The 70,027-nt window shown below is 48.1% G+C and overlaps 5 protein-coding genes across 8 annotated transcripts; 4 read left to right on the forward strand and 1 right to left on the reverse strand.

Moving 5' to 3' along the window:
• The first annotated feature begins 583 nt into the window (after window positions 1–583).
• On the forward strand, window positions 584–2,238 carry LOC100834555 (zinc finger protein ZAT5). Its single transcript, XM_003559688.3, has one exon. It carries the CDS (start codon window positions 927–929, stop codon window positions 2,004–2,006), a length of 1,080 nt encoding a protein of 359 aa, XP_003559736.2. The 5' UTR covers window positions 584–926; the 3' UTR covers window positions 2,007–2,238.
• A 16,260-nt stretch (window positions 2,239–18,498) lies between these two features.
• Window positions 18,499–20,705, forward strand: LOC106865465. The gene is made up of 2 exons (XM_014895463.2): window positions 18,499–20,036; window positions 20,113–20,705. Exons 1-2 carry the CDS (start codon window positions 19,865–19,867, stop codon window positions 20,580–20,582), a joined length of 642 nt encoding a protein of 213 aa, XP_014750949.1. The 5' UTR covers window positions 18,499–19,864; the 3' UTR covers window positions 20,583–20,705.
• Window positions 20,706–28,130: 7,425 nt separating this feature from the next.
• Window positions 28,131–36,910, forward strand: LOC100836222 (erlin-2-B). Of its 2 annotated transcripts, XM_003562338.4 has the most exons (9): window positions 28,134–28,397; window positions 30,937–31,039; window positions 31,119–31,186; window positions 31,336–31,395; window positions 31,485–31,643; window positions 34,634–34,780; window positions 36,045–36,259; window positions 36,344–36,452; window positions 36,529–36,910. In XM_003562338.4, the coding sequence occupies exons 1-9, from the start codon at window positions 28,236–28,238 to the stop codon at window positions 36,607–36,609; spliced, it is 1,104 nt and encodes a 367-aa protein (XP_003562386.1). In that variant the 5' UTR covers window positions 28,134–28,235; the 3' UTR covers window positions 36,610–36,910. The 2 variants fall into 2 exon arrangements, with proteins under 2 accessions (XP_010233452.1, XP_003562386.1); XM_010235150.3 differs by lacking the exon at window positions 31,485–31,643 and having other exon boundaries at window positions 28,131–28,397.
• Window positions 36,911–46,117: 9,207 nt separating this feature from the next.
• Window positions 46,118–48,879, reverse strand: LOC100836526 (PLASMODESMATA CALLOSE-BINDING PROTEIN 2). Its single transcript, XM_003562339.4, has 4 exons — window positions 48,584–48,879; window positions 48,062–48,304; window positions 47,930–47,963; window positions 46,118–46,635 (listed from the first exon to the last, which is right to left on the reverse strand). The coding sequence occupies exons 1-4, from the start codon at window positions 48,645–48,647 to the stop codon at window positions 46,416–46,418; spliced, it is 561 nt and encodes a 186-aa protein (XP_003562387.1). The 5' UTR covers window positions 48,648–48,879; the 3' UTR covers window positions 46,118–46,415.
• Window positions 48,880–50,020: 1,141 nt separating this feature from the next.
• On the forward strand, window positions 50,021–56,472 carry LOC100836838 (F-box protein At5g39250). Of its 3 annotated transcripts, none has more exons than XM_024457308.1 (2): window positions 50,021–50,041; window positions 55,522–56,472. In XM_024457308.1, the coding sequence occupies exon 2, from the start codon at window positions 55,571–55,573 to the stop codon at window positions 56,321–56,323; it is 753 nt and encodes a 250-aa protein (XP_024313076.1). In that variant the 5' UTR covers window positions 50,021–50,041; window positions 55,522–55,570; the 3' UTR covers window positions 56,324–56,472. The 3 variants fall into 3 exon arrangements, with proteins under 3 accessions (XP_024313076.1, XP_010233461.1, XP_003562388.1); XM_010235159.3 differs by lacking the exon at window positions 50,021–50,041 and adding an exon at window positions 50,589–50,826; XM_003562340.4 differs by lacking the exon at window positions 50,021–50,041 and adding an exon at window positions 50,589–50,826 and having other exon boundaries at window positions 55,528–56,472.
• The last annotated feature ends 13,555 nt before the right edge of the window (window positions 56,473–70,027 follow it).

Below are 70,027 nucleotides of genomic sequence, written 5' to 3' on the forward strand. Positions count from 1 at the left end.
GTCGGATAACTTTATGTCTGCATGCCATATATGTTGCGTGCATATATTGCATGAGCACAGATCAATGAAAATGTGGTCTCAAATTCTGAGTTGTTTCTCTGATTCCTACAAGCTCATGTCTGCCATTTATCGAGAGAGAGAGACGTGAAAATTCCGAATCTACCGGCACCCGTAAATGTACGTACTCCCTCCGTCCCATATTAGATGTCTCAAATTTGATCAAATATGGATGTATCTATGTTTAAAAGACGTTTAGATACATGTAATATTTCGACAACTAGTATGGGACAGAGAGGGAGTACTATATCTCGTTATTAGAAGATGCCGTTAAGAAAAATTGCCTCCCAGCTCATCATTTCTTGCGTTTGTGGAAAGAAGCGGAAGAAAATTACTCCAGGAATGAATTATCTGGTGGCCAAATTAAGGGGGGCAAGGGAAGGAGGGCCCGTTCTTTGTGTGTCCCTGCTTCCCCGTCCCGCGAGTGTCAGTGACCGAGTTGTGTGCTTCCCTTGGGCAATTCCTTCCGATGGATTTGGTTTCTCTCTCCTGTCAGTTTGCTAACTTTGCTTGCTTGCATTGCATGCATTCCGATTTCTCCTCCCCAACCCATGGATCGTTCCCATAACCTCCTCCTCTCCTCTCCTCCCATCATCTTATTACTGCTGTACTACTTTAGCTCCCCGGCCGGCCTAGCTCCAAGCTCATTGGGCCATGGATCTCATCTCCCAGCTCTAAGCTTGACCGCTTCTTGATCCGCCCGGCCACTTGAGAGTAGTCGTCCTAGTTGTTCGTCGTCCGTCCTTGGATCGATCGGGATCGAGGACGATCGCTGCAGCTTTCGCGATTAAATTGAGCTTCAGGTTAATTGGATCGATCGGTTCTTGCATTGCATTGCATATATTGGTGGATCGATCGACCGATCCGCCATGGACGATATGGTGGTGCTGAGTAGCAGCTCTACACGGCACAGCTGCAAGGTGTGCGGGAAGGGCTTCCCCTGCGGCCGGTCGCTGGGCGGCCACATGCGCTCCCACGCGCTGGCGGAGGTGGCAGCGGCAGCGGCGGTGGGAGAGGACGACGAAACCGATTCCGATGAGGAGGACGAGGAGCAGCGGCGTTGGACGATGCCCATCAGCGGGGCGCGGGCCTCCAACACCAACGCCAGTGGAGCGGGGTATGGCCTCAGGGAGAACCCCAAGAAGACGCGCCGGCTGTCGAGGTCCGCCGGTGCCGACGGCGCAATGGAGGAGGAGGATCAGGACGACATGCTGATCCCGCTCCCGACCGAGGCGGCGGTCATGGCGGCACCCAGGCGGAGGCGGCGCTCGATGCGCGTACCGGCGCCAGCTCCGGCCTTCGACAAGGAGCCCGAGGACGTCGCACTGTGCCTCATCATGTTGTCGCGCGACACCGCCGGCCTGTGCAACCTGCCATCGTCAGAATCATCAGAGAAAGGGGACGGCAGGAAGAAGCTCCTCGCGTACGACGGCTCGGACGACGACGTTCTCTACACCGAGATGACGAACAACAACAACAACAACAAGGCGGCTATTAGCAGCAGCGAGAATAATCCCAAGCGTGGACGGTATGAGTGCCCCGGCTGCGGCAGGGCGTTCCAGTCCTACCAAGCGCTCGGCGGCCACCGCGCCAGCCACAAGCGCATCAACAGCAACTGCTGCACGACCAAGGTCTTCCTCGATCAGCCGGAGCCCAGCGTGGACACCAACGTCTCCTCCTTCAGCACGCCCTCCTCCCCACCGCCATCGCCCCAAGCAATGGCGCCTGTCGTCGTCAAGCCAAAGAATAACGTCAAGTTCGAATGCCCCATCTGCTCCAAGGTCTTCGGCTCCGGGCAGGCGCTCGGCGGCCACAAGCGCTCTCACTCCATCGCCGGTGAGCTCTACGACCGCACCCACGCCGACGCCATCATTCTTGACGCCGACCAATCCTTGCTCGCTGCCGGCTTTCTTGATCTCAACCTGCCAGCTCCAGGAGTTCAGGATTGATTCAAGCACCCACGGCACGAGGTATGTACAGACAGACTCAGATTCAGATTTCATTCATTTCTTTGGAGATTCAGGTCTAATTAATGATTGCTCTTGGGGCAAATAAACAACACGTACTTGGTGCTCGATCTTCTCCTGTTCACCGAATTCTTCAACCAATTTCTTTGGTTCCTTTCTCATTAGATTGTTTTGCAGAGTGTAAATAAGCATAGAATTTTCTGAATTCCAGAAACCTGAGCTGATTCAATAAAATGCTTTCGGATTAGCTTACCACTTGAGTTCCGTATCCAAGTTAAATTCTTGCATGCCTTTCTTTCTAAGGTTTTTTATTTCTGTGCCCCTCGTTCCTCAGCTGTACTCAGTTATACTCGAGGCTAGAAAAAGTGCTCGCTGCTACACTTGTTCGTTTCGCGATTCCTCGCAAATGCCCTCACGGAGCACCTGCTAACGATCAAGCCCCTCTGACCGTTTGGTTCTGACGGGGGAGCCGCGGGGAGTGCTGACAGGTGGGCCCGGAGCCGCGTTTCTGGCGTGTGGGGCTACAAGGAGACAGTGCAAGCGGGCAGGTCTTAACGGGTCTCGTTACCTTACATGCGGGCCACGTCCTGACAGGTGGGTCGGTACACTTAACTTACATGTGGGGTTCCGAAAAAAAGTGACAGGTTGGTCCGTCGCCTATCTCTCTCATCCCTTTCCCAAATACGCTGCCGCCCCCGCCAAAATACGCCTCCGTGGGCTCGCCGGCGAGACTTGCGAAGGGAAGCCTATCTCTCTCATCCCTTTCCCAAATACGTCGCCGCTCCCGCCAAATACGCCTCCGTGGGCTCGTCGGCGAGACTTGCAAAGGGAAGCGGCGTCTACATAGCCTAATCGAAGAAAGCAAATTCTACCCGAAGCTACACTTGTTCGTTTTGCATAGAAATAAACTTTACAATCATAATTATGGAAGCGATGACATCAAAAGCAGTTCAATAAAGTGGTTCATCATCATAGAACAATTCATTATCATAGAACATGCAGTGCAAATTCTAACAATTAACGACATTCATATAAAACTTTACAATTAACGGAATTCATATAAAACGACGCGGCCGATCACTCCTGGCCGCCGGCTTCCTCCACCGCTGCCCCGCCAGGCTCGGCAGGCCCCTCCACAGGCGCCACCTCAGGCACGACATACGGGATGCCGTGCATCTGGCCGGCATGGGGGAACATGTTCGTCGTGTTGGTGTACACGTTGTACAACGTGAATGCGATAAACTCGCATCCGGCCACACCAGTACACGCGACCAAGGAGGTACTCGGCGTCGTTGTTGTTGGTGAGGTGCACTACGATGGCCGTGTCGACACCATCCTCTCGGAGCTGCTCCACGCGGTACATTGGAGGGCCTACAGCCTCCCGGTGTAAGAAACCGGTGTGGAGGAAGTCCCTGACCAGCACCATCGGGCTCCTGCTACTCGACATCGCCCGCACCTTGAGCGTACGCTCCACAAGCACGCCCGGTGGGAACAACCGCTCCTTCGTGAGGGGCGCCGGGTTGAAGGTGCGGCCTTGGAACGCCATTGCCCGTCGGTTAATACCACAGAAGAAGTGGAGAGAGGTCAAGATGTGTAGAAGAAGGAGAAGAATAGAAAGAACTACTTCCATGGCGCCAGGTTAAATAGCGATGGTAAGGGGAAGGGGAGTGGTTTCCGGTGATCAGTGTTAGTTGGTGGGCTTTGAAAGCGGTTTGCATGAATGCTTGGGGACTCTACGCCGGAGCGGTTTGACTTGCGGAGGCGTGCGCGGCGGCCTTGCATGGGAAACCGGCGGGCGTGGGCAGTTGCAGGGACTTGCATGGGAAACTGATGTGTTCCCGCGCGCCCTTTTGCCTTCAATATTCCTTAATTAATAGGGAGCTTGACTTGCAGAGGCGTGCTGAAGTCTCTCGAAAGAGCTCTGTGCCTATATATTCCGTGCCATCATTACGGCCTTTCATCTAGACTTCTTCCCTGATACCAAAGATCCATCGACATGGCGTGGTGGTCTGGGGACTCCTTCCAGTGCTCCTCCATTGAAGCACTGAATAGGGAGCTCGACGGAGAAAGTCCGTAGCGATGGACGGCATTCTTGACTTCATCGAACGAAGATGAAGTCCGTAGTAGGCGGCGTTGCACTGGCCGCCATGGTTGTGGACGCCGCCGGTCTCCACCACGGCGTCAAACTCCGACGCCGCCTCCGCCCTCGCCGCCGCAGACGGTACAAGTCTCCGTGGAAGTGCTCCGATCGTTGATCGGTCCACCAGAGACATGTACCAAGGCCTTGGAGAAGATCACCGGGAGCGTGGAATAAAATTCCATATGTAGTTTTCCTTTTTTATATATTTCTATATGTAATGCTGGAGAGATGAACTATATATATATGTGTATGTATGTATGTATTTTCAAGATTCATTCGGATTTCTATATGACCCACAAGAATCGTTGATAATGCAAAAACACTGAAAATAATAATGCAAAAACACTGAAAATAATAATGCAAAAACACTGAAAATAATGATGCAACAAACACTGAAAAAACGTGAGTTTGATTACAAGAACCGGAAGGAGATTCTCTGACGTAGCCTCCCCTGACATAGAGTCACTGACATGTGGGGTTGTCAGGCAGGAGGCCCACCTGCCAGTGACCAAACTGCAGGCTAACGTACGTCAGGGCATCCATGTCCGAACCGGCCATAACTATCAGTGTCAGGTGGCGGGCTTTTCTTGACCCGCCACTGATAGGGTCTCATCCAATTTTCAAGTGTTATGTCCAAAACGTTTGTAAATAAAGGTTTAGCACATATACGGAAAAAAATTTGGTAACCTTACATGTTACTTGTTCTTCTCAAAGAATTTCAAAATTTCTGGAGCAATTTTACTATATTTCGTACATATTTTGGATTTTCACCACATTTCGTCACTAAATGAAAACTCACTTTTTTCAATACATTTACGATAAGAAATTAATTTAAGAAAGGTCCATTGGACCCATTGTAACCCATTAGAATGCGAACACATAGGTTTCAATGAAAATTAAATGTTTTATACCTTGATTACTGTGATTTACACTTAACTCAATACTATAATAATGTTAATAATATGAAATATTTGTCCGAAAATTATGATTTTCTGCAAGTGTCAATATTTAGTGACACATTCATCACGTAAAAAAAATCAGAGCATTATCTAAATGTCGCAATGTACTTCATGTACATTGCCCCACATCTCTTTGAGGTGTTAGAGAAATGAACTCATTTTGACATTTGGATTTAAAACTTTGTCCAAAATCTTGTAAAATTTGGCACACTAAGCACATTTGGTATGTATTGCATGTATGCAAAAAGCATTTTCAATTTGGACGTGTTTTCATATTTTTTCTGAATTTCAAATTCAGTTAAATTTGTTGTGTTTGGGCCAAAATGATACAACATACATGATTTGAAGTTGTGGAACAGCTATTGGAAATATGCAAACATTGTTAGTACTTGACTCCTCGAAGAAAAGTTCAAAAAAACTCTTTACTTTTGCAGATTTGAATGGATTTGAGTGGAATTAAATCCTGGTCAACGCGGAGTCAACTTTCTCAAATGGGTTTGAAATTTCACCAGTGTTCTTAACTTTTGATGTACTTTCTATTGGTGCAATCAGAAAATAATTTGAAGAATGTCGAATCTTGGGGGTTCTTCCAACTGCGGCCATTTTGGTGTGCTGGGACAGCCGAATGTGCCTATTTTTTCCCTGGTCAACTAAAGTCAACCTTCACAAAACAAGTTGAAATTTGGTCATCTTGCATAAATTTTCATTCCGATTCCATTTGTGCAGTCTGAAATCAATTTGGAGCAAGTTCACTTTCTAAGCTTCCTCCAAAATTGTCCATTTGGGTGGGTTGGTACAGTCAAATGTCTATAAATTCCCTGGTCAAGAAAAGTCAACCTTCTCAAAACATATTAAAATTTGGTAATTTTGCATAACTTTCCATTCGATATACATTTGTGGAGTCAGAAATCAATTTGGAGGAAGTAAAATTGCGAAAGAAATTCATAGGAAATTATAACTGCCGATAACAGTACATGCCCAGGTTCAGATAAAGAGCAACAACCTGCTCTTGATCAGTACAAATAGATAGTCTTCGAACAACATACATTAAAATCAACATGGATTAAACAGAACACAACATCAACATGGATTAACCCCCCCTTTTGGAAGACCTGAGCCATCTACAGCGTCAGCAAAATAGGGGAACTCATGGAGGCGAGTGAGATCTCCTCGCGGTATTCCAGAACCACCATAGTTCAGATAAGCTTCATCATCTGAACAAGAATCAGAGTAGTCCCTGTTGTTGTGGTCAGAACCATCAGTAAGAAGATGAAACCTATCGACCACTTCATGGACGTGGACGATGACCCCGAACGACACATCACGTCAGGTTTCTGGTTCTGCCCCCGCTGCAATTGAATCATCAATGAGCTCATCAGCATATTCAGGAGCTGGTTGTGTGGCCAAACAAGGCACTCTCATCAGCAACCGCTTCGGGATGGCACAAGGATCACGCATTCATGCCCTGAGCTTCACGCAGCGCGGATCAGTCCTACGCAGAATTGTCACGAACTTGCCTCCTAGATGATTAATCAAATTCTTCACATATTCAATCTCTTGCGCATCCTCCATCAGTCCATCCAAGCTAAGCACACAGCTAAAAGGCAGTTTTGATTCCTCTCCAAGGAAGATGGAGCTCCAGGGGCGAAACGAGATGTCGTCGGCAGGGCACCTGATGCGCATCGATTGCACCACCGCTGCCGTGCAATCATCACTCGAATCAAAGCGAATCAGAAAGTTGGCGGGCGCAAGACATACCGTGATGCGCACTCCCCTTTTGAAGTTGCAGCGCTGCTTCAGAGCTGCCATGACCTCTTCAGCCGAAGTGGCCGGCGGATTGAGCGCTGATCCTGTATGGATGGTAGCAACGATGGCTTTACCTCGCAGCCTTCTCTTCCATTCCGGAGGTACGAGAAATCACTATCTCGGCCACATCAGGCCGGATATCAGGCTCCCCGCGGCAAAATAGCTCCTCCTCGAATCGGCGGCAGCTACCGACGTTGTGGTACGGAGGTGGGTTAGTGCTCGTCATCGTCGCCTCCCGTTCGTTTCTACACACCTACTAGCCGCAGCGCCGTCGCCGTCCTCCGCCGATTTAGGGTTCTGGTCAGGATTTGGGCGAGAGTAAAGGAAAGCAAGAGTAAAGGAGAGTAAGTAGGCTCCACATGTAAGGAAAGATGACACTGGCCCCGCCTGTCATCTGAAGTCTCGTCCCACCTGTCATCCTTTGGCTCGGCCCACCTGTCATCCTCTAGTTCGGTCCCAACGGTCAGCCTTTCCTCGGCCCACCTGTCATTAACGATGACCGCCCCACCTGTCAGGACGCACTGACGTAGCCCACATGTAAGGTAACCAGACCCGTTAAGACCTGCCCGCTTGCACTATCTCCTCGCAGCTCCACACGCCAGAAACGCGGCTCCGGCCCCACCTGTCAGCACTCCCCGCGGCCCCGTGAGGGCATTTGCGAGGAAGCAGAAAGCGAACAAGTCTAGAAGCGAGCACAGTTTTGAGGCCTGAGTATTTCTGAGTACAGCTAAGTGATGAGGGGCACGGAAATAAAAAACCCTTCTTTCTATGCATTGCTGCCTCTCTATCTAGCCATAACAATTTGCTCAAGTAGAACCGATGATGCATGCTCCATCAATGCAAGAGCACCGTCGCTCGTGGTGGTGGTGGTGGTTGGTTGGTTACATTATGCAAGACAGAAGCAACAAGAGGACCACTTGTCCCCTCTTTGTTTCTCTCTCTCTCTTCATTTCTCTATCTGCGAGGAGTATACCTGACACAGGAAATGCATACAGAGCGGTGCACTGAGCAAGCAAAAGCCCCAAATATGTGAGCCAGCAACCAACCAGAACAAACAAAATGTTTACTCAACAGACTGATGCAACAACATAACCCAGTGGTGAAATGATTGATTACACAGTGAAACAACCGGCAGGCAGCAGTAAAGGCCAGAGATTGGTGCCAAATAAAATTCGGTACAGGTGCTCGCCTGCCCACCAGAACACAGGACTAGCCTTTCTCACTAATAACCACCTGCTTTAGCAATCCTTCGTCACAGTAGTTTCTGCCTTCCTGTCTAAAAAGCGACGATGTACTATGAAGAATATGTATTCGAGAGATGTCATTGATTATTTTGTAAAAGAAATTGTCTATAATCCGAAGCACTACACTAGTAATTGTTTTTGAGGTTGAATAAAGTTTCAAGTGATTGTTAGGTAAAAGCCAGATGCTAATCAATCATTGTCTCCCAAAGCGTTGTGTTCTTCACGTCCCTTTCTTTGGTCATCCTTTTTTTAAGCTTTGGGGAGCATGCAGGAGTGTAAAGTGTAAACACACTGATGGGCTGCGAAGGGGAGTGTGTTCCATTCATTGCAAGATGCCAATCACAGAGTCAGCAGATCAAGATGAACTTGCTACATATCAGTACTCCCTCCGATACATAAAAAACGTCATCCATTTTATACTAAGTTAGTACAAATTTTATACTATGTGGACGACATTTTTTATGGATCGGAGGGAGTACCATTTTTAGCTTGACATATTTTCAACTTAGCTTTTACATTGTTCAAGTCAGTAATACATCAATCCAGTTATTCACATACTAACATGCATGCCCAATTGAGATTAGATGAGCTAGTGCACTAGTGGCAAGCCAAATCTTGCGTGCCAAGGAAACAACAGCCGCATTCTTTTGTTTTTGCAAAGTTTGGCGAGAACATGAATCCATGACGACCGGGTGTTAATGCTAATATCTAACCAATTTCTAGCCAGACAGTAGCTGCATCCTTGTAATAGTTTAGCAAAATAAGGCTATTAACCAAACATGCTTTAGTTGCTTTCATTTCGTAACACATCATAAGCATTTAGCCTGGATGTATGACCATACCAAAACCAATAAACAAGAGTTTCAAACCTTGTTGATTCTACCTGATGGTCGCAATTACAAAATTCAGTCCATCACTAAATGAATGAGGTCCCCTAAATGACTATGTCAATGCTTAAAAGTTTCAGAGAAACTAGGACATTACTACATCCTTGGGTCCAACTCCAAGGTAAGTTATCTGTGGGAGAAAAGGAAATGATGAAGCAAACTACACATACATGAGACTTGTGAAGCATCAAGGAGAATCCTATTAGTGGCTCCAAACAGGCAAAAAAAAAATCTGTTGCGACCAGGTCGTTCCCTGGGCCATATCGAGCCAGCGCCATCTATCCTAGCAGGGCATTCAGGTGGAGTTGAGATCCGTTCTTCTGATTAGTATTAGTTGGGCTTTTGTGATTGAGATCGGATGGCACTCAATTGGGTCCATCGCTGGGGTGGTACGACTGGGTCATATAAGATTCCCTTCAACGGATCTGTGCTCTCGAAAAAGAACATATGTTCTTGCTTGAGCTGAAGCAATGCCGTTGCTCCATTGAATGTTGCAGCATGGTCAAACCTATTTTCTGCACAGATCCAGATCTGCAGCAAATGTGTGATCCGGAAACCACATGCTCCCGCATTGCGACACCTGGAGCGTGTATGTGTGCAGCTGGAGCTTAAGAGTTAAGAGTAGCCAATAGAGACAGCCATGAACCCCAAATTGGGAGCCTTTGACCATGCAGGTTGGCGATCACAGCTTGCACAGGCAAAGAACTCTTAACCAACAAACTTGTTGACCTCTGGGTTATTTTAGCCAATGCTCACTGCATTAATATTATCTTGGAGCAAAGCTAAGGCCCTATTTGTTTGGTCTTCTGTTTCAGTTTTTGGTGTTTCTAGCAATCTCGAAAACACTTCTCCCGTTTACACATCAAACTGAGAAGCATCTCCAGACGTGTTTCTCAGCTAGAAGCACCAAAAACACGTCCGGAGGTGCTTCTCAGCTTCATGTGTAAACAGGAGAAGTGTTTTTGAGATTGTTAAAAGCACCAAAAGCTGAAACAGAAATCCAAACAAACAGGGCCTAAGAATACTGCCCCCGCTAGGCCGCTATAAATGTAACTAGACAAGGTTGATCAGTCGCTGAGCAAGATCACATCCACATCAGCTAGGCTTCATTTCTTTTTAAGCAGGCTAAACTTGGATCTTACCTTTCAAATAACTAGATGATATCCCGCGCGTTGCCGCTGGAATGTGTGGGGACAAAAAAATCTAGACATAAATGATCTATACTTTGTATACATTCTAAGGAAACTTTTGCAACACGGAAAGATATTTTTCCAGTGTGGTTGTTAAATGATTAATATAGGATACTAACAAACTTTAGGAAGTTCAAACAATATACCATAAGTAAATTGCATGCAACCCAGGATGTACTGTATGAAAAATAGTTAAGAGAATAAAGCATACTAGTTGTGTACGGGACCTTCGCCGCGCAGCTGGCAAAATTGAATTGGTTTATGGATTATGCTAATTTTGCTGCGTGTGATGGCACAATTGGACTCGTCTAATTTTCACATGATCATAGCTCAAGCTTGCATGCTGATTTAGGGAAAGTGTTCAAAACAAGAAGACAGGTAAAACAAGCCACGCCTTAGCCATCTTCATGCCAGTTGCATTGGAGTTAGCAGTGCAATGTACGGATACTGAATTCCTAAAACTCTCTAATGTTAGAGTAAGAATAATAGTGCACAGTCAGCAGGCTGTAAGCCTTCCACGTCAGAGAAAAGCCGATCTGGAGGAGAGAACGGTGCGGGCGCTCCGTGAATCGCCCGGCTATAGCACAAGAAACGAAAAGCAACCACCCGCTTGCAGCCCGATGCGGGCGCCAGGGTCGGCGATTCGATCCTGTGCATCTCCGTGGCCTCCCTCGCTTCTCATTCCACCGCCGCGCGCCAAATTCTCCGTTTCCTCACCCCAAATCAGTTCTTGCGTGCCAAATCGAACCTCTAGAACCTCCAAATCGCCACTTCCCGAACCCTAGAATTGCCGCCAGCGCCGCATCAAGGAGATGGGTCAGCACAACGCGTTCGCCGGCGCCTCATCTCATTCTTCCAGTGGCGCCTCAGCTCGCCCTCCGCCGCCGATTTCTCAGTTCGTCTCGCCGCAGCCTAAGCCCGTCCGGAGGGCGCCTCTTCCTGTCCTGCCTTCGGTCTTTCCTTCCACACACACGGACCAAGCATTTCGATCCCACCACGACCAGCAGTTCATGACAGCCTCCTCTGCTGTTCTGCTCTGCACCATGCTGCCTCGCCGGGCTGCAGTAATAACTGGGCAAATTCTTCGGCTGAAGGTCCTTGCTGGGAACTGCATGTACTCATTGGTGGCTGTGGCTCTACATCTGCTAGTTAATCTTCATTTATACACAATGCTAGTTTGCTATGTTCCTCTTTCTGCTCAATTCCCTAATTTGTTCAGTATTTTATCTGACTGCCTGAAGTGTTTTAAGTAGTAGTATATAGAGAAGCATGCCATTCTTGATCATTTCCATTTGTATATATCAAATTTGGTTGAGCTGACAAAGTTTTACGACCATGGCTGCAGGCGTAAGTCTTCTGGAGAAGGAGGTGCTAATGTTATAGCCACAAAGATGCAGTTTATCGTGGATCACAAAAGATGATGTGCACATGCAAGCATTAAGTACTTAAATATTTAATAGAGCCAAGTTAATAGCAAACCTATTATACTACAGCCGGCTGTAAGGGCATCTTCAACAATTGTTACTACACGGATACCAAAAAATACTAGACCAATGAGAACAAGACTTGAATAAAATAAATAGGTAGTGGTTACTTGAAGAAGTAACAGGCTCTACGCGGGTACCAAGAAAAAAAAGATGACATATGGGTCCTCAAGAAAGAGAAGAAAATAAAAATTAAAAATATATACTCAAGAAGAGAGAGAAGAGAATTAGTAATAATCACCATTGAAGATGCCCTAAGATGGCTTTAAGGTGACATGGAAGACTAGTACAACCAGCAGCCAGGTGTACTATTAATCTTGCTCTTAATGGTCAGAAGAATGCAGGCAGCAGCAATAAATTATTCATGTTTTCTGCAGATACTTTCAAATGCAGAGGCCTTCCTCCGATAAAGATACTGAAGATGATAGTCATATGGCAAACAATGCTGAGTTCTGGAGATCTTTAAATTCTTTGGTAGAAGGTGCAAGGAAGGAAGGCACACAAAATCATCAGCCCCGTCACAAGAATATTGAGTGACAAAAGGCAGATTTTTTTTTGTGAGATAATTAGCTGATTTAACATATACACCATGACATAAATATTGTTTCTTCTACAACTCAAAATAATTTCCAGATACACTGTTAAAATTAGTACAGAAGTTTTTTAGCCAATGGCATGGCATGCGTCTCCTAGAAGTAGCGAGCCAATCAGTTGAACTATCCCTACCTGCAAAGTCTAGGCATACAAGGAACTAAAATTGTGAGACAATAGTCAGCCAAATGTGTACATTGAGGCCATTCTTCGGGACTCTTCAGGACATGGAGACACACGACAGATAGATATCATAAAGATTCCCTAACCTGCATCTTCGCGAGCAACACTGTTTCTGAAACCCTTGAAAAGCAATCTGCTAACTCACCACAAACCGAAAACGGGGTAGCCCCACTGTACCCAAAGACAGAACACTTTCAGGGATGACAGGAGATACAAATCGCCGCTATATGGTTAGTCCTCGCAAAGCAAAATCCGCCACCAACACTCCAGACGCAAGAAGGAATCGATCCCTGTTATCGCTCAAGCATAGCATGTGCATACATGTTTTTACAGGAAACGGAAACCGATCCGACACGATTGATTTCAAATCAAACCTTCCATCTGTCTATTTCTTTCTACGCTATTGATGAAGTGATTAATCACAACTTGATTTTCTGCATTCCCAATGAAAATCGGAGAAGATAGATCAGCAGCAATCCATCAAACATAACAGAGAAGATGAAGAACATGGAGAAATCAACCTATGGAATCCGTCAATCATAAGCATGCATATACACGTGCTTGTACAGGAAAATCAAAAAGGAATAACCAGAGAATCGACGAACAGAAGATCGATTTCTAAGCGACGAACAAGACCCTCGCGGCTCCCCATGGCTCTGCCGCCTCATGAGTGGCGGCCCTCGGCCTCAAAGCCGCTCCACGCGGGGCAGCACCCTGAAGCACCCGTCTCAGCCTCGACCTACGGGCGGCGGCGGCGCCTCGCATCACGCCCACGGCAGCAGGCAGCAGTGACGGGATCTCCTCGACGACGACCTCACGACTTCCCACGCGACGACTTCTTCCTCCCGGCGGGCTAGACAACATGGCGGCGTCCGCCGTTTCTCTCGAGGACCTCGAGAGTGGCGACCTCCAGCATGGTGGCGGCCCTCCGGCGCAACTCTTGGCCCTGCACCGAGTCGGGCCTATGCATCACAGCATCAATAGAAACAGCAGGCCTATAAATAGCAAGCTGCAGAAAACCCCAGAACCCAACCAACCGAGTACCGACCTGACAGCCACCAGCGCACGCAGTCCACGACGTTCTAAGAACAGTGCACAGAACGGAAAATTCTAGTTTACCGGAGCCGTGACCTGCCGGAGCTTAATCCACCGTTCAACCTCTCGTGGTTTCGTAGATTTTTGTTACCTATAGCTAACTATCCAGACATGGGTCCCAGGCCTAGATGGGATCATGGGACGTGGTTGCTAGTTGGAGAAAGCAACGATACACTAACACATTTTGATTTTTTTACAAATTATTTGAGTGTCTAAACGAATTCAGAATTTGATGAAAATTTGAGGATTTGTTTAAGATGGTTTTTCCCACCTAGAGTAAAAGTTTCAAAAAAAATCGAGCAAGTTCAAAATCTCGGCCGATCTCCACCGATACTAGTTTTACACTAACGCGTTTTGATAGTTGTACAAATTATTTGGTAGTCCAAACGGACTCAGAATTTGATGAAAATTTGATGGCTGGTTTGAGATGGTGTTTCCGACCTGCAGAAAAAGTTTCAAAAATTTTGGAGCAGATTCAAAATGAAACTTTCATTGAAACAATAGTGTTGCAAGTTCAAAACGACAAAGTTGAAAAATGATGTGTTTTACAAAGGTTTGAAATAAATTATAACTATTGAAACGTTAGTGTCCTAAGGATTGCCGATTTTAACATTGGTTTCTCAATGAAACATTTTTATACAATTTCAATCATATAGGAATAAGTTCAAATCTTGCCGATTGAAACAGCAGTGTTTCAATAAACTTTCATATATACAGTCAATATAAATATTTGTGTCTCAATATAACTAGTGTTTCAATGTTAGTTCAATGTTTGACCATTGGAATAATGATCGGTGCTAACGAAATTGCAATGACTTGTCAATGAAGGTTCGATGGTACACACATATTTTTTAAATGATTTATCAATCAAACAATCGCATGTTTGGATTTTCAGTGAGGTATTTTTAAAATTTCAAAGCTAGCAGTAACTAGCCATAAATGCTCGCATGCATGCAGTGGTCAGAGCTAGCGTTAAAGTGCAAAGCAATTAATTACTTTCCTATGCATGCACTGTGGTTGGTCCCGTGCCTGCACCTGCATGTGGTAGGGACAGCCGGACCACATCTTCGGATGGAACCTGTTTAGGAACCTAAACAGCACGAATCTTGACGAAACTTTATGGTGGATAAAACTCCGGTAGTTCTGGCTCCCGTAAAAAAATCGCTTTACGCACAGGACACGCGGCGAGCAACCCACAACACCCCAACGGACAGCACACCCGAGACGAATCGGTCTGCATGAGACCTCGTCGCCCAACCAACTGAAAGTGGCCCCTCCACCGTCCAACCAGCCCGCCACGCAATTAATTCCGCACCCAACTCGCCGACAGAAACGACCAGCACACCAGCGCCATGCATAAAGGGCCACCATCAGAGACTGAAACAGCTCACACATCGGTGCACACAACCGAACGGCAAGGCAGAACCACAACAGAAGCCACAGTAACCGGCGGTGGCAACGCAGGCGTAAATATTCCTGCTGCTACAGTACAGGTGAAAGCGACCCGCAAACTCACGAAAATGCGAAGAAACCTGCCGGCCGTAATGTTTGTATCTTATAAGAAAAAAAATGTAATCAAGGAAATGGATCTATAGTTGCAGACCTGCGAAATAAAGTTCTGTAGTTGAAACCGTTGTCTTCTTATTACGTGGCCCGCTGCTTATTATAAAGAGGTAATAACACATTGCGCAAGCAGTTTAGTACAACAAGTTGCAAAATGAGGTCAGGTGATACACTAACTTGATTTGCGGGTGCACGTTTGGTCATTTGGCCCATTGGTTGACTTGTTCATTTTACGCAAAGCCCCCCACGCAATTTCTCTTACACAAAATCGACCAAACTATCAATGTTTTCACGTTCATCAACATATTCTTAACATAGTGAGCTCATCTGGGAACCGCCGTTGGCCACCTGCAATTGACAAACCCCGAAGCTTAAAATTACCGACTTGCGAGTGAATCCGCGGCAGCGTTTTACAACTACAAGAATCGTCCAAGGGAAGCAAATTAATAACGCATGTGCCAACCTCCGTTGTACACCACACAACGTTCCGAATGCGCGGCCAACGATGCCGCCGCCACGGGCCGCGACAAGGCGCATGGCACTGCGGCTGAAACTCATCGCCATCGTTTGCATATCCTGCCCGCGGCCTTCGAGGCGCTGGGGTCCCCGTGCCTCGTGAGGCACAGGCCGTGGATGCGGTTCCTGTTTGTGGGTGTAGGTCGCCATGCTCGCCGCCATCGACACGCTCATCGTGGACACCGTCATGGGGTAGGACCAACGCCAAGAGGGCTGCGGCCGTGACGGACGAGCCGACACATGGTGGTGATCGCGCCCGGAGACCTAGAGATGTCGTCCTCGTCCGATGGGCACGACGTGCATCACATGTAAATTGATTCAAAGGTTTTTTTGTGTAAGCGAAAAGTTGTGGGGGGTTTTGCATAAAATGGACAAGTAAACTGGCGTGCCACATATCGCCCCCACATTGGTTAATCAAACGTGCACCCGCAAATCAAGTTAGTGTACCACCTGGCCCCATTTTACAACTTGTTGTACTAAACTGCTCACGCAATACAAGTTCTTGTACCTACCGTGTTATTACCTCTATTATAAACTATACTCTGCAAACAAACCGTCCACAAGTGCAAATATGAACACATATGGTACTCAGAGAACAACTCTAATATATGAAAGAAAACTTAGAGAAATTGTACGGGACTGAAAAATGTGTAATCGAGAGGGCGGTCATTAAGTCCTTTATTTTCTCCGGAACACTATCAATCACTCGTTCTTCTGCAAAATCTATGCATTAAGACAACTGGACAAACGAACGGGTTTACATGCTAAAAAGAACCATTTGTATCTCACCTTGATCCACCGCATTCATCGTCGGCAAAGGAACCAACATCAGGAGTCAGGAGATGTATATTGAAATTGGGAAGATGAAGAGTATTGGGGACATCAGCAAACCACCATGAAGAAGAGTGGTCTTGAATTCATGAGAGCTTCAGAGATGGAAGCTAGATGCAAACAACAAAAGTAGTAATAAAATCTAAGATGCATGTGCTCATGGATTGTAAATAAGGAAATTAAAACATAGAGAGGTTGTGTAGCAATGGAGCACCCACTTTTCAGCAACATCTAGCCCTTGCAAACAAAACATCGAGCACCTTTCACGCTGGAGGGTAATCTGAGAAATTAAAAACACTAACCGAAATGCCGAAATGTCCGTGCGTTGCCACGGAATACGCTAAAAAATATGCAACCTTGCAGCTACAAGGTGACCATCAGAATAGTAGATATTAGGCACTGCGCTGCAGTTGAGTGTTATGAAAAAATTCAACAAAGTCAAACATGAATCAGTCCCATCTTATCGTTTGCAGCATGAACCTAACGTATGCAAGTCGTGATCCAGAGAAAAAAAATTCATATCGACTGGAATCTGGTCCAAACAAAAAAAAAGGCATCTTCAGTTCTTGATCAAGAGAAAAATTGCATCCTAGTCAATCAGAGATTTGCACGCCCGACATCCAAGAAAAAATAGATAGGATAGAATATAGGATGTATAGTTCATCCTATAAATGAACTGGATGTATCATTCAATTCCAGATCTTGAACATGGTAAGAACAAAAGGAAAATCAAAAAGCTATTTATTTGTAGAAAGAGAAGAATAGTTTGTAGCTCTTTTTTACTGGAAGTCTGATGCAGGCATTTTTTTTGTAACAAAGCACAGAGCTATCTGGTTTATTTTTTGTGGTAATATGTCAAAGTCAAAAGGCTATTTATAGCCAGCAACACTCTACTCTAGCCCATCTTTCGGTGAGTCTACACACCTCAACAGAAAGCATCGGATCACCAGTCTTGTTAAATGCCATGTTCTTACTTCCATGGGAGTTGTAATAGATAATATTTTGCCGCGCCGTCAAATAAAGCATTTCTCCAATTTTTATGTCCAGTAGGTCTTTTGTTCTTTCACCCTCTGGCACAAAGAACAAACATTTTTTTATGACTGATAACTAAGCAGAAAGACGCATGCTAGTTTTCACGCCAACGGGATCAGGGGTGAGAGAACTTTTTTCAGGGAAGAGACATATATTCAGTACAGATAACAGCACCATTGCAATCCTTATACAATATAAAGGTTAAATTCGATGGAAACCCTTGTACACACGATCTACATTTAGTCTTGCATAGCATGCCATTTCCGCGCTGCTGTATCACTCTCTTCTACTTTTGCTTAAACTAACACCTCAGAATAGACAACCATCGTAGGTACGCCCGGGGCATTTATCAGAAAGGCCAAACCTCCTTGAGTACATGAACAGCTAGTTTAAAGAAAGCAAAAAAAATTTATCAATAGATATGAGGAATATAAATAAAACAGAAGAGGCAAACCAACAAACTGGATTCTACCACTTTTATTTGTTTTGGGGGAAGGGACATGAATAACTGATATGTACTTCAAACAATTCAAGACAGTGAAGTAAAACCTGAACACATACTTGCAAGCTGCTCATCCTCTGAAATCCAGTGATTGAAGATTACTTTTTCTGTCCATCTTCAGATATAAATGATTCTTAAAAGAAATAAGCAGCTAGTTACAAAATAAATAAATAGTTAGCAGCACAAAAAACTTTGGAAAAGCAAATTCTTTTAGGGCCGCAATTTATGATAAATGCATCGAAAACATAATTGGCAACATCTAGAAGCCATGCACAGTTGCAATGGATTTTCTTTTGCCGAAATAGCCGCGAAGGAATTTGGCAGCAGAAATACCTCAAGCGTGCTAATTGTGAACTAATTTGCCCAACAAACTTCAAAAGAGACCTGCAAGTACTCGATTTTCAGCATCAAAGGTCCATACACAGAAGCACACATGGTAAAGCCTACACATGTTCCTCGATCTGACCCGCATCCCTTCACGCGCCTCCGCATCTCTCTTGCCAGCCGTCTCACCTCGCTGCTCTCCAGCCCCCTCACTAGGCCTGGCGCGCACGCCGCGGCCGCCTTGTGCGGCCTCGCCCGCCCGCCGCCGCCCCTCCGCCTCGGCCCTCCCTCCTAGGCCCAGCCGCGCCCGTCACCCCCCCCCCCCCCCCCCCCGCGCGCGCTCTCCGCGTCGGCCCGCCGCATCTCCGCATGTGTGCCCATACGCGGCCGCCTCTCCTTTCCTGTTGATTAAGGCCATTGCGTCCATTGATGCACACGAGCAGATCAACACTGCAGTACAACACAAAGACCAAGCTGGTGGTAGGGATGTTCATACACGGTTTCAGCTGAAGCGTGTAAACCAGAAGAGAGCTAATCCTTTTTTTTTTCTGATATTTAATGCCAATCCTTTCAGAAAATCTCAGTTCATTTCTTTCTTCTGATATTTAATGCCAATCCTTTCTTTAGTTTTTCGCCGAAGGCACTCTTCTAATGCTTTTGATTCGTAAAGTTTTATCGGATCATGAACAAATTGGACTGAAAGGTATAATTTTACAAGTCACAATGGATATGAATTCTCAGGTATTGTATCTGCCAAGAGCTTCAATTAGAAAAGTTTGAAGAGGTGGACATATATTCCATTCATAAGAATTTGATCTTTTCGATCTAATACCACGTTATGCTTTCATCTGAACATGTATCCATCTTTTGTGCTCTGCCACATTCCAAATTTTGTACTGCCTAATTTATGTATCATCTCATTTAAGACCCTCAACTAATTTTTGTTTAACAGAGTTTGGGATAACATGGAGAACATAATATGCTGAGGACGTTTTTTCCTTTTAGTTATCTTAGAACCATGATGTCTCTTCTTTTCCATTATAGGGCCGTATCTGGAAGCAGAGTAGGCGACAACCCTACACGTGATCCGGCAATTGGAAGCAGCAGAGGAGGGACTCGCCACGCGGCGTGGCAGATAGTGATTTGTATTTGCTGTAGAGTAGGTTCTACCGGGTGTGCGACCAGCGCTCCCGGTGGGAGTAGCCCCCGAGTCCGGTTGCGACTGCGTGCAGTGGCGATCGGACTTTAAATTGTAATCTAGTAACCTTGTAAACCTTTGAAGCTTATGTTCTTTGGAAAGGAACAGTTTGAGTTGTTCTTTGACTCCGAGTCGAATTCTGATTTCCTGAAGATGAACTCTGATCGGACTCCGAATACTCCCGGTAGGAGTAGCCCCCGAGGCTGTAGCGGATTATAAGTAGTCGGGTGCGGGCTCGAGCTTAATAATCTGCTTTCAACTGGCTGATTAACAGATAGGTCTCCTACGGGAAAGCATGGATTCTTCCGCTGAACTTGAGATTATGCACATTCGCCTGAGACATGCTGAAGACCAACTTTCGCTAGCACAAGATGAAATTTCCATGCTCCGGTCGGAAAATCAGGCTACGTCATGGCGAGAAGACTTCCTTCTTGGGGAGGTGGTGAAACTGAGTTCTGACTTGCGAGGTAACTGCTTGCTCCTATGGTTGAAAAGTTGCGATGGAGGTACCTCCTGCTGGCTTTGACTTGTTTCTTTTTGCAGAAATGATGCCAGAACCGTATGTTGAAGCTGAGTGTGTGAAGAGTCGTCTTGATGCGATAACGCAGTCGGGTCCGATGACCCCAGCCTTCTGGTCGAACCGCGAGAAGGGTTATATCCTTGCATTGCTACAAGACCGAGTTGCAAGAGCTGTGACCTGTCTGAAGTCCTGCAGCCACTGCATGACTGAAGTGCACCACAACTTGTTTCTAGAATTGCCTGTTCCGGTCGATCTGAAAGGTTTGATCGAGAGATTCTGCGAGGTTGCAATGGTGAGAGGGGCTACGCACGAACAACTGGTGGAAGGGGCGGTGCTGGCCCTTGTGTTTGTTCGGCTCCGCTACCCCCCATTGAACTTGGATTTCCTGCACCTTACGACTTCCTCTGTGCCAGATGATGCTCAGCTGGGTCCGATTTACGATGCAATGGAGCACACGGCGCGCCAGCTGGTCACCCTTATGGCTTTGGAGTAGAGTAGCCTTTTTTATCCGCTGTAGATGTAGGCGTATCGGTGTCAGTGGTGTATCTACCGGGTGCGCGACCAACGCTCCCAGTAGGAGTAGCCCCCGGGTCTGTGGACCCAAATACTTTGAGCTCTTTCGTAATCTGCAGTTTTAGTGTCTTTGAAATAAATAAATAAATTGTACCTCTGTTTTGATTGATTGAACAATGAAATCTTGGACATGTTCTGCTGAAAATTGTGTGAGCTCAGGCTTATATGTATGAAAAAGAGCTGGCCTTGAATGAGATTCTAATGGAATTTGAGATGCAGCCCATGAGTGCCAGGCGCGTCCAAGAGGAATGTTAGGTCGATTGGGCGTAGCCCCGAGTGTCGGGTACGCCCTAATGACGAGTTTTAGGTCGATTGGACGCAGCCCCCGAGTGCCGCACCCAACGACAAGTTTTGAGTCGATTGGACGCAGCCCCCGAGTGCCGGGTGCGTCCAACCACAAGTTTTGAGTCGATTGGACGCAGCCCCCGAGTGCCGGGTGCGTCCAACCACAAGTTTTGAGTCGATTGGACGCAGCCCCCGAGTGCCGGGTGCGTCCAACGACAAGTTTTGGGTCGATTGGACGCAGCCCCCGAGTGTCGGGTGCGTCCAAGGCAGGTTTTAGGTCGACTGGACGCAGCCCCTGAGTGTCGGGTGCGTCCAAGACAAGTTTCGTGTCGACTGGACGCAGCCCCCGAGTGTCGGGTGCGTCCAAGACAAGTTTTAGGTCGATTGGACGCAGCCCCCGACTGTCGGGTGCGTCCAAGACAAGTTTCAGTAGCGTGCAATCCTGAGTTTGTTGACGCGGCCATTGCAAGGTAATTAAACTCTGACTAGAGGATAATAAAGGAGCCTTATTAAGTAATGAGCTACAAAGGTGCTCTATGAGGTAGAAGAAAGGAAGACACTTAAGGGTAACATAAAGGAAAGGAAAAGTGAAAGAAAAGCGGCAAAAGCCGGGCGCGTTGGCGGCGCAGTTGCATGGCGTTCCGCGTCTTGCTTCATGTGTCCCCTTCTCTAAGATGGAGCCTTATGGAGAGTCGTCGTACTCGTATCCCGCAGTCGAGTCGACTGTATAGTCAAGTCGAGGCGTGGATGAACTCTCGGGTGCTTGTTTGAACTGACTCACTCTGCGGTAGGTGGCTTTGTGAGGTGGCTTTGAGATGTACCGCATGGGCTGTCAAGCCGGCTTGGCGCTCTCATTGCCGTAGTGCACCTGCTCGAGGGGCTCCCGATATTGTAAGGGGAGCCCAACGAGCCCGCCTTCCTACCTGGCGGAGCTGCTGGCTAAGTCAGTGTCAGTCTCCCTTGGTGAGGGGACCTGAGCTTCCTCTGCCTTTGCATCTTTGCTGCTTGTAACGTCAATGGCCCTTTTCTTAAGGACGGAATTTCGATCATAGTCTGTAAGAAGTAAGCCTGGATGGACTGGTCGTGCATGGCAAGCAACTCGGAGATTATATGAAATTCCCTGTCGTAGTGGTCGGATCGCATGAAGCTGCTAGAGATAATTATCACGCCATTGGGTCCAGGCATTTTGAGCTTAAGGTAAGCGTAATGCGGGACTGCCATGAAGCGGACTAATGCGACTCGACTCAGGACCACATGGTACTCGGAGGGCCAGTCGACCACTTCGAAGTCGAGTCTCTCGTGTCGAAAATTGTCAGGCGTGCCGAACACCACGTCTAGGCTGACTTTGCCTAGCGGTGCGGCTGCTTTGCCTGGGATGATGCCATGTGTTGTAGTAAAATAAAACCTTTATACGGGACGGGCCGTAAATCCTACGTGGCGACGACCAAGTCAACATTTCGCAAGCACGAGTCAAAGATGTCTACGTGGCGCGGTCAATCCTACGTGGCAAAGGAAGACTAGTCAACGAGTCAAGCCTCTCATGCCATGGTCAAAGGATCAAATGAGCTAGAGTGGGGTGCAAGAAAGGTGTGAGGAGGGGACCCTTAGTTCATGGTGGACCATGGACCAAGCCCCTCTTTTCCCCCATGGTGCACACAAAAGTTATGGACCAAATGAGCTGCTTTTACCACTTTGCCCTCACTTTTCTCTCTCCCTCAAGGGTAGTCATGGTCTTTTGTCATGGACCCTTAGGCTATAAATATCCCCCCATGGGGGCATGTATCATTCACTCTCAACTTGAATAAACTCAAGGGGAGAGGGCTAGAGTCTCTTGCAAAGAGCTCTAGTTTCGAGATCCGGGAAGACGCGTTCGGCCCGGATTCGAAGGAGAAGGGGTTGGGTTAGAGTTCCGAGGGTATCCTAACCTCGATACTTGGAAAGACGTGTTCGATCCAAGTACGAGGCGGCCCCGACGAACCTCTCACCAAAAGGTGTCTTGGGAAGATCCGCTCGGCCCAAGCCCTTGGCTAACAACCTCCTCGAAGCCTTTCCTAACATAGGATTAAGTCGCACCCACAGGATCGACCGAACCTATTCAAAAAATATCGACATGTCAACTTGTCCAAGTGTATGGTGACCTTCGCTATAAGGCCGATGTACATGCCCAACATTTATACCCGCACTTGTGCCATCGAGCATTGGCACCCCTTACTCTAATTGTTGTCGAGAACAACAACACCATGAAAGGTTGTCTTTGTAGTGGCCAGTCTTGTTGTTGAACGATTCATTTTCCGCAGAGTGTCGGCGTAAATGATGTTTAACCCGCTTCCGCGTTGACAAACACTTTATTTAACATGAACCCTCTAATCTGTGCGTCGAGCACACCAAGGCTGTGTTTCCAGGTTGCGGGATGCAGGGTGGGTGATCTTCTCGGGAGAACGTAATCTCTGTCTTAGACCAATCAAGGTACTCAGTCGAAGGAGGTGACCTCACGGCCATATGGACTTGTCGAGTTATCGACTTTTGGACTCGGTTAGTGGGTTTCCCTTTCTGGATCATGCAGATGTGCCCGACCGGAGTCGGATAGGTGTTGGTGGTCGTAGCGGGGGCCTCTGGTGGTGATGTATGCGCCACCGAATGCACCACTCCGGAAAAACTGGCCATGCGCGGAGGAGGAGGAGGGCACCGACAGCTAGCGCTCCTGGTATGGGAGGCGCCAAGGGTGCGTTGACTCCTTCATTGGAGTACGAGTGTGGCCCTGGTAGCAGCAGGAAGCCGGCGATGGTTGCCGACTGCTGTGTCCTGGCGAACTCAGCCTGCAGGTCCTTGAAGCGTCTGCACTCGGTTAGAGGGTGACTTGGCTTGATGTTGCCTTTCTCATCCCTGTAGACGTGGCACGACCAGGGAGACGCCAGTTGCTGAGAAAGTGTGGGTTGGTTCCCTTTCCGCTGCCATTGCTGCTTGCGTTTGTCGCCTCCTCGGAACCCTCCACTGCGATTCCCGTTTTCGCGAGAGCCAAAATCCGAAGGAGAGGCGACTTGCGATGAAGTCAGGTGGGTTTGACTCTTCGAAGACACGGTTTTTGCGTTTTTTCCTTCAATCATGGTTGCGGTCGTCTTCTTCCTTCGGGGATCGATGGCGTTTGTTGCGAACTGAGTCCTCCCCGTCAGCCCAGCGGTTGGTAATTTCCATCAGGTAGCTGATGGTTGCGGGCCTGACGCGACCCAGTTCCTCCTTGAGTTTGACTCGTCGGAGTCCTCGCTTGAACGCGTCGATGGCGCTCTCATCGGAGACTTCTTCAGAGGCGTGCTTAGTGTTGGTCCAACGCTGAATGTACGAGCGGATGGATTCTCCCTCGCGTTGAGTGCAAGCTCGTTGCTGCTCGAGGGAGACTGGCCGTTTGTACGTGGACATGAAGTTGCGAGTGAAAGATTGGACAAGTTTGTCCCATGAATCGATATCATCGCGTGCCAAGCTGGTTAACCAGTTGCGTGCAGGGCCTCTAAGATGCAACTGCAGGCACTGCATGCCAGTGGTTCGAGTTTCGCTTTGGAAGCGAATCCTGGTAAGGTAGTCTTCTAACCAAGTTCTCGGCTCTTGAGTGCCATACTTGGCTAAATCAGTTGGTGGTTTAAAATTCCTCGGCATCCTAGCTTGGGGGATGCGGCGGCTAAAACACGATGCTCCGCAGGTTTTAGCATCATGGTCTGATTCCGGCGAGCGATCACGGTATCCATCCCGCCGATTGAGGCCATGGTCCGTGACTCGACGGGGGAATCCCTGAATTTCCCTAGGGAGCGAGTCGCGTTCTGTACGTCCTCGAGGAGGGGAGCCGAGACTATGCTGAGCCTCGCCTTCGCGACGGGATGGAGTCCTGTCCCATGGCAGCCTTCGGTTGTTAAAATCTTGGCTGATGCAAGAAGCTCCTGCCTGTTCAACCCTTCCAAGATCTGCTTGTGAAGCCGCGAGCGCGGGTCACTGCCAGGTGGTTGGATCGACTGTAAGTAGGTGTTTGCTGTGAGCAGGGCAGCTTCCGGGGTCTCAGGTATCATGTTGCCATGGTCGTCGACTGACATGAAACTTGAAGTTAGGTTTCGGGCCGTATGGTCGCGATGCAGGCTGTTCTGCCTGGAGACAGCTCTTGGAGGGTGCCTCTGTCTGAGTCGTCGGGTGAGCCTGGTCGAGCCTTCTTGCGTGGCCGAGTGTCCTCATCCAATTTCTTTAGCTTTTCAGCTTCATGTTTCTGCTTCTTGGCGAAGTTCTCCTTTTCTTTGGCCAGGTCGCGTCGAGCCCTGGCAATGGAATTGGCATACAGTTGCAATTCCGCAGGGGTGGGGTCCTTCATGAGGACCCCCGTGTCAAGTGCTGCTTGGACCCGTGCCTTCTCCGCTGCTAACATCCACCTTGCGGTGTTGCGGTGGCATCCGCGGTTAGTGGGACTGGCTTCGGAGCGATAGGATTTGTCATGAAAACTTGGGCGTTGGCGCTGTGGGGCGCGAGATCGCTGTTGTTGTGGCAACTCTCCTGTTCTGAGCAGTCACCAGCGTCGCTCGGGACGGGGCTTTCTGCACACAGGGATGGATCGACTTCAGAGTCGGAGTGGGTCCCGAGGGAGACCTGTTCTGCTTCGTCGAGTGATCTCGCCGAGTCCATCGGTAAGACTTTTTCTGGAGATGGAGAAAGAGGTGACTCCTCCGAAGTGGGAGTAGTCGGGCCCGGCAGTCGAAGGATGCCGGCGGTTGGCTCGAAGATGGAAATCCCCAAACACGAGATCCATGCCAGCGTCAAGCGTGTCGAAGACCGCGCAGCTGGCTGGAGGGTGGGCGGTGAAGTGGAAGGAACCGAAGGTCATCGACTCTGCCTTAGTCGATGACTTGTCGTCTGAAGCTGTAACCACCGAGGTCGTGTCTCCAACACACGTCTTTCCCAGAGACGGCTCCAATGAAGAAGTTGGGACTTCGACAATGTCCATATTGGTGGACTTATATCTAGATCTAGGAAAGATTTCGAGTGTATGTGTTGGCGAACTCGTCGGCTAAGAAGGACACAGGAAACACGATTTACCAAGGTTCAGTGCCCTCGAAAGGTAATACCCCTACGTCCTGCTTGTCTGATCTGGTATTGATGAGTTGATTACAAAGGGATGCCGCGGAGGATAGATGCACATATTCGATCTGGCGAGTGCGTCTAGGCGGCTTCTAGCTAGGTTAGGGGGTTATTGGCTCCCACTTCTGGTCCTTTATATATGCAGGAACTCAGGTCTTAGGTAGAGTCCAAGTCGGTTACAATGAAAACATATACTCTAATTAAGCTTTCTTATCTAGAGTCGCAAGTTTTGGCATATGGACGCCTGGAATCGTAGTAGGCTTCCTTGTGGGCCCCCGTCTGGGCCGCGACGGGTATACTCGAGTCGAGTACGTGGCCCGTCATAACCACGTCACCAAGTCTGCAAGTAGATATCCCCCTGAATAGAGGAACTAACTTCATAATATTCCTCCACCAAAAAGATCCCTTAGGATTAGCAGCTTGAGGGATGCCATTTTGATAATAAGTCTCCCAAAGCAAATTTACCCAAGGAATATCCACCTTGTTAAAGAATTTAAATAGGTGTTTCAGCAAAAGACCTTGATTCTGGATTCTAAGATTTATAACACCTAAACCACCCTGTTTTTTGGCCCTACAAACTTTGTCCCATGCCACCAAGGCATTATTAGATTCTCTATTTGCAGTTTTCTTAGTCCACAACCATCTCCTTCTAATTTTGTCAATGTGATTAATAATCTTCGCTGGTAATTGAAGAGAACACATGGTATATGTTGCAAGTGAAGAAAGAACAGAATTGATTATGATGAGTTTACCACAATAAGAAAGCATTGCAGTAACACTAGACATTCTTCTTTCAATCCTGTCAACTAGAGGAAGAAAATCAGTGACTTTAGGCTGAGTAGTCTCCAAAGGTAAACCCAAATAGGTAAAAGGCATAGATCCCACTGCACAACCAAAAATCTCAGCCAACTCTTTAGCTCTGTCTGCCTCAAGATTGATAGGGATCAAATTTGACTTGTGGAAATTAATTTCAGTCAGTGGAGGTAGCATATTTCTGCAATATATCTTTCAGATGAAGAAGTTGGTTTACCAGCAGGAAGCACTAGAATAGTGTCATCAGCGTATTGAATATTGGCAAAGGACCTTCTCTATTAATTGGAAGGCTCAAATTGCCTAATTGATGTTCCTTATTGATGGCAGCTTGAAGAAGGTCAGCAGCAAGGACAAACAAAAGAGGGAAAAGAGGATCACCTACTCTATTAATTGTAAGCCTGGTTTTCCATGTCCTTCATATTACATGATTACACAAAAATAATTGGAACTTACAAACAAAAATTCTCCAGTAATAAACATGAGAGACACTAGGTCTACTTGCCACACACACACAAGAATATCAACAACCCATCATGTGAGAAAATCGTTCTAACAAACAAACGGATCAACGTAAAAAGTCACAAGCAGAAACTAGCATGTAGTTTTCAGATAACACAGCAGGTAGTTTAGCTATGTCCACGGCATACATTATCGTGTGAACCATATATATTTTGTGTTATGATATAAAACGAAGGTCTTTATTACTTATGTAAACATAAGCATCGTTAGAAGCATGATTTTTCTCTTTGTCGTCACAATCAATGCAAAGACCATAGATTTACGATTAATTCGCATATAAAAAATCACTAGCAAAAGAACCCGTGCGATGCTACGGAACAACGGAAAATGTATCAAGCACGAGCCGGTGGAGGCGAAGTCTGGACATTGATTTTTCGATTGGATTGATTTTCATACTGAAATTGATACCGAGATATTTTGTTTGGGTTCGGATTGATTTCCATACTGAGAAGGATACGAAGAATTTTGGATTTCATGCTAAGGAGATTGATTTATTTTATGACTCTTCGTATTATGTTGTGACAAATTTGGACCGTACGATAACTTTTGATAAATCTAAACCGTAGAAAATATATTGATCGTGAAGTGGAATGAAAGAACAAAAGCATTTGTTACAACTAAACACGTTTCCTGTTTTTTCCCATAAAAAAACAAACCAGCTTTCACACACGACAGTTTTTTCTAGAAGCAAAGCACAACCAAACGATCTCTGAGAAAAGAAAAAAAACGCACATCGCAGACTCGAAGTCTCACCGCCTTCGTTGTTTCTTTCCTTCCTCCCCACTTCCTCTTCCTTCTCTGTTCCCGGTTCGCCCGAGCCCAAAACCCTAGTCTGAACTATACCTTACCGATGTCGGACGTCACCGCCGACTCGCCGCCGCGCCAGCGCCCGCCGCCTCCGCCGTCGCCGTCGCTGTCCCAGCAGCAGACGCGTGGCCGCCAGCCGCCCCCTCCCGGCTCTGACCCCCTCGCTCTCGGCGTCATCGTCTTCATCGCCGTCTGCTTCCTCCTGGTGACCTCCTATCCCTATATTCTTTTCTTAAACATGTGTTCGTAGTACAATAACTGATCCGCTGATTGGCCCATCCTTGGATCGGATGGGGTGAGTGGTGACTCATCCTTGGATCGGACATTGGGGTTTTGGAGTTTGGACTTCTCGTATGTACTGGAGCGATCCTTCCGTGTGGTGTTGTGGGTCGGTTGGTTTCTGCTTGTTGCGGGTTTAGGTTTGGTACAGCAAGGCTGTTGTTGCTGACTTCCCTTGTAATCAGTGATACCGAGGAGAACACGATGTCTTGTTTGTGTTCGTTGGATGGGATTACATTCCGTACATCATGTGATGCCTTAGGACGGTGTTTTGTGCTGATTAGCCTTGTACTCCGTTTGCTAAGATGAGTTGATGTTTGCACCTTTAAGTTGGCGTCTTGTTTGGATACTGCTGATTGCTCGATCTGTTTTCTGAATGTTATTTCACTATGTATGCGCTATGTAATTGAAGAGTAAAATCTGGCTAGATTTCCTCTCTTCCCTGCTCTTGTTCCTTCTTTATACAGTAAGTATTCTTCCTTTTTGTGTAATATGACAAGACAACAGAATTATGAGCCAAGAACTACTAACGAGGTCACAAAAAGATGGTTTAGTGTGTTTCCTGGTGGATTTAGCCATCACTCCATCAACTACCTTGTTGACAATTGCATCATCCTTCTTCTATTGTCATATATCTACTAGAGTCAATATTTTTTTAAACAACTTGCAAACAAGTGTTTGCACATCTGTTCATTAAGAGGAGAAGCAAGTTAGTTACAGTTACGGGAGTTTGGCAAAATGGTTGCTCAGATCGAAGACCAAAACAACCCACAACACATGCAACACACACTGTCTACTCCTCAAGTTGGTTCGCGCAACTGGTAGCTGTCTCGCCCACAGGAAACATATGAAGAGGTGCTCTGCTGATTCCGGTTCTTGCGAGCACAAGAGAAAGTGCTGCGGTTGGGAAGTTCATGGCCGTCAAGCCTATTGGCTGTCCAAAAATGGTGCTGCAAGGCAAGCCAAAGGAACAAACGCTACTTAAGTAGTGCATGATCTTTTCAAGGATTTTGTGACATGGAACCCTGTGCCACCAACAAAGAAACAGAGTGAATATTTACAGTCTTAGTACATAAGATTAGTTAGATTGTCACATGCATCCTTCTAAGCAGATAATAGTCTTAGTGCTGTATTCCCAAATCAGCTGCCAATCATAAATAAGGAAGAAACCCTGCTTAACTATTCTATTTTTAAATTCTAAAACAACTCCTTGATTGACATGTTCTGAACACTTCCTTCCATTCAATGCAAATTTATTTCAGGGATACTGGTAGCTAGTTAATGCATAACCTACTAAGTCAATTACGGAGTAGATTGCAGATTGCACAAATATAAGGTTTGTATCTGGTAAAAATGCAAATTGGTAAAAGTTCCGCTAAAATCATTTGTAGAAAAGTCTCTAAAATTTTCCAAATAACACTGAGAAATAGGTATGTGTTACATCTCTGCCAAATTTTGAGATTTGACCCAACGGCAGTTCGGAGACACCGAGACACATGAAACACAACTATTTACCAAAATTGTGTTTCCACTAATTATCTGCCTTTTCTATCTCTGGCAGATACAATTGATTTTTATCTTGATCTGTAGAGAAAAAGAAATTTATACCACCCCGCTAACCATTTTTAGAATTAATAGAATGCCCCTGCTTTGCTATGGACAAGTATTGTAGCATACAGAATAAATGTGTGCGGAAATACATTGCCTCCCTGCTCCTGCCCTCAAAGGCGCATCTTCCCTGCTGCTGGGCAGCCAAGGCGCTTGTTGCTGCTCCTCGCAAGCTTAAAGACATGCACGGCGATACCACCTCCCATACTTTACCTCACACCCCTGCCAGACTTGCACCTCGTCCTCAAGTTGCTAGTTAGTGAAGGTGTTCTGCAAGGCCAACACGCTGCTACGGTGCTACCGCAGGTTGTGCAACAGCCAAAACTGGCTTTAGTTGCATCAACCATAGGGGCAGTAATGGTGAAACCAGGGATGGCGGTGAAGGAGACAATGAGATCAGCAGTGCTGCAGCTGGTTGGGACGTCGTTGCTGCTTTTCGTTGCTCCACCCTCACAAGGATATTAGTACAGATTGCATGCAACCTGTCAAGCGTAACTTCAACCTTTTGCGAACCATATTTTATAGGGCAGTTTGTCTAGCGCAGCTTGAATCCTGTCACATGTAGCTCCAATCTTGGCAGAAGGAGATTATTGCAGGGGGGGCTTTTATAGTGAAGACTCAACTTGACATCCAAGAAACTAATCTGTACTTTCCTAACAAACCATATTTTAATATTCCTATCTTATCTCTTGCCTAACTAAAGTAGAAGATACTAATAGGATATCGTCCCTGATTTCGAAACCTAGGGTTGCGCCCCCTATAGGGATGTACACCCATGACAAAAACTATATTTCTCTACTTGAAGGACATGGTATTTGGAGCTTCCTGTTAAATATCTTATATATTAATATATGCAGGTTTCGATCTCAGCACCATCCAGCATTTTACATCAAGTTCCTGAAGGACACGTCGGGGTATACTGGAGAGGGGGTGCTCTTTTGAAGGCCATCACTTCTCCAGGTACCCTTTTTGTTGAATGTTGTTTCTTTTCACTTATTTATTTTGACCATCTCTTCACTAATTTGGTCCTGGCTCCTAGGTTATCATCTGAAGCTGCCTTTGATCACCCAGTTTGAGCCAATACAGGTGACACTCCAAACAGACCAGGCAAGTGAACTGCTCTTCATTTATGAAGCTATGTTTTCACTCCTATTATAATAATTACCGCTCATGTCTCCTGATTTGGACCACTGCTTATTTCAAACTTTTGAATTACCAACTGAAATATATTTATGCCTCTCATTGTGCTAAGCCAGGTCAAAGGTATTCCTTGTGGAACAAAAGGTGGTGTCATGATCAGCTTTGATAAGATAGAGGTATAGTACTATGGGTTCTATTATAGCTCTGTTTTACAAAGTGCATTGGCTTGTGCCTGAGCTTGTTTAATCCACTGCTGGGTTTGTAGGTTGTCAATCGTCTCAGTAAAGACTTTGTTTATGACACCTTACTCAATTATGGTGTGCATTATGATAAGACATGGATATATGACAAAATTCATCATGAGATAAACCAGTTCTGCAGTGCTCACAGTTTGCAGCAAGTTTACATTGACATGTTTGATCAGGTTGGTAAATCCTTTACATCTAAACCACTTAGGCCTTGTTTGGCAGCACTGTTTTTACCACAATTTTCAGTGATTGGCACAAGTGTTTCCTTAGAACGGATATCAAAAGAGATTACTGCAGTAAATTAGTACATGTATCTGTAATAAAAATCTAATTTTTACAACTTCAGCTCGGTACAGTTTTTCAAAAGCGATTGTTGGATGTTGGAGTACATCAGTATGTAGAAGTTGAGATATCATCAGTTCATAGACTGAGAAAATAAGAGCAAAATGGAGGTTCGCATCAAAATAAAGCCTCCAGTTTTTGACAAATCTCAAATCATAAGGCAACAAAAAAATTGATGTCTTCAGATGAAACATACTCCCTCCGTCCCATATTAAGTGACTTTCTATTACATGTGTCTAGACGCTTTTTAGGCATAGATACATCAATATTTGGGCAAATTTGAGTCACTTAATACGGGACGGAGGGAGTAGATGACAAGTCTCAAATCATTCTAAGCCGAAGCAGTTTTTGACAAGCCTCCAGATGTGTTGGGATCACTCTAGGAGTCTGAATCCAAATCAGATGCCTCTACCTGTAAAACACAGCCAACATAAAAATTAAAAATAGATCAAAAGGTATCATCTTTGACAATAAACAAACAGGAGATGTGAACCTAACATTGGCACCAAGCCATCATCCTTCATATGTTTTGGTTTGAGTGCAATTCCAAGGTCCATGACGCTGCGTGCACATGTGTTTTGATCTTTTGATGCAATGTAAAACAGATTTATTTCATGTGCTTCAAGCACTGATAGAGGTGTGTCCACTCACCGAATTTCACCTCACAAAGAACACATAAGTGGTGCACCAAGCACCTGTTGCTCGACAGCAATACCAAGTACAGAGGTAAACTGATCTCCCTGAAAATAATGATCTATATTTTCTCTCCGTGGCTTGCTGGCTACTGGCTAGAATAGAAGCTACTACGCTGTGAACTTATTGCAACAGTAAATCTGGCACAGGATATGTTGACCATAACTGTGGTGAAGATGGCATCAGAGGCTCTGGTGGTCTGTGTGATAGGCAGTAACCACTATGCCTCCTCTCCATCTATTCAAAGATGGTGATAAAATAAGTAAAATCAAAATTTTAACAGGGTTTATGAATCCTGAATGCAGTCATAATGTGACTCCAATAAACTATAAGTTCAGTATGCACCACAAAAAAATATTTAAATTCTGTCAGTTGTATTCCAAACTGCAAGTACAGGCAACATAAGTACTTCATGGTCAAGACACGATTACTACAAAATGCGGTGGTTCTGAGCTAATCCTACATCAGGGACAGACAAAAGCAAAGCAGGTGCACACACAAGAAAGAAGGAACAAAAAATCAAGGGATAACATTGCGTATATGCATATGCAGCTACAGCTTGGAAAGGAAAAAAAATCAATCTTCATATATGCATTTTAGTTAATGTGTAAACTAGCTGCATGAATTTTCTGAATTGCTACAATTGTGTTAATCTACATGGCTTTTTTTTGTGTGTTAACCTACATGGCTTTTTTATGATAAAAAAGAGAAGCTACAAACTGCAGTAGATATCAAGATATGGCAACTATAGAACTTGAAGAACAATTGGGGTCATCCGTAATTTATTACACTAATTGAATGGCCCCAATTATGTCAAATGTTATTTCTAGCTGCTAAGCTGCTCCCAAATTTCTTTAAACAGACAAATGTATAGCTCAAAATAATGGAGGGTGACCACTTGACAAAACCTAGATAAGCAAAAGTGCAATGCTACAGCAAGTAAACATTCTTCAGAGCTAAGCCATCAAGATCTGCAGCAACATGTTGTCAAGCTACAGCTAGTGATCATCTTTAGAAGCCATCAGGACACGTCGATGGTTACCAAAATTTGCAAGGAAAATATCTTGTGTCAAGGACAACAAGAAACATGTATGGTTGAAAAGGAGATACCTAACATCGATGAGCTGCTGAGAAGGAGAGAAAGGACAAAGGGGACTCACCGGCAAGAAAGCCAGCCTGCGTCCGGCAGGAGAAATCAATGGCAGTGGGAGACGTCGGAGAAACTCTTGTCGATGCGGGGGATAGCAGCGGTGGCGTCCTCTGCCCTGTTTGATGGTGCTATACGGACGAGATCAATGACGGCGCAGGGTAGGAGAAGATAAATGGGGAGAGAGGGAGGCGTAACGTGGGCTGGCGGGGAGTCGAGGTCGCGGGCGGCGGAGGTTGGCAGAGACAGCGCGGAGGAGGGCAACACCGCCATTTGCATCAGTGAGCAGAGGTCGCGCACGGCCAGAGGTTGGTGGACACGGCGGGGAGGCGGGGGCCGATGGCCAACGGTAGCGGAGGTGGGCAGCGGCGGTCCACAGCGCATAGGTCGGCGGAGGAGGACGACGACGCAAGAGCGATGCGTCGGGGGGAGAAACGCGAGTACGACTCGCGACTTGGTGTTTTTTCGGCCCGATGTGTTTTCGTTGGTTTTCTAGGGTTTCTACATGCCAAAAACGGCCTGCCAAACAGCCCACTAGCGTTTTTGAGTGTCTCTGGGCTGGGCCGGGCCGGGAAAAAACACTAGGCACTCAGAAAAAAACCCAGTGCCAAACAAGGCCTTATGGTTCTTTCTTGAATGTGGTGTAACCAGTGCAGAACTGAATGTTATAAATGATAATGAGATGTAGAGTAAGTTGTGATATACATTTCTGCAATTTTTTGAGATCTAACTACACACCTGCAATTCTTTCTTGAATGTGGTATAACCAGTATAGAAGTAAATGTTAAATAATCATGAGACATAGAGTAAGTTGTGATCTACGGAGCAGAGCACCTGATAATCTCTTGAGAATTGGTAGAAATCTCTGAGTTCAGTAGCAAATTCACATTTTTCACCTTCTCACTTATGGCATTTAGATGTGCAATATAGGAAACTTATATCTGTATTAGTATTACTGGCTCACCTGTGCTGCCAAAATTTCAGATTGATGAAACAATGAAAGAAGCTATCCAAAGGGACTGCACACGTTATGCTCCTGGAATTGAAATTATCAGTGTTCGTGTTACAAAGCCGAACATACCAAGTAGTATTAGGAGAAATTTTGAACTTATGGAGGAGGAGCGTACAAAGGTATGTGACAAAATTATACGTAATACATGTATCCCGTGCAAACATTGATGGACTCTTCCTGTCTATAATATGCTGTGTACTCCTTCTGTTGCAACATATAGAGCGCAGTTTGATTCGTCAAGACAAGGTTTTGGCCAACAGTTACTCTGTTAATATGTGCTCTCTGTGATAGAAAATCACGATCATAAGTTCTTTTGAATATGATTCTAATGACATCAGTTTTACGTCACGTAAATTGCATATTAATGGAGTAACTATTGGTCAAATCTTTGTTTTCACGAATCATATATGCCCCTACCTTTCGCAATGGAAGGACTACTAGGGATGTTATTATTGGTTTAGCATACAAAGTGAGGCGCTGGATTAATTGCTCTTTTGGACTAAAAATAAAAGGAAAAAGGGATTTTTGGGCCTTCAATATTGATAGTTGATACTTAAAAAGGGCCACTATCAATTTATGATCTTGCAATCTTGCTTTTCAAGTACAACAGTGGAAGACTCCTGACTTGAGAACTTAGAATCCACCCTGACGTCCTTACATTCTTTTTAGGATTAGGAATAGGTTTAAGCAGACCTTCTTTTGACATATCTATCCTGTTCTTATTTGGTGACTCAATTGTTCATGTTGCAGATAACTGTATGGCAAAGTATCAGGTGAAAACCACCCTTACGGTGCAAACTGTGAAAACTTTGTGGAAACCATGTTTACAAGTTTCAAAAATTTAAGTTGTGCTAATTTCAAAAGCTGCTTCCTGAATGCACATATATTCCTAGTAGGACTTGTTATCAATGTTTTTGACCCCTATCTCATGCTATCATTGTGAGGCAATAATGCTTTACTAGACCATCGAGCTTTTCTTAAAGACTTGATCAACAGGCAGTGGCAACTGTAGTGTTTTTATTAAGACAACAGCAAGCACGCCTCGGCAGGCCGAGCCTCTCATGTGTTTGGGTGGGGTGTGTACCCGCGCCTCTAGCCAACCGCACAAAACTCCGTTCTCCATCATCAAGCTTTTTTAAAATCATGATATACGAATCTCTGATAGCAGTACTGCAGCAGCTTTCAGGCTGAGCAGCTCATTATTCTATGCTTTTCTGAGATATGAAGTTGCATAACAAATACTCACATGAATGGTCGCTTATGTTGCTTTAATGCTGAAGGTTTTGATATAATGTCGCTGATGTAATGGCATCTTGTCAGTGTAACTTTAAGGATTGGAGGATGTCTTCTGTGAACTCAATTGACAGTATTTTCAATCAACAGGCGCTGATCGCTATGGAAAGACAAAAGGTGGCGGAAAAGGAGGCAGAAACTCAGAAGAAGATCGCACTATCTGAAGCAGAAAAGAATGCACTGGTGAGCAAGATCCTCATGCAACAGATGCTGACGGAGAAGGACAGTTCCAAAAGGCAGCAGCAGATTGATAATGAAATGTTTCTTGCTCGAGAGAGAGCCCTGACAGATGCAAACTATTACAGGCATATCAATCATTGTTGTTTCTTAATTTGTCCTGCTCATGCATGCTTCTCGTTGACTGATTTGATTTGTTCACGTCTGTCTAGGATCACAAAGGAAGCAGAGGCCAACAAACTCAAACTTACTCCTGCATATCTTGAGCTGAGGTTCATTGAATCGATTGCCAATAACTCAAAGATTTTCTTTGGTGAAAAGGTACTGAATTTGTGTGCATGATTCTCTTTTGCATATTTGGTAGAGTTCTGGGCTGAGTTGTCTGGATATTCTGCAGATCCCAAACATGATTATGGATCAAAGGATGATTCGGAATTACCTTGATCCTGCTTCAGGCAAGGACCGTTTAGAAATATAGTGGTGTCTTCTGTGAATTTGAAGGACCATTGGAAAGTTGCATGTTCACTATTCATGTGCCCTGTCAGGCACATCTAACGTCCTTGTAATATTTGGCTGTATTAGTACTACTCCGTTCAGCATATTAGCTGGAACAATCTGCACGTCCTTTTGATCTGTAAGAAATGGAGAGCTCTTAACTGGGATGCGATGCAACTGATAGTCTGCAGAACTGAAAGCTTGCCCAGGTTGGCTTGACAGAAATACAAGGTTGTTTGCTTCATCAAGATTCGGGATGGAAAGAATACACAATCCAGGGTTTTCGTCTGAACTTTACTCATCACGTTCTTCTAAAAAATTTACTGATCACGTGGGATCAATGCTTTTGGTGTGGCTGCTGGCTATAATTCGAAAGACGGGAAAAGCAGTTTTCTTTAACCTAAACGCTAATTGATGCGGCTGCACTGTTTTGTGTTTACCGGCGCACCCACCATAGCCGTCTGATTCAATGAGCAGATTCTTGACGAGATTTTGCTCTTACGGGCTGGGCTTTTAAAAAAACCAGCTGGCCCGGACTGGTTCGGGCTCAGCCCGACATGCCAGCCTGCGACTCACCTGTGGCTGTAACATGGCCTCAAGCTCGTGGGCTGGCGTAGCATGGCACGGGCTGTTTAGCTCAGGCATGGAAGCATAACATCCACCCTAGGGTTCCTTGCTCCGTCGGCATCTCTGATTTTGGCGATGAGTTCCACTTAATCTATCGATCCAATTCCTCCTAGACCTCATGTTTCTGCTGGTTCTTGGGCTGATTAAGGGGATAGCTGGCCCATCTACCCGGCCTTGGTTCTGTAGAGACAGAGCTAGGGTTTTCGATCGCGAGATCTGTTTCTGTTTCGAGTTTTGACGGCGTGGAGGTGTGTTCTGCTCTTGATCATGGCGAGTTTCTCTACGTCTTCGGCGGCGTGGAAAGATGGTGAAGGGTTGGAAAGAGCTTTGGAGAAACTGGTGCTACGGGAGGGAGAACTTGACGACGTGGTCATTGATGAGGCCGAGGTGGCTACGCCGATGGCGCTAGAGACTCCCTGGTTAGCGCTCGCGAGGGTCCACACCACCAAGCCCTTTAGGGTCACAACGTTCAAAGAAAAGATGCGCATGATCTGGAACTTGTCGCAGGAACTAGAGATCCGGGAAGCAGGTGATAATCTTTTCCTTGTCAAGTTCTATTGCCTCGGCGACTGGAAGAAGGTCATGCACCAAGGTCCTTGGTTGTTTTGGGGATTCATGGTGGTGATGGCAAATTATGATGGCGTAGCAGACAAAGCATCTATTCCTCTCGATCGTGTGGCGGTCTGGGCACAGATCCACTCAATCCCTGAGCTTTACAGGAGGCAATCTGTCGTGGATCAGTTAGCAAGGAGGATCGGTAAAGTGCTTAGTGTGGAGATGAATCCGCCAAAATATTATGAGGGTGACTATGTCTAGGTTCGTGCTAGCATTGATGTCCGTGAGCCGGTAATTCGTGTTGTACCTCTTAGAACTCCATCCCATCGGAGTGCATGTTGCTGGATGTCAAGTATGAGAAACTAGGGTTTTTATGTGATGTTTGTGGTCTCTTTGGCCATGACCTGGAGGAGTGTGGTGATGGTGTGCACGAGGGGGAGGAATTGCAGTATGGCAAGTGGCTTCTTGCTACTCGTCGGGTCGTGGCTAGAACGTTCTCATTTGCACCACGCGCCCCTTCTGCAGGGCACCGAGGAGGGAGAAGTGCTGGCCGTGGAAGGGAGAATGTGTCGTTGAAGAGGTCATCTCAGGAGGCGGACCTTCTGAAAAATCGGTATGGTCGACTGGGGGGGGGAATAGGCGACTAACAAATTTTACTTTTACCTTTTCTTTTCTTAAAAGATACAAACACTTAATCCTAGGGTTTACTAAATTCTCTAAAGTGAATGCAACTCTAGTATGAAGTGCAATAGCCGAAGCAACAATATAGATAGCAAGAATGTAAAGGGGTGAAAATGATATCACACAAGAGACGAAAATTTTCACCAGAGTTCCACCGATTAGGGTAGATGTACGTCTTTGTTTGGAGGAGTGCTCTACCACAAAGGTAGAGGTGCCACAAAGGCTTACTCTATTCTCCTCTCACAATACCACGAAGGTGAGGTGAGCTCCACTAGTGGCTTCCTAGGGGGTGAAGTCCAAACACTTACAAACATGACCAGCGCTAGCTCCACAACTCAGTTGGAGGTTCCCAATCTAATCCCCAAGCTCCTCACACCAAGGGAGAGCTCAAGGCAACCGCTTCCGTCTAGGGCTCCCAAAGACCCAAGAGAAACGAAATCCACAAACGAAACAAGAGGAATCAACTTTTTGACTTGGGTGAAACCCTAGATCAAGATATTCTCCTCCAATCCTCAAACAATTAAGAATTGAGAGTGGCTAGGGAGGGAGATCTTGGAGATTTAAACTTTTGTGTTCTTGGGGAGAGAAATGGTGTTCTTGGCTGTTTGCTCACGCAGTTGGCTCGTTGGGGACGAAGGGGTATATAAATGGGGTCCCCAAAAATCGAGCCGTTAGACACAGACATGGGACAGGCCGAAACTTCCTATGTTGAGCCGTTCCGGCTAGCCAGAAGTTCCGAATAATCGCCGAAAATTCCACATATTCCGGATGCCCTAACCGAGAGCACCCGGAAGTTCGGGTGGAAGTTCACCCGGAACTTCCGCCGCCTGGGAACCTGGAATGGCCAGAACTGGGTTTTGAACTTGGGTTCTTCTGTCATCTTTCTGGGTAGGCCTTTTAATGGGTGCAATTTTGTGTAGATGTGTATGTGAAATTGATTCACCCGTTACCTTTCCTTGTGGATTCACTCTTAATAGTACGAATGTCCTACGACCGAAATCAACCAAAAAAGCCGCTAAACACCACTAAGCTTCTTTCATTTTAGAGGGTCCACGAATCGTCTTGTGCCAAGTTCTTTATAAAATCTGAAATGCTTAGCACACGATTATATAACATAACACGTTGTCATCACCACCAAAACCACTTAGGAGAGAAATGCCCTTTCACCTTCCTACGGAAGAAGATCTGAAGGACACGACGTCCAGCCCGGCAAAAGTGCACGTGGCCGGCCTTGATGGGGAGGGGAATAATTCTTAAGATAAGAAGAATTCGCTCGCCATGAAGAAATTGGATATGGATGGGGACATGTAGGATGATCCGAGTAATAGTGATGTTGATATGGGCAATGGCAAGTTAGGCGAGAAGCCGACGGTTCCTAATTTGGTTCCTCCACACCCCCGCAATATACAAAACCTAATGATAGCAAGCGTGTCAAGCAGACCTCGTCTCCCTCGAAGGTACAAGGTGAAAAAGCAGGATCGGCGGCCTCCTTGGAGGACCGTCAAGCGCAATGAGTATCATGAGTTGGAACTGTCATGGGATTGGCAACGACGTGATAGTTCGTGAGCTGCGCACTTTGGTGCGCCGGTTTGCCCCCTCGGTTCTCTGCCTACAAGAAACTCAAGTAGGGAGCTCGAGGGATAGGAATCTTGCTTTTACTCTTGGTTTTACTAATTCCTTTGCTTTTGGTAGTAGTGGTAGAAGTGGAGGGCTAGCTATGTACTGGAATAATGATATATCTATGGACTTGTTTCACTACTCGCAGCATCACATTGACATGCGTGCCCGTTCTGGTGATGGTGAGATGTGGCGGCTCACCTGTACCTATGGGGAAGCCAATGTCCGTGATAGGCATAAGACACGGGAACTCCTACGTTTTCTTAGAAGTGAATCTGATCTGCCATGGGTTTGCATAGGCGACTTTAATGAAGTTTTGTCCCAGGAAGAACATGTGGGTGTTGGTGAAAGAAATTCGGAACAGATGCCAGGCTTCCGTGAGGCAGTTGATCTTTGCGGTTTGTGTGACCTTGGCTTCAACGTAACCAGTTGGACTTTCGAGAAGAGGGTACGAGGTGGCTCATACACGAGAGTCCGCCTGGATCGTGCCCTTGCTTCCACAGAATGGTGGGCTTTGTTTCCTAATTTTGCGGCTGGTTTTCACCTGACAGCTGCCAAGTCGGACCACTGCCCTTTACTTCTCAGAATGTCCGAACCTCCTCATGGCACTCGGGAAAGGAAGGAACGGATTTTTCATTATGAGAAAATGTGGGAGACCCATGAAAATTTTAACAGTTTCGTGGCTAGCAAATGAAGGAGTGGGACTGATGTTGATCTTTACGAGAACTGCATGGGAAGTTACAATCGTTTGGGGAAGTGCTCGCTGCCTGGAATGATGAAGTTTTTGGAAGTGTTCGGAAAAAGACTCGAGAATTGTTGGCGAAACTTGAACGATTAAGAGCAATTCCGGGACGTGTTGGGCCGTCTGATGAAGAGCTTGCAATTGTTGACAAACTAACATCGTGGAATCAACGTGAGGAGATCATGTGGCGCCAGCGATCTAGGGTACAATGGCTGGCAGAGGACGATAGTAATACTCGTTTTTTTCACCAGAAGCGAGCGGGAGGAGGAAGAAGAACAGAATTGAGAGGATCTGGCTCCCGAATGGCGTGATCTCTAAAGACTTTCCGGTCATGGTTTCACACATAGAAGATTTCTACCGCACCCTGTACACATCGGAAGGGTTGTCTAGGATGGAGGAAGTCTTGTCATTTGTCCCTCGCAAGGTCTCGGCATCGATGAATGAACGGCTTGATCGTCCGTTTACGGCAACAGAAGTAAAACAACGTTATTCCAGATGTTTCCAACCAAAGCAACGGGGCCTGATGGCTTCCGGCACATTTTTTCCAACGTCATTGGGATCTGTGCGGTGATGAGGTGACGGAGGCGGTCCTGATATTTCTTAATGGCACTAATTGTATTAATTCCGAAAGTCCCAGGTGCAACTTCTCTTACTCAATTTCGTCCCATCAGTTTATGTAACATTGTTTTAAAAATTGTGTCTAAGGTCCAAGCGAATCACTTAAAGGAGATTCTGCCATAAATAATTTCGGAGGAGCAATCAGCTTTTGTTCCGGGTCGATTAATCACGGACAATATCATCACTGCTTATGAGTGCTTACATTTTATGAAGAAGAAGCGTTCCCGAGGGTCTCAGTACTCTGCCCTTAAGCTAGAAATGATGAAGGCCTATGACCGTGTTGAATGGCCGTACCTGCGGGCGATTATGTTTCGTTTGGGCTTCTCGGACCGGCGGGTTTCTTCTATTATGAAGGTGGTGACTTCGGTCTCTTTCTTAGTACTGTTTAAAGGCGAACGTTCGGGCCTATTCCAACCTTCCAGAGGTATCCACCAAGGCGATCCTATCTCGCCGTACTTGTTTTTGCTTGCAGCTGAAGGTTTGTCTTGCCTGTTAAGGAGTAGAGGAATTCGGAAAGTTTGTCGGGCATCATTGTGGCGCCCACAGCTCCCCTGATCAATCACCTTTTATTCGCAGACGACCGCCTGCTTTGTGCTAAAGCTAGTATGGATGGAGCTATGGAAATTACAGAAGTGCTTGATATATATTGCAATGCCTCGGGCCAGCGGGTTAACCGTCAGAAGAGTTCGATCCACTTTAGTAAAGGATGCCCCGCTGCTATTAGGGATTCTATGAAGGAAGCTCTTCGGGTGCCTAATGAATCACTTAGCGCCAAATATCTGGGCATGCCTACGGATGTTCGTAATTCAAAAAAACGGTGCATTCAAATACTTGATGGATCGCATGTGGGGTAAAGTCCAGGGATGGATGGAACACGTTCTCTCGACGGGCGGCAAGGAAGTTCTAATAAAATCTATTGCCCAGGCAGTCCCAACATACTCGATGGCATGTTTTAAAGTCCCACGTGGGTTTTGTCTGAAAATTAATTCCATGATCCGGAGCTTTTGGTGGGGTAGCAAGCAAGGCAAAAGGAAGACTCATTGGGTTTCCAGCTAGGATGTTATGTCTATGCCAAAGTACATGGGCGGGTTAGTGTTCCGATACATCGAGCTTTTCAATCTATCATTACTTGCTCACCAAGCTTGGCGAGTTTTGGTTAACCCTAACTCCCTAAGTGCAAGGATCCTTCGAGCGGTGTATTTTCTGTAGGGCTCGATGATGTCTGCAAGTTTGGGACATAGCCCGTGTCAAATCTGGCATGCCATTTGTGAAGGGCGTGGTCCGCTGAAGCTCGGGATTATCTGCCGCATCGGCGATGGGAGAATGATTGATATCTGGAGTGATAACTGGATCCCGAGGGACGAATGTCGCTTGCCGTATGTCTCTTTTAGTCTAGATCTGCCTGTCAAGGTTTCTGCGCATGCACTTTATTCAATGGATGTTGAGGCGATTCTGTCGATTCTTATAAGCACTGTCGACCATGGCGATTTTTGGGCTTGGCACTTTGAGAAATCTGGAGTGTTTAGCGTCAGATCATGCTTTGGCTGCTGGTTTCTACAAAGAAAACCAGCTGGTAGGACTGGCTAGAGGGCCGCCCGACATCTAGCTCCTTGAACACTTAGAAATCCAAGACGGAGCTGTGGAAGATTAAGGTCCCATCCAAGGTCAGAGTGTTCGCATGGAGACTTGGGCAGAGTTCTTTGCCCACTGGTGATGTACTCCATCATTAGCACATGTTGGGCACAGCTGTCTGTGCAATCTGTCACTCGGCAAATGACTCATGTCGTCACTCCTTTATAGACTGCACCATGGCGAGGTGTGTATGGGCACTAGAATATGAGCAACTGAGAGAGCACCTCTGTACCACTATCTGCCCCGACGCCCATGAATGGTTATTTCACTTGATAGACTCAACCTCTCTTATGCCGAGTTTGCACGTATCTTGTTAACTCTGTGGGCAATCTGGTCGGCTAGGCGCAAGGCGATCCATGAATCTATCTTCCAAAGTCCCCTATCTACCCATGTTTTCATTGACAAGTTGATTGCGGAGCTTCATGTGATGAGCGACAGGTCTCAGGCGCGAGTCAGTCCCCGGCCGGTGCCCTCCCTGGCACCGCCTCGCTGGCTGCCACCTCTGACAGGTATGTTTAAGATCAATGTCGATGGGGGTGTGGCAAGGACCAAGAACAAAGGAGCTGCGGCAGCTGTGTGCGGTGATGAGAAGGGGATATATCAAGGCTCCTCGGCTAGGGTTTTTAACTCTATCATCGATCCCGCGACGCTCGAAGCACTGGCATGTTGCGAAGCTTTGGCATTAGCCAAGGATATGAATATTCAGAAATTATGTGTGGCTTCGGATGCTAAAGAGGTGATCGATGGTCTTCTCCATGGAACTCTGTGCAGCTATAGTGCTATTCTTCGTGAGATTGCTATTCGTAGCAAAGACTTTCTAGATGTAGTTTTTATTCATGAAAGTAGAGTTTCAAACTTGGATGCTCATAGTCTTGTTAAGATCTCCTTGTCCCTTCAACACGGCCGGTTTACTTGGCTTTGTGAGCCATGGACCGATGCTTGTATCCCTTTATCGATTGATTAATAAAGGCCGTGTTTTTCGCTAAAAAAAGCTCAGGAACGGGAGGCCTGCCAGCCCGATGAGATTCAAAAAATTTACATGGAAGAGGGAAGGAGGGGGGAGCAGACTTGCTGCACCCTGAAGGAAACAGAGAGGGTTCGATGGAGGGCTGGCGGGCTATTTTAAGCCCGTTTCGCCTTGGAGACCTTTTTTCCGGTCTTTCAACATTTCCCACACTCAAACATGGCTAATCCCAACAACTCCCAATCGCCCTAGATGGATGGCAATGGGTAACCATTACCCGTGTACCCGACGGGTAAATCCCATTAGGGTACGGGTTTGGGCCAGAATGTTTACCCACGGGTACGTAAATGGAAAAAATTCCATACCCATCGGGTTGAGCGGGTATGGGTATGAGAATACATAACCCATACCGTGTACCCGTTTAACCCTTTAATAACTAGCATATGGGTGCGATATTGATAGAGAAGAGAGACGCACGATGTGCTGTAGTTTTTGTCATTATTTGTTGCCATTGTTAATGATACATTGTCTTTTTATGTGTTGTTGTGTTTACAATGTTCTATTGTAGTGTTGTTTATGACAAGATTACTCCGGGTTTTGAGAAATATGTTATTGGGTATGACTATTGCTCAAAATTTAACATGGGTATGTTTACCTGCGGGTACCCACCTATCCTCACAGGTAACGGGTATTGGAAAAAGTTGTACCTGTTGATGGGTATGGGTACGGGTAACAGGTAAGATCAAAAGGAATGAAAAAGAGTATGAGAAGTCACCACCGTACCTATACCCATGCGGGTGCCATCCCTAGCCTAGTACCCCTCCTCGGGACCATTGTACCATTGTTACTAGGCTCGCGGGCAGTGCTCGTAGGACTCAAGATACCCTAGAATTCTCGGAGCCGACACTATTTGAGATGTATACGCGTTAATGTAGTCATGTTTTATATAATGAAATTACTCGTTAATTTTTTAATCATGAAATTGATTAATATTCCAACACATATTTCGTACCAGTTGGAGGCATCCATCTAGGAAGCATATTTTCCGAGTAAAATCACAATGAATTTGTTTGCCTACTTACTCTATGAGCAGATCGTGATGGCTTGAGAATTGATCAAATTAATCACACCTATTTGAATCTTTGTTGGTGGAGTTAGTCACATTCTCCATATATCAATCATCAGACCTTCTATTTTCCCATTCTTGTGGTGCTGCGTCGAAGATCGGAGGAGAAGAAGGCCGGCTGTGGCTTTGTCGAGCCATGGCCTGCTGGGTGCGCGTGCACTGCAGGAGGAGAGGATGGCTGTCTGAGCACTTTCATGCCGCGCGCCGCCGCTAGCAGAAGAGAGCCGAGAAAATGGCGAATGGGGATTGGGAAGGACGACGGCGTACGATAGGTTTCTGGATCGGGACGGGGTCGGTCCGTCGGTTTAGGTTACGTAGGCATCCTCAACTGGGCCGAGAAGTTGTGCTGGGCTAGGCCTGTGTGGTTGACCGTATAGTCCAGACTCCAGAATACAGATTGGTCCACGTTATTTCCTGTAATCGGGCCGGGCCGGGTTTTTTTCGGCTGCAAATTAAAGCCCGAGCCCGGAAGGGAAGCCCGGCCTGTCCTGACCCGATTTTCGGGCCGGGTCATCCGGCCGGGCTGCCCATGCCCATGTATAAACTCGAATCCCCTCTCCATGGATTGGAGCTTGTGTTGTCTCGAAAATCTGAAGCTTCCCGCTGATGTTTTTCCTTTCCATTTTCCCAGTACGCAGCTCCATAGACGACTAAAACATTTGGATGCATTTTTTGGGGAAAGATTATTTGGTTCCGGTTCCCTGTTCCAAATGGTCACATGAACTCATGAAAAAGGTCTGCAGCAAGTTGTGCTGGAAGGCTCGTGTAAATAAGTTGATGGCGACCTAGGATTGTTTCTTTAACTAAACCAGTAGCTAGATTTAGAGGCAACATTATTAGAAAAAAAAAAGCTGGCGGTACCAAGTATTCCCTACATCCCGTATTAAGTGTCGTGCATGTGTATGTAAACAAAGTTACGACACTTAATATCGGACTCAGCGATCAGTAATATAAAAAGGACGATGAAAGACAAGAGTCCTTGCAGAGGAAAGAGACAGCCATCCTACCAAACATACACCACCAGTCGTCCAGCCTGTAGGAGTCCATAAATTAAACTGGAAACAAATCTGTACCCGAGAGCATCACCCACCCACCAAGGCACTAAGCAACAAGAACAACAATCATAGTCCAGAGTGGATGAATGGATTCCCTTGGACAAGTTGAAAGAAATTCTCCGCTTGTTTTTAGCAGGCCAGGAAACTAGTGAAAACAGAGCTAGCTGATGTTTCAGGGCAGTGCCAAGAAGGGGAGGAGAAGTATGGCAAGGGAGGCGGTCAGTTTCCTTGAAGGAAGCAAGCCGGCTGCGGCGGCGGTGCCGTCCATGCTGCTTGTCCCCGTCGTCGGACTTAGGCTGCCTCCCAGCCCGGTGCCGTTGAACCCGGGGCTCATCCCGGGGCTGAACGTGCCTCCTGTAGTCGTCCCGGTGCCCGTACTAGTTCCAGCGGCACTGCGTCAAGGAGAGAAAAACACACTTGTGTTATAGCAAATGGGTCATAATTTCGTAATGTTATACGGAGTACTTTTGTTTCCATGTATACTGCCTGTCATGTAATAGTGTTGGTTTATTGTTTAACTAACTCTATTATTGAAATCATAAGCTGCAGAGCATTTCTCATGCTAACATGGTGCATCATCCTCTCAGTTAAGTTCCCTTTTTGCCTTCAGAGATGACGCACATGCTAGAAGAAAATCTGTCTGGCACTCTGGCCTTTTTGGTTGCGATGCAACTATCAACCTAGTGTGGTGCCTCGTTTTTGTCCAAAACTGCAAGACACTGAAGTCAAGCAATTGGATTTTATTCTTTTTGAAAGGTTAGGACAAAGGATGGAAGCTGACTGCAAAGCTTGTGCTAGCTACCATGTACTGTACTGTACTTGTCTAGAGAAAGAACTGCATGCCCTCCATTTCAGATAGGTCGGGAATTTAAGTTTATATTCAGCTTGAAGGCACGGAAAGGGTTACATGCATCACTTTCGATGTTGCAACGAACTTGTCTCTGAAACTTTTTAAGTTGAAACAATGTTGTCCCGCAACTGTACTGTATATATGATCTGAGACCACTTGTTTGGGTAAGTTATCGCATCAATTAATCAAGTTGAAGGCAGACTAATATTCCAATTTGCTCTTGGTTTACTAGCTAGTGTCGGTGGACCATGCATGATTAATTAATATCCCTTGTTCGCGGTGCATGTTGTATTACTTTCGGGAGTAAATTTCAGAAATCCACAGGTTTTGGGGTTAGGGTTTCACGGAGACACAAGTTTTGAGGTTTGCAACAGAAAACTACACGTTTTGAGCCTAATTGTTTCCGAAAACCCAAATCACCCGGATTAGACATTTTGACAGCGAAACCGGCGGATATGGCCCACTAATAAGTCTCCGTGAAACCCTATCACCAAAACCTGTGGTTTTCTGAAATTTACTCTAGTTTCTGAGAATCAATTTGACTAAATTTGCACCATGGATCAATTCACAATCAAGCAAGTGCTGTTGCAAGGAGACGCCGGAAATCTTGGGCCAACCGCGTGGGTACCTACCTCGACAGGCCTGACCGTCCAGACGCAGACGCTACTACAAGTTACTACTCCCTCTGTTACATAATTCTTGTCGAAATATTACATGTGTCTAGATTTTTTTAGGAATATATACATCTATTTTTTTATAATTTTAAGACAAGAATTATGGAACAGAGGTAGCACAAGTTACTGCAGTAGCAAGGAGGTTCGTGGAATCAAATGTACCTGGCACTGGAAGGGAAAGTGCATCCAGAGAAACCTGCAAGAGCAAGAAGGGGCACATATATAGCACGTGAGAAAGAACATGAGTGATCCCGGCGACGAGCTAGCAAGTAAATGGACATGACATGGACGTACTAGGGTCGGTGGAGGATAGGGAGGCGGCGCCGGTGAAGTCGCAGGTGGCGCCGGAGGACCTGTACTTCTGGAAGTAGCTGTTGACGGCCCAGGAGCAGTGGGAGGCGACGTCGTTGGGGTTGTAGCAGGCCCCGTCCTGCTGGATCGCCGTGCAGTCCGCGCCTTGTCCGCATGAGTAGTCGATCGCCTTCTGCAGCACCGCCGTCGACTCCTCCGATCGGCACACGCAGAAATCTGCTACGCCTGGAAAATTAAAGAGCCAAGCTTGATTGATAATCTGAGAAAGGCTAAGAAGAAGTTTGGGGAGGAGCGTGTGTCTGCTGCTTATTTAGGCAAGCTGGATTTTGCTGGGTTGAGGAAACAGAAGTAAAGAATGGAAGGAAAAGCATTTGGGCAAAAAAGGAGGAAGTTGTTTGGAACGATGAGCTCTTTTGGTGACGGCAAGACAAAAACTGGGTGAGATGGACTGAGAAATGCTAATGCTGAAAGCTGAGAGAGAAAGAGAGAGAAAAAGGAAGAAACCTGAAGCAACAAGAGCGGGTGACAAGAGGAGCACAGCCGCCACCAGCATCATTGCATCCTCCATCAAGAAGCAGAATGAATAACCAAGAAGAAGAGGAAGCAGATGGATGCTACTGGCTGGAAGTAGAGCCACAACAAAAGAGCTCAAGCAGCCAGGAGAAGTATCAATTGATTCTCCTATCGAGCTCTGGATAGGTAGGCGGTCACCGTCGTCAGTTCTGGGCGAGGTGGCTGCGTCTACCTGCGAGGGAGTTTAATCAAGAGGGCGAACGTAGTGTACTTGGTCTGCGTAATTGCATACCGAACGCCCAAAGAGCCCCAAACCTGGCTGGCGGTGGCTACAGGACAATGAACAATCGTGGGTGCAGGGGTAGAAGTAGCAGGTCAATAAAATTGTAGTTTGGTGCGGTGCTTTTCGTCGGTTAGATCGATCCGTCGCGATGTTGTTTTCCTTCCTTCTTTTTTCATCTTCTCTACTGCTTTTTCAAGTAACACATGAGACAGATAGAAGCTGGTGTGGATCTGATCGTGCTGACATGGCAGGGGTTCGATTTTCCCAATGCTGTTTGTTCGTCTTCTCAGTCTCTTCTCATCCCACCTCGGTCCAACAACGGTCGAATCGATCTGATCCTCGTGGAAGAGGCCAACCAAGCCGGATCCGTCCTCATATCATACCTAAAAGTTTGTTAATAAAACAAAATCTACAATTAAACGGAGATCTTGCACTAAATGTTTTTTTTCCTGTAGTCTTGATTTAAAGCATCTCCAAAGTGATCCTCCAAAGATATAATGACATCCCAAAATGACAAAATATTCTTTTATCTGACTAGTCCCTCCAAATTAGCCCCAAATTTGGGAGGAGCGGACAACCCACAGACAAACTGTCCTTTGTCCGTCCAGTCCGAGGCACACCAACAGATCCTTTGTGCCCTCCTCTTCGGTTTGTAGGAATTTTAGAGGATTTTTGCTGGACTTCAAACCTTAGGAATTTTTTTTATGTGTAGTATTTGTTGCTGACCAAATTTCTAAGGATTGTTTTCAAATTGACCCAACTCCTAAGGATTCTACGCATTGGGCGAGAGCTCATTTAAAATTCCTAAGGATCGAAGTATATATGCCATCTCAATTCTCTATTTTTCCTATTCCTGTTCGTAGGATTCCTACGAACCAGATAGGCCCTCGATCCCATTCAACCTCTCGATCCCATCTCCGTCCATCTCCCTACTCTCTTTCTCTCCTGCCGACCTCTGGCGTTGTGCAAACACCCCCCCCCCCTCTCGCGCCGCACGGCCTTGCGCCCTCGCCCATCCTGACTCTGGCAACTAGTACCCTGCGGAGGAGCCGCACGTCGAAGGCTGGGAAGGCTGCGAGATCGAAGGCGGTGATTGATTTTGGATCAAGACGAATATGTTGTGGCGGCACCGGAAGAGGAGAAGGTGCGGGAAGTAGAGACGAAAGGTGAGGGAGGTTTGCTTTCTCTGCTTGATTTGTTCCATTGTTGAATTGCTTGGAGCGAGTTTATGATTTGAGTTGTGTGTTCATGCATAGGAAACAGCAACGGGGATGGATTAGTTTATGATTCAAGTTTTCCGGTTGATTGTGAAACTTCACTATCAATTTAAGATTCAAGTTACACGCCCTGTATTTTAGAAAAGAGGGAACATGTTACATCAAAAACTCGAAAGACTATCGTAGGATAAAACTAAACCAGATCGGATTATCCGGCTAAATTCGGATCCGAGTGTACAAGATATGGTATAGAGAAATGTCTACCCGGTCAGATTTGAATTCGGATATCGGATATCTCATTCGGATACGATACAAGATACGGTATAACCATAATCCGACGGATAACGGATTATCTGAATTTTAGTCGGATTATCCAACATTAAACATTCGGATCCGTGTTTCAGGCAAAATTCGTTAAATGGCTAAAGTTGGGTATTATCTGTACTGCTAACGGGCCTAAGGCCCATACGTGCTGGTTTGCTAAGGCCTAACCTAGACACAGCCAGGCAGCCAGCCACCGTGCCCATACACGCAACTCTCTCCGTCTCGTTCTCTCCCAGGCGCTCCTCCTGTCGGTAGGCGGCGCCGCCGCCTCTGGTACCTCACGCCCGTGGCGGCGCGGCGGCCCGCCGGTTGCCGGCACGCGTTGCAGCAACGAACGCGACCAGGCCTGGTGACGACCGCGACCGGAACACCTCGACCACGCCCCACTTCCACGACCACGCCCCTCCTTGGTAAGTTCTGCCCCTCTCTTTGCTACCAGCAAGCCAAATAGGAGTTCTTTCTGTCAAGCTGAAGCTCGTGAGAAGGGGGGTTGCAAGAAAAGGGGGTTCTTTGAAGTAGTAGTTTCTGGACTATCTACCTTGTATGTGCTGTGTGAATGCATGTTGACTGTTGCATGCTGGCACATGTTGCTGAATGTTTGATGTACTGTGTGCGTGAAAACACGGCAATTTATTTTAGATATGTTAGCTGGCGCTAATCAGTATGGTAATGAAACATCTCTAACCAACTTCTCCAATATACAACAGAACGACGTAGCGTTCAAACGGAATTTTACTTAGCAAGAGGCTCGGTGGTTGCCCAAAATCGGGAGTGACGGTGTGCAAGGAAGACGGGGATCTAGAGGAAGGGTAAACCAAGGAACTCACCGTGAATCGAAAGAGCCTGTCAGGTTTGGTGGCCACCGACAAAGTGGGTTGTCGCCGACGTAGATCTGCAGAGAACCCAAAGAAACGACAAAGAGGGCCGTCACTCTGGTGGCAAGGTAGGTAGCGGTGGCGATGTCGTCGGAGAAGGGAGACGTGGGTAGGAAAAAGGTCAGCGTTGTCGGAGAGTATTGCCTCGGCGAAGACAAGAGCGACCAGAGCAGCAAGATCGGCGCCTGGGTGGGAATGAGATAGGGTACCGGGAGGCGCACGGAGTCGGACAGGGCAGGTCGTAAGGGCAACTCCAGCAGGTTCCTTGGTTTACCCTTCCTCTAGGTCCCCGTCTTCCTTGCACACTATCACTCCCGATTTTAGGCAACCACTGAGCGTCTTGCTAACTGAAATTCCGTTTGAACGCTAGGTTGTTCTGTTGTATATTGGAGAAGTTGGTTATTTTAGTTTCAATCTCCTTGCGATCGCAAGATGTTTCATTACCATACTGATTAGCGTCGGCTAACATATTTAAGATACAATTCCTGTGTTTTCAGCTTACATTATTTCAGTTTAGCATGAACATTATACAAAAGAAATTTTCATGTCTGTGCCCATGTAACATACGCCCCCCGTTTATAAATTCTTGTCATGGTTTTAGTTCAAATTTGCACTAAAACCACGACAAGAATTTAGGAACGGAGTAGATAACAGTTATGACTATATTTACCATAGGCGTTAGAGTTGCTTGCACGGGCAATTCTGCTTGTTTGACTAACAAGATGAATAAGGCAGCCTTACTTTGTAGGTCATTTATTAAATGTTGGTTGATGACAAATGAATGTGCTGAAAATCTAATGGGGGAGACGTGCCCACCTGCTCTCTCCTGTGTGGCGCGCTTTGAGATTTGGGCGAATCAATCCAGCGGTTGTGTTCTCCTATCTCGATACTTCTTCCTCCCGCATCGCCGTAGCGCAGCAGTAGCAGGCTGCAGCGGCGTTGGAGGAGGGGCGACGGAGCAGCCCCTGGGCGGGGAGGCGAGTGGATTGCTGCTGGGGCTGGGCGGCAGATGGAGCCTGCATCAGGCCCGGACGCGATGGACTCGTGGATGGCGGAGGGAGCCCGTGTCAGGCCCAGCCATGACGGACTCGTGGGCGGTGACGGGACCGCGATGGCGCTGCGGCGGAGTAGCGTTGGGCTGCAGCGGCGTTGGGGGAGGCACGGCGGTGGCCTTCCTGCAGCAGCCCGCCGCGGCGCCGGTGGCCTTCCTGCAGCCTGTCGACTTGCCGCCCGCTCGTCCCCTATGCCAATGGGATGTGCCGCCACAGATGACCAATGCCAGTACCGTGTCCAATACCCCGACGGCTCTACCTTGGCCAGCACATACATCTTCGACATGCTTACGCTCAACCCGGCCAAGCCTGCCGCTGCCATCAGTGAGTTCCGGTTCGGTTGCACCCACATGTTAAAGAGACCCTAAGCGCTTCAGCAGCAAGACTGCTGGGATCATGGCGCTCGGACGCGGCACCATGACAAGGAGCAACATCAGGTCGTGTCGATGCCGCCATGGCGGAGAAGTCGGTACCTCCGCATGAGCGTTCGTGTAGGAGGAGCCACCATTTGCTTCCTACACGTGTAGAATGCCCACATATCCTGGTAGTCAGACACAAATAGGCCCCCTTCTTTTCGGCTGGAGCTTCTTTGGAAGCCAGCTTCAGCTGAATTTCTAGCAGGAGCTGCTGCCCAGAGAAGCCCCAGAAACTGTTATAGCCCCTTCTTTTCGGCTTCTGCAATTTCAGTTTCTAACAGAGAAGAGAGAAAAGACCATCGATGTGTTCATCCATTGCCAAGGTGCTACCAAAGTTGTTCCATCCAAAATTATTAATCTAATTCTCTGAACAGCCATGAATCAACAATAAAAATTATCCCATGAACCAAACAACAATTAACATCAACATATTGAGCTTGAATCTTGGTAGTTTATTAGGGTTAACCAAACAACAATCAGAAATTGTGCCAATAAAACACAACACTAAAAAACAACATCAATCAGAAATCATGGAAGGAACACACGGGAACAACGACGAGCAGAGGAGGTCGGCCAGGCGGAGTTTGGCCGCGGGGATATGAGGGAAGGAGGATGGTGACGGAGATCTTGGCTTTAGCTGCAGGTTGCGGTGCTGTAGACTTCATCTGGAGATGGGAAGAGGAGGGGGGGGGGGGGGGGAGGGAGGAACGCCTAGCGGGCGACGAGCTCCGGGGAGAGGGGAAGATGTGCAGGTGTCGGATCCAGTGGGGATGGGGAGGCGGTGCGGACGGAGGTGATGGGGAGGAGGGCGGCTGGTGGAGGGGATGGGGATGAGGGCGGCCAGCGGAGGGATGGAGGGGATGTGTAGGGGGGCGGCGCAGACGGAGATGAGGAGGAGGGCGGCGCTGCCTGGAACGAGGAACGAATGTGAGGTCTGGGGGCTGAGAGAGCGAACCGTTTTCTTTACGGGATGGAGGCGGTGGCAATCTAGCCGTAAATTCGGTGTGCTCCATTTGCACTACGAGAAGCTGCAGCTTGGAAAAAATGCTCTCAAGAAGTTTTCCCTTCTTTTCAGTTTGTGGCTTCCTGGGACCCATAAGCTGTCTAGAAGCTGAAAAAAAGGGGGCCATAAGCTGGCTAACCTAGTGATATTTGTTGGAAATCAGCCCAAACTCACACGCAAGCAACAACGATGATCAGCTAGCAAGCTGATTGATTCCGGCCAGACATGCACGTACAACAACAACGCTATGCAAATCGATTAGCAAAGCCGAGCAGCAATATTCACGCCAGGCCACACACGCACGGGAAAGCGATTGTTTTGGATGGCTACAGGTATGTATCGTACCTGTGTTTCTTTTTTTCTATTTTCTGGGATTGAAAGTTACAGGGGCCCCTTACACGTATAAATGCACGGCAAGGTGCAGTCCGACTCAAAAACTAACTGAATACAAAACCAACTCCTAGACCGACTAGAACTAGAACTAGACATGAACCAGAAATAAACTCCTATATGGATTGATCTTAACTTACAATATTAACCTGGTAAACAAGTGACTATAACCTGGTAACCAAGTGATTTTAACCTGGTAAAACAATTAACGGGAATATAACCTGGTAACCAAGTGACATTAACCTGGTAACCAAGTGACTATAACCTGGTAACCAAGTGATATTTAACCTGGTAAACAAGTGACTATAATCTGGTAACTAAGTGATATTAACATGGTATAAACAAGGGACCATAACCTGGTAAACAAGCGAGAGTCTTTATGTAGGTGCACGTTTGTGCTCAGCAAACTGGTAACCAAATGATATTAACATGGTAAACACGTGATATTAACCTGGTAAACAAACGTGATATTCAACATGGTAATCACGTGGCCATAATGTGGTAAACAAGTGATTTAATATGTTAATCATGTGGTCATAATCTGGTAAAACATTTTCAAACGGGAAAATCATGTTTGATTTAGATAGACGGACAGACACTGCACACATCACCCCATGGTTCACTCCATGAATGTGTTGGCTGATGATTAACGAGGACATAATGCATCAAGCAATATAAAAGTGTGTGCTTGTGCTAGCTGGGTTTGTTCTTTTGACTAAAACTGCTCTTCTGCCACAGATTACACTGGCTAAACCTGAAAAAGGAAATGATTTTTTTGTAAGGGTGCGGTCTCCTGAACTCCTATAGATTTGGTACTCCTTCATAATGACCGATCAATACACGCTCGTAGGACCTTGTTTTGCCGTGTGGCTGAACATCTACCCTTCAAAGAACCGTAGTAATTGCTTAATGTCATACGATTTCCACATCAGATTGATCATAGCAACTAGTTGTAATGCAGTAATGCTTTGGACCACTTGACTGTGAGTTTATCACAAGGAAATATTTTCCATTCCCCAGTATCATGTGCACTAACTTGTTATAAGCCTACTTGTTAATCAAATTGATCATTTCTTTCTTTCATCAAATAGATTATGCAACTCCTAACGTATATCTCATCCAAATTATTTTGTATGTGGAACATGGAAACTGTTCTAGATGAACTATGGTCTGCTTAAATCTTTTTTATTCTTCTCTGTTTACCATCTTTACACAATTCAAATTACAGTGACAGTTGAAGATAGGAGTAGTTATGCTATTTATACTTTCACTAATCATGAATAATCAGCATATGTTTGACCATCTGTAATTATAGACACTTTGGTTTCAGTCTTTTGGTTGTATCTGAATCCTATTTATATTCTACAAGGTGTAGAAGGCATTCCGTTTCCTTGGGTTCTGTGGTTTGCTCGTTAAGAATGGAAAATGGATTTCCTGGTGAAGTTCTCAAGGCCGTTTTCCCTCTACTGGATGGTAAAGACTTAGTCTTTTGCATGCTTGTATGCCGCCAATGGCATGAAATTGCAAAGGATGACTACTTCTGGAAATGCATCTGCTCACGGAAATGGCCTTCCATCTGCAAGCAGCCTCCCTCTGGCACAAACTTCCAAAACCTTTATTTAACGTTCTCCAATCCACGGAAGACAAAGCACCTTCCTGTACCAAAGCTCAATTTCGAGGATCTGGTATTTTACATTGACATGTGGCATGAGGGATCACTGATCTTCTCTCAAGCAGTTTCAGGTTGCATTCTTCGAGCTGGTCTACAGAACACACCTCGGGGGATTCCAGATATACTTGTAGAACATCTGAAAGCCGCAGACTGCATCCTGATGATGGAAGTCAAACCCAAGCTGACAGTACCTACGGGGCCAGCCATCACCGTGTCTGTTCTTGCCCACCGCAAGGATACGGACAAGATGACTTGTATTATTAATACGTCGGCTTTTGATTACATTGACAGCAATGCAGCACGTGCATTGGCATACGAATATCTCAGGTTTTCACCCAGGTACCCGTTCATATCAGACATCCGAGCATGGATGTCCTTGCTTTTCCTGTATAAAGGAACAAGCTCCATAGAGGTATTTGGTATTGAATTAGATTTTTGTGATGCGGCAAGATCGGAGAGTGAGATCCTGTGGCTCCTAGACATGCTTGATTGGAAATAGAAGCTACATCTTTCGTTGTGATTTGAGACTTTGAGGTTTGTAATGTAAAGAATGTTCACGATATTTCCTGTTGTACAGCATACATGCAACCGAACTATATATTGCGCTTTTAAAATGTTGGAATAAAATGGGGGAGGTGCTTCACTTTACCGGCCATCTGATTCGAATTATATCTTGATCTCATATGCCCAGATGACAATCTAGCTTTTGAATCTCAAATATACAGATTTCTCTCCATCTTTCTAATTAGAAATAAGTCCATTTTACCCCTTGAACTTATCGCAAAGTACAAAAATACCTTGAACTCTGAAACCGGGTATTTTACCTCCCCGAACTTTCAAAACCGTGCACCCAATCCCCCCCCCCCCTCCCTCTACATGTATCCGGCGGTTTCGCAGTGTTGAAGGTGGTTTTGATCCGTTGACTACCATGGTGGCGTTGTCACATGGCACAAGCCGTTGATGTATCCTCCTCCCCGAGCTCGACTCCATATTCTCAAGATGCTTGGCGGCAGCACCGGCACGAGCGGAGATGTCGTTGTCCACGGGCATCGCGGCGAGGGCCTTCACCTCCCGATCAGCGCAATCAAGACCCACCTCCAGAGTCCAGACTGGCGCCACCTCCCGCGGCTCGTGGCAGGTCTTCCTCGAGAGGGGCGAGCGAGAGGGAGGCACAGAGGGACGGCGTGCAAGGGAGAAGGGGAGGGTGGTGCGGAGAGAGAAGAGGAAGGTGAGGAGGAAGATGCTTGGCGGCAGCAGCGGTGAAGCAGACCAGTTTCCCTCTCGCCCCTGCCCGATTCTCTTCTGCAGGGGTCGATTCCATCTCTTTCCCGCTGATCCTAAAGAAAGGAACATAATCAAAATCAGAGCGCAAAGACAGAGAGCAAATGATATCGAACATCAGAAAAGAAAGGAAGAGCTTACCTCATAGAGCATCGACCTAGTAGAGGATCCGGAGGTCCACGACATTTTAGATTCGCCGGCGACAGCGGTACTGACTGTAAGCAGCTGCTGTGAGCTTCGGGGTCGATGTGGAGGGAGAGAAATGAGCAAGAAGCGCGACGGATTTGACAAGGAAGCTGGCCGGCGGGACAGATTGGACTGCGGGTGGTGGCGGCGACGGACTAGGTTGCTGTTGGGTTCGCCGTTGGGTTCGCCGTAGCAGAACTCAGGATAGAAGAGAGTGAGAAAAGATTCGCTTGATAGCATGACAGTTAAATGGGTCAAAACCACCTTCAACACCGTGAAACAGCCTCAAAACAGGCAGAGGGGGGGTCGGGTGCACGGTTTTGAAAGTTCGGGGGTTAAATACCCGGTTTCAGAGAGCAAATGGACTTATTTCTTCTAATTATACTCATCTCATGAAGTTCGTTTTGAAGTTGTGTAGGTGTGACAATTGTATAAGAGCATCTAAGACTGGTTTTACGTCAGTTACAAAGCCTTAGCCTTGTTCTTCCCGTCTCTCTCTCTCTCTCATTCCTCCTTCCCCACGACACTTTTTTGAAGGTAAAAGATTGTAGAAAAAATACCTACAGCCATATATTAAAAGAACTATACAGTTATGAATGCAGAACTATCTAAAGTTCTGAATCCATGCAGTCATGGAAGAGTAATTCTTTCTTTTAACCCTATGAAATACAAGATTGAGTTCCTCTTTGAAGATTTGTCTACATCTATATAAGCTTGGAGTTCTCCCATTGAAGATGAAGTCATTCCTAGTTTTTCAGATGCTCCAGGCATCAAGGATTGTGAGTTCCATATGAAAAGGTACTTTGAGACAATTCTTCGGCTGATCGATGTTCACATGCACATTGGGTTTAGGATCAAAACTTGGACATAAGTATTTCCAGCACGCTGTTGCAAATGGGCAGTGGAAGAACAGGTGATCCCTAGTTTCTGGCTTTCTGTCTCCACACATAACACAGTCATAAGAAGGGAGGTGAAAGTGAGCATTGCCCTTGTGTTAAGATTGTTGATGAGTAAAATCCAGAAAAAGAATTTGTGTTTGAGCTGACAGCAAGATGCCCAGAGCAATTGAAAATCTGGTGGTAAGTCCAGGTGATTGAATTGAGCTCTGTAGGCTTCGGCAGGAATGAAGTGGTCCTTATTCCAGGTATAAGTCCAAATATCATGCTCCTCTGTAATCTGAATATTTGCCATCAGGTTTTGGAGAAGAATAAACTGGTCATATGCATTTACTGAAAGAGGCAACACAAAATGTGAGTTCGGGCTGTCAGATTGAAGTATCTGATGCACCGAGGCATCCTTATTGAGCGCATATGAGAATAGGTGTGGCCATCTGTTGTCCAGTCTGAAACCAGCCCAATTATCAGTATAGAGGATGGTGGATGCACCATTTTGAATGTTGACCACTGTGAACTGTTTATAGATGTCAATCAGTTTGAAAATATCATTCCATCAGAATGAGGCTGAGATCTTTTGATGAGGAGGAAGTCCAGAAGCATAATGTCTCTCCCACACCAGGTTAACCCATGGGATGTCACATATTTTTTAGAATTTTTGGAGGTTTTTCATTAGCATAGCCTTGTTCTGATAATTAATATTGATCACTCCAAGCCCCCCTTCATCTTTAGGCCTGCATCATCTTCGAAGCTGCGAGTGGGGGTTTTTTCTTGGTGAGGTCCTGTCCTCTTCATAGACAGTGATGTCTGAATTTATCTATTTGCTCAATCACCCCTTTTGGCAGAAGAAATGTGCTCATGTAGTAGGATGGCAAGGCAGAAAGCATGGAGTTTACCATTTGAAGTTTTCCTCCATAACTGAGCATGCTTGAGAAGCATGTGAGTCTGCTTTCAATTCTTTTAAAGAGAGGGAGGTAGTCCTGAACCTTAGGCTTGCAGACTCCAAGGGGCAGTCCTAGGTATGTGAAAGGCAAAGAGTCAATCCAGCAGCCTAGGAACTCCGACAGCATCTGATCAAAAGGCTGATCAATATTTAGAGGAATCAGATTGGATTTGTGGAAGTTCACCCTCAATCCAGTCGCTATGTGAAATTTGTGTAAGAGCTCAGTCATGAACTGTATCTGGTGAAGATCAGCAGGCATAATAATCAGGGTATCATCTGCATACTAAATAATAGGGAATTCAGCTTCAGTAGAGACTTGGATTGGTAGAATGAGCTGGTGTTGTTGCAAGCCAATGTTGATGCAAGTTTGAAGAGTATCAGCTATCATAACAAAGAGAAGTGGTGACAGTGGATCACCTTGTCTGAGCCCTCTCTTGCAGTGGATAAGTTTACGAGGTACACCATTAAGCAACACCTGAGATGTGGCAGTAGATAGAATCAGCAGTAGATAGAATCATATTAATCCAGTTGCACCACTTTTGTCCGAAACCCATACATTGTAACATATGCAGAATAGCACCATGTTCCACCATGTTAAAAGCCTTTTCAAAATCAAGTTTCAGTAGTACAATTTCCTTCTTGGATTTCTGGCAGGCATGCAGGTATTCATGAGCCCAGGCCAGGCAGTCTTGAATAGTTTTAGATTTGATAAATTCATACTGATTTTTATGAATCAGTTCTGTGATCACCGTTTGATGCCTGTTGGCCAACAGTATGGTAATGATTTTGAGCGTGCAATTTAGAAGGTATATAGGTCTGAACTCATTGACACTTTCAACATTATCAGTCTTAGGGATGAGAGTGCTGAAGCAGTTGTTGATGCTGGCCAGTGAGATATTCCCATGATGAAATTGGTTGCAGAGCTCATAAAAGTCCTGCTTGATGGTGCTCCAACTTCTCTTGTTGAAATTAGTATTAAAGCCATCAGGACCAGGGGATTTGTCAAAGTGGAGATCTTTGATGACCTGGTCAATTTCTTCCACTCTAAAGGGGTCCTCCAGGAAAGAAAGATCCTGGTGATGTCAAAGTTCAAGTCATCCGAATGCCCCTTAGCAGTGCCCAACCTGTTCTTGAAAGCTTGCCTGAAGAGAGCAGTTTTCCCTTCATGTTCATATTCTAGTGAGCCATCTGCCCTTTTAATACAAGCAATTTTGTTTCTTCTGTGCTGAATGGTAGCCAGTGAGTGAAAGAACTTGGAACTTTCGCCCCCCCCCCCCGCTTAACCCATTTGATCTTGCCTCTTTGTTTCCAGAGGATTTTCTGTTCATTTAGTTTTTGTGCTAAAAGCTCTTTACACTTGCTTCTGAACTGTCTTTCATGAGCTGCCAGATATCTGTTATCTTCAATACCATCAAAGAGAGTGATGACATCATTTCAATCCTCAATAAAAGAATCAATATCAGACTGAAGTTTAGTCCATTTTCTCACCGAGTACCGCAGAGTTTTTAATCTAGCTGTAATTCTCTTAGCATAATCAGTAATATGCTGATGCTTTTGCGAGGCATCAACAACAATTTGATCAAAGCCCGGTTTGGTCATCCAAATATTTTCAAATCTGAAAACCTGCAATTTGGGGATCTTGGTGCCAATTTTAATAACATAAGGCACATGGTCCGATGTGTCTTGGCCAGTGGATATGCTTCAGAATTAGAATAGCTCAGGGTCCAGCTAAGAGAGGTGAAGCACCAATCTAGTTTTTCAAGCAGAGGTGATTGTTGCATGTTGCTCCACGTATATTTTCTTCCTTTAAGTGGGATCTCAACCCAACCAAGATTACTAATAACCTCATTGAACTGCATCATTTCATTGTAGTTACCACTAGGTGAATTTCTGTCATCCGGTGAGTGGATAAAATTAAAATCTCCCACTGTCAACCAGTTGTGCTCTCCAGCATATCAATATCATTCAACCAAGCTCGAAACTCAAGCTTATTATCATCACAAGGACCATATAAGTTTGTGAGAACCCATTCTTAACCAGATGACCGACAAGTGAAATTTATCGACATGGAGAATTCATTCATGAACAACTCTCCCTCAAACATAACACCATTCCAAATCACTAAGAGACCTCCAGATCTTCCAATAGATGTAAGGAACATAAATTTGTTTAAGCGTCTGTGTCGCACCAGTGGCACCCGGGGTACCACCGCTGCACGACGCGTGGGTCGCATCGCTTGGTCCCTGGGAGGATCGCACCCCGGGCGGCAACGTGCAAGCTGCCCGGCAAGCTACCAGCTCGGCAGGGCTAGTGGGGCTTCGGGGAATAATCCCGCCTGGGCGCTTCTCGGGAGGTAACTTGCCGAGAGGAGGCGTTCCCGGGCGCAGGTTCCTGCTGCGAAGGCAGGGCCGAGCAAACAGAGCAGCAGCGCCACGTGGGCACGCGGCAGGCGCCCAGTGTGCAGGGTCGCCAGGACGAGGAGTATAGCGCAAGACACATTTAATGAGCCGATCGGAGGGGGGTTATCCGTCTAGTCAGGCAAACAGTGGCTGCCCAGAGCTAGTTTATAGGGTATTAGACCCCTAGTCGCGGGCTGGCGCTCTTGCATGTCTGCCAGCGCACCGAGGAGGAGCTGCCCAAGCTCCCTGCTCGCCACTTGTAATCCATGCACCGTGGCACCAGTGGTATCCCCTTGGTTATAAAAGGAGGACTCCCGCCAACGGTCAAGGGGTTCGGTTTTTCGGGGGACTAAGTCACAATTCACTACTAGCACTAGCCTAGAGTAGCAAGGAGCACTTAGCAAAAAAGAGAGCACCCGGGGACCCTTCGCCCGGCAACTTGTAAACACTCAATCTTTTGATAATACGAGCTCAGACAAACAGGACGTAGGGTTTTACACCTCCGGGTGGCCCGAACCTGGGTAAAGCGTGCGTGCATGTGTTCATAGCATTTTTGCAGGCCACGCATCGGCCCTGCCGGCGATCGCCGGAGCGATCCCCGTCGCCCTCTGCCGAACCTAAAAGGGGGTGCCCGCACACCCCCGGTGTCAAAGCCCCGTGCTGTGACATCTGGCGTGCCAGGTAGGGGGCGCGTGAGGAGAGCTCGCCGGTGACCGCCGGCGTCGACGTCTACACCAACATAGGCCTCGTCTTCCTCGACGACAGAGCCAGCCACCATGCCCCCCAAGAGGGCTGGTGACTCGAGGATCGACCCGCGTGCGGCCCCAGTGGCGCACACGCGGTCGCACGATGTGCCACGTGCGTCGCAGGAGCAGGGTGATCTTGAGCCTGCCCGAGCGCCGTAGCCACCGTCGCAGCTGCCGCCACCGCCGCCTCCTCGACCATCGGCTGACAACCGGCCGAGAGGACCACCGGCTCCCAACGCCAGAGCCAGCCGTGCGAGCGGCTACAACACCGCCCACGCCCTGCAGCGGGCCGACCCGTAGGCCGACGAACCGCAGCAGCGGCAGCAGCCGCACGAGGAGCACAGAGCATCACGGGCGACATCGACCGGCTCGCGCCCGACTCATCCAAGGGCGTCCGGGGATAGAGTGGAGGGCAGCTGCTCGGGAAATCGGCAGCCTGCCGCGCAAACCCAGGCGGAGGCCATCATCGCTTCGCGTGTCATGGTGCGCGACGAGCCGCCCCAGGGCACGCCGGTGCACGAGGCTTGGAGTGCGGAGCTAGAGGCGCTCCTGGCACTCGCCGCCCCGCAGCCTCGGCTAGCTCAAGCCGGGGATAGAACGCGGGACGCGAAGGTGCGCCTCGCGTCTCGGGGCAGGGGGAGAACCCTCCCCCGCAGGGAGAGCCGGGAGATGGGGGCCCTGAGGGGTCCTCGGACTCGTCACCTACCGTTGTGCTGGGAGACGCGCGTGGCGTCCTGAACGCCCGCCAGCAGGAGGACCTGCGCCAGCGCTTGGAGTGCCGGCGCCGATGCCGACGCGACGCGGCGCGCCAGGACCCACGGGAGCAGGAGGATCCTCCCATGGGTCTCGAGGACGGCTGCACCGCGTTCACGCGCGAGCTTCGGCGGGTAACATGGCCTCACAAGTTCGGAGCGCCTGCGCTCGGTAGTACGACGGGACCGTAAATCCCAAGGACTTCCTCCTGACCTACACGTTGGGGATGCACACCATCGGTGCCGATGACAAGGTCAGAGCCAACTGGTTCCCGATGGTCCTTAAGGGATCAGCGAGGACATGGCTGCTTAACCTGCCTGCTGGGTCCATCGCCACTTGGACGGACCCGCGCGAGCAGTTCATGAGCACGTTCTAGGGCGGCTACAAGCGCCCGGGAACCATGGCAGAGCTGCACACCGTGGTGCAGAAGCTGGTAGAGACGTTGCGGAGCTTCGTCAACCGCTTCTCCAACCTCTCCTACTCCACCCCAGAGGCGGAGGCCGCTGCCATCGTCAACACCTTCGCCATCAACGTCCGCGACCCCAAGATGCGCGAGAAGCTGAGCACGCATCAGATCCGGATGACGCAGGATCTGTACGCCCTGGGGCACAAGTGTGCCATGACCGAGGAAGGGCGCTTGGCGCCCAAGCTCGCAGCTAAAGCTGCCGCGAGCCCAGCTGAGGGCTCGCAGAAGAAGAGCTCCCGAAAGCGTAGCAGGAAGCAAGTTCTCGCTGAAGAGTCAGGGGCGACCACGAGGCCTGCGAAAAAGGCCTCATTGGGTGGCGGGTCTGGCAGCAAGCCGGGAGACGCGTCCCGCTGCCCCATCCACGCCAACGCTACCCATGACGCGTAGGACTGCCGTGTCCTACAGGGTATCAAGCAGCGGCGCGAGCAGCGCCCCGAGGAGCACCGAGCAGCCGGCGCCTGCTTCAACTGCGGGGACATCGGGCATCTCTCCTGAGATTGCCCGAACGACCTCAGAGCGGGGCCGAAGCCCGCCGGCGGTGGTGCCAGCGGGGAGGAAGCCCAGGGGGGATGCGGCCAGGCCCGCGCAGGCAGGGACAGGGCTCGCGCAGAAGAGTAGCGTGAGTCCGACTGCACCGGGGGCGATGAGCCGGGCTTCCAGGAGCCCCGCGGTGTCGCCTGCATCCATGGGGGAGCTTACGCTCTCTCATCCGACGCCACGGTGAAGCGCCTCACCCGGGAGCTGTGTGCGCTGTCGCCGGATGCGGAGCCGCAGCAGGCGCTGAAGTGGTCGCACGTCCCGATCACCTTCAGCGCCGACGATCATCCAGAGCGGCAACTGGGTTAAGGGGTCATACCCTTTGTGGTCTCACCGATCATCAACAACGTGACGGTGACCAAGGTGCTGGTGGACAACGGAGCGGGGCTGAACCTCCTGTCCGCCAGGTTAGTGGAGAAACTCCAGTTGCCGGTAGAGCAGCTGAAGCCCACTGACCCGTTCCGGGGAGTAAGCCCTGGGATCGTGCGCCCCCTGGGGCGCATCGTGCTACCGGTGACTTTCGGGTCCCGGGAAGTGTTCAGGACTGAGCACGTAGTGTTTGACGTCGCGCACACCCTGTTGCCCTACAACGGGATCCTTGGTCGGCCGGCGCTGATCAAGTTCATCGCGGCGACACATTGCGCCTACGGCGTGATGAAGATGCCGTCCGTGTATGGGGTCCTCTCCATCGGGTGCGACCTCTAGGACGCGGCCTGGTGCGTGGGCGAGGTCGTCAGGGCCGCTGCCGTAGCCGACGCCGGTGACGACGACGTTGCCGGGAGTGAAGGGTTGCCAGGCGACGGCCCGGCAACTAAGAAGACCCGCGCTGCCCCGCAAGAGCTTGCTGGGGGTGGCGCAGGCTCGAGCTCACGCCCCGGCAAGGGCCAGAAGCTCAAGGAAGAGGCCGCCAAGGTGAAGAAGCTGCCCCTCCAAGTCGGCAATGAGGAGCGCACCGTCACCGTCGGTGCGCACCTCACTGCCGAATAGGAAAGCGCCCTCATCACTTTCCTCCGGGAGAATGCCGACGTGTTCGCTTGGGAGCCGTCGGACCTTCCCGGAGTCCCTAGGGAGGTGATCGAGCATCGACTCGCGGTACGTCCGGACGCCCGCCCCATCAAGCAGAAGATTCGCCGGCAAGCACTGGAGCGCAAAGACTTCATCAAGCAGGAGGTGGACAAGCTCAAGGCTACGGGGGCTATCAGGGAAGTTCTGTACCCCACTTTGTTAGCTAACCCTGTAGTAGTACCCAAGGCGGGAAATAAACTTTGCATGTGTGTAGATTTTACTGATCTTAACCGTGCGTGTCCAAAAGATCCTTTCCCTATACCTCGCATTGACCAGATAATAGATTCCGTTGCTGGGTGTGATTTGCTGTGCTTTTTGGATGCTTTTTCCGGCTACCATCAAATTAAGATGGCAGTCGAAGACGAGGAGAAAACAATGTTCATCACCCCGGTTGGCTGCTACTGTTATGCATGCATGCCTTTCGGGTTGAAGAACGCGGGCTCAACATTCCAGCGCGCGCTGCACGAGTGTTTGGGACCCCAGCTAGGCCGCAACGTGGAGGCCTACATGGACGATATCGTCATCAAGTCGAAACGCGGGGACTCGCTGATTGATGACATGCGGGAGACGTTTGATAACCTCTGCAGGATCAAACTCAAGTTGAGCCTTGAGAAGTGCACCTTCGGTGAAGACTCGGGCCAGCTTTTGGGTTTCTTGGTTTCACACAGAGGGATACAAGCCAATCCACAGAAAATAGAAGCTATCGAGAAAATGGAGGCTCCCCGCAAGGTGAAGGATGTCCAGCGCCTCAACGGATGCGTTGCCGCGCTGGGCCGCTTCATCTCAAGGTTGGGCGAACGCGCCCTGCCTTTCTTCAAGGTGATGAACAAAAAGGGTCCGATTGATTGGGCTCCCGAGGCCGAGGCGACGCTCCAGGATCTCAAGAAATACCTGTAGTCATCGCCCGTCCTCGTCGCCCCTAAGCCGGGCGAGCCGCTGCTACTCTACCTAGCGACGACTGACCAGGTGGTCAGCTCGGTGCTGGTTGCCGAGAGGGAGGAAGACGTTCCGGGGACTGAGGCTGCGGGGCAGGGGGCTGAACACCCCCGGCAACCGCCTCGGACCCAGGGACCACCCCCGAGCCGGCAGCGTCGGCACCACGCAAGCGGCTCGTGCAGCACCCGTTGTAATTCGTCAGCACGGTGCTGCGCCTCGCCCGTACGAGGTACCCGCAGGTGCAGAAGCTCCTGCTAGGGATTCTGCTAGCGTCTCGCAAGCTATGCCACTACTTCTAGGCGCACCGCATCACGGTGGTGTCGGGGTTCTGCCTTGAGCGAGCCCTCACCAACCGTGAAGCCACCGGGAGGGTGGCCGAGTGGAGGATGGAGTTGTTGGAGTTCGATCTGCACTTCACCAACTCCAAGAGCATCAAGAGTGCGGCCCTAGCGGACTTCGTCACAGAGTGGACATCGACGGGTGTAGAAGAGGAGGGGCCGGAGACCAACCTGCCAGGCAAGCTGGATGAAGGCCACTGGATCCTGTACTTTGACGGTGCGTTCAGCCTTCAGGGAGCCAGCGCTGGGGTCGTCATTGAGTCACGACGGGGGATCAGTTGAGGTTTGCTATCCAACTTGATTTCCCGAACTCCACTAACAACACAGCAGAGTACGAGGGTTTGCTCGCCGGGTTGCGGGCAGCAATCGCCCTGGACATCAAGCGCCTGGTCGTTCGCGGGGACTTCAGCTCGCGATCAACCAGGTCAACAAGGACTACGACTGCCCGCAGATGGCACCGTACGTGGAGGAAGTCCGCAAGCTAGAACGCAAGTTCAAGGGTTTGCGATTCGAGGACGTCAAGCGGAAGGACAACTTCGCGGCTGACAAGCTGTCTAAGATGGCAGCAGAAGGCCGGAAGCCTTCGGCGGGGGTGTTCTGCCATAGGCAGGCGGCGCCTTCAGTCGCCCCCAAGCCGGTCGCCGGGGAAGCCCCTCCGGCAACCGAAGGAAACCCCGCAACAGCGGAGGTCCATGCCACTGACATAGCGGCATGCGTTGGCAGGGAGACCCCTCCCTGGGCGGTGGAAGTCGCTCGTTACCTGAAGAGAGAGGCCCTCCCGGAAGACGACGTTGCCTCGGAACGAGTGGCCCGACAAGCCAAAATGTACACCGTGGTAGACGGGAACCTCTACCGCAGGCGTGCGAATGGAGTCAAGCTCCTCTGCGAGCCCCAAGACGAAGGGCGCGCACTGTTGGAGGAGATACATCGAGGCACATGCTCCTACCATGTGGCCTCCCGGGCGCTGTCCGGCAAGGCGTTTCGGCACGGTTTCTACTGGCCCATGGCCCTGGCCGACTGGAGCGGCTGGTGAAGACGTGTGAGGCGTGCCAATTCCATGCTAAGAAGAGCAACCAACCGGCGCAGGCCCTGCAGGTCATCCCGTCCTCATGGCCATTCGCGGTCTAGAGGCTGGATATCATCGGCAAGCTACCGAGAGCAATTGGCGGCTATGAGTATTTGCTTGTGGCCATCGACAAGTTCTCTAAGTGGGTGTAAGTGGAGCCAGTTCGAAAGGTGACTGCCCAGGCGGCCATCAAGTTTTTCAAGGGCATTGTGTGCCGGTTTGGTGTGCCTAACGGCATCATAACTGACAACGGCACACAATTCATGAGCGCGGTGTTCCAGGCCTACTGCGAGGGCATGGCCACCAAGATTCACTTCGCGTCTGTTGCTCACCCGAGGAGCAACGGGCAGGCCGAGAGGGCCAACGGAGAGGTGCTGCGGGGGCTCAGGACGAGAACCTTTGACAAGCTCAAAGGCCACGAGAAGCACTGGATCGAGGAGCTCCAGCCCATGCTGTGGTCGATCAGGACCACACCTAGTCGGGCAACGAGCGAGACTCCTTTCGCCCTTGTCTACAGGGCAGAAGCGGTGCTGCCCCTCGAGATCAAGCACGGATCACCCCGGGTACGCGCGAACGGCAACTCCAGCCAACACGAGCAAAGGGTTGACGATCTGAACTTCATCAAAACTGTCCCCGGGGGCTTGAGAACGGAGACCTTGTCCTGCGCCGGATACAAGGAACGAAGGCCGGGAACAAGTTGACTCCGAAATGGGAGGGCCCCTTTCGGGTAGTGCAGGTGACCGGGCCGGGGGCTGTCCGACTGGAAACCGAAGAAGGCTTGCCGGTGCAAAATAGTTGGAACATTGAGCACTTGCGCAAGTTTTACCCGTGAAGCGGCAGAGCATGACCCACAGGTGATGCCGCCGATGCATGCCTCTCGAACTAGTGTAGCCGGGCAACCCCCGATTGTAAACCACTAGTTGCTGCGAATAAAGATAAGTGCTTTTTCTCGAATTTCAAGATTGCCTCGTTTATTTGCATGTTCCTCCCCCTTCCGTCTCCTGCTCTAGGTGCACATAAGTCTCTTTCCATGGTTGTGAGCAGAGGGCTGACGGAGCCTCGAAAGCGTTAACCCGTTGCCGGATCACTCCGGCACGGGGCATGCAGTTGCCGGGCTCCCCGCAATGTGCATCACGCAGTCGCTGCGTCTGGGAAATAAAAGTGGTCACATCCAAGTTTGGCATCAACCCTTCTGTATCCGGGGGCTGGGAGGCAGGAGAGAGAGTTATCCATACTGCTCTGTGTTTTCGTGAATTTAGAATTTTTTTTGTAGCATCTCGGGCTTGGTAAGAATCTAATGTGCAGGGTAAAGGTGGAATCTTGCGCGCTGTAATGCTCGGGGACCACCCACGGGCCGTGGCGTGTAGCGGCGCCTTGTGGTGTGGAGTGACCGCATCACGAGAGACTCGCCGCACTTCGAGGCCCCTGATTCAGGAGGAAGCCGCCACGTGTGCCACAGCGACTTGGCATGCAGAGTGGCGAAGACCATACTGCACTTCAAGGGGCGGGGAGCCGCGTGTGCTGCGGTGATTCGGCGTGCGCGGTGGCAAGCCCCTCCCCTGCGCCTATAAAGGGGGCATCCCGGCCATGGAACAGCTCAGAGCGAAGCCAAGGAAGAGGTTGCGAAGGTGAGCGGTGCCGCAGAGGCGCGATGGTGGTGCATTCCTCCAGCACGCGCTGCCGGCGGGTGCATTGCCATCGCGTCCTTGTCGCATCCCTCCACCGAGCCCACGCCGAGGGGTGCCGCAGAGACACGATGGTGGTGCATCCCACCGGCGCTCGGCGCCGGCGGGTGCATGGCCACCGTGTCCTTGCCACACCTCCTCTAGCGAGCGGCTCCGGGGCGAGGGTTGCCGAAGAGACACTGTGGTGGTGCATCCCCTCAGCGCTCAGCGCCGACGGGTGCACTGCCACCGTGCCCCCGCTGCATCCCTCTAGACGGTATCTCCCCAAGCAGCGAGGGCTGCTACGGGGACGCCGTGATGTCTTCGCCACCCACGTCTGCCGGTGGTGGCGAGGATGTCACGGCGTCCCTACTGCACCCCTCGGAACAGGTTCCTCCGAAGGCAAGGGCTCTCCCGAAAGCGAGGGTTGCTACGGAGACGCGGCGGTAGCATCGTCATCGGCGCTTGTCGCCGGCGGTGATCCTGCCGCAGCGTTCCTGCCGCATCCCTCAAACAGGCTCTCTCAAGGGCGGCGTGCCAGGCGCACCCCTCCGGCAAGCATACCGAGCACGGGACCGAATGAAAAGCTAAGTGCTTGAACCTGAACGATACTCTCTGAAAACTAAACGTAACTGAACGCTGCCTCGCTAAGTGAGGTCCCGAAACCTGCGTGTGGCCGGGGTGTTAGAAGGACACTTGCGGGGGGAGTACGCTCCACGTGCGGCTTCCGGGTCCGTCCCGGGAAGGCATGCCTGGGAGTAGTTATCCTGCAAGCGGAGTGGCTTGCCGCTGCTGCTTGGCCCCAGGTCGGCACTGCGGGTCCGTCCCGGGTCCTTGGTCCGGTTAGGTGTGTGGCGTGCGAGTCCCCGGCAACGCAAAGCACAACACACAAGGGCGAAGGGATCCACCCCGCGAGGCAACCCCGGGAAG

The sequence above is a fragment of the Brachypodium distachyon genome, chromosome 1 (assembly GCF_000005505.3).
Source record: "Brachypodium distachyon strain Bd21 chromosome 1, Brachypodium_distachyon_v3.0, whole genome shotgun sequence".
Lineage (NCBI taxonomy): Eukaryota > Viridiplantae > Streptophyta > Magnoliopsida > Poales > Poaceae > Brachypodium > Brachypodium distachyon.

Bases quoted from the DNA above. Each gene is read 5' to 3' on its own strand.
- LOC100834555 (XM_003559688.3), top strand. From the start codon at position 927: ATGGACGATATGGTGGTGCTGAGTAGCAGCTCTACACGGCACAGCTGC.
- LOC106865465 (XM_014895463.2), top strand. From the start codon at position 19,865: ATGGATTCTTCCGCTGAACTTGAGATTATGCACATTCGCCTGAGACAT. The intron at 20,037-20,112 runs GTAACTGCTTGC...TTCTTTTTGCAG, and splicing joins ACTGAGTTCTGACTTGCGAG to AAATGATGCCAGAACCGTAT.
- LOC100836222 (XM_003562338.4), top strand. From the start codon at position 28,236: ATGTCGGACGTCACCGCCGACTCGCCGCCGCGCCAGCGCCCGCCGCCT. The intron at 34,781-36,044 runs GTATGTGACAAA...TTCAATCAACAG, and splicing joins TGGAGGAGGAGCGTACAAAG to GCGCTGATCGCTATGGAAAG. The intron at 36,260-36,343 runs GCATATCAATCA...ACGTCTGTCTAG, and splicing joins ACAGATGCAAACTATTACAG to GATCACAAAGGAAGCAGAGG.
- LOC100836526 (XM_003562339.4), bottom strand. From the start codon at position 48,647: ATGGAGGATGCAATGATGCTGGTGGCGGCTGTGCTCCTCTTGTCACCC. The intron at 47,964-48,061 runs GTACGTCCATGT...TTGCTCTTGCAG, and splicing joins CCTATCCTCCACCGACCCTA to GTTTCTCTGGATGCACTTTC. The intron at 46,636-47,929 runs GTACATTTGATT...TCCTTGACGCAG, and splicing joins ACTTTCCCTTCCAGTGCCAG to TGCCGCTGGAACTAGTACGG.
- LOC100836838 (XM_024457308.1), top strand. From the start codon at position 55,571: ATGGAAAATGGATTTCCTGGTGAAGTTCTCAAGGCCGTTTTCCCTCTA.